The 72,089-nt window shown below is 42.4% G+C and overlaps 1 long non-coding RNA gene across 1 annotated transcript; it reads right to left on the bottom strand.

Moving 5' to 3' along the window:
* Nucleotides 1-32,381: 32,381 nt before the first annotated feature.
* Nucleotides 32,382-55,770, bottom strand: LOC117082362. The gene is made up of 3 exons (XR_004436565.1): nucleotides 55,602-55,770; nucleotides 54,963-55,311; nucleotides 32,382-32,780 (listed from the first exon to the last, which is right to left on the bottom strand). It is a non-coding gene; the product is annotated as an uncharacterized LOC117082362 (long non-coding RNA).
* Between the last annotated feature and the right edge of the window lie 16,319 nt (nucleotides 55,771-72,089).

Genomic DNA, 72,089 nt, shown 5'->3' with positions numbered 1-72,089 from the left:
GCGCATAAATTCTAATAATCTTTATCTCTGGAAAGACAGGTTTCCAGTATTGGCCATTTCAATTTATATTATTCATAGATGTTGGCCCTTAGCATTCTCACTTACAATAACCATGAATCCAGACACCATGCCTGCAAACTTATATTATGGCAGAAGAGATCTTTTTAAGATAAAGACCAGACAACCATAACAAAGCGAATTCCAAGCTAAGGAATTGATGATTCTGGTTAACTGTGGACAGAGCCCAGCAGGAAGCTGACTTGAGTTCATGTTCTCCATAGATCTGGGGTCAACACGAGAATCCCTTTCCCATGAAATGGTGCAATAATTCCCTTTGAAAAGTATTCTCTTAAATGCCACTGAGGGGAAATTTATTAAAATTTTGTAGTATACATTAAATCAGTAAGATGAAGATATTTTTTCTCAAGGCTATTCTTTAGGTAGACCTCAACGTGACGTCGAAATCCTGTGCTAGATGGATGCGAACGTAATGGTTTTGTAAGTCAGCTTCCTTCTTGAAGGGTCACAAGGCAGTGTCCATGCACACCCCAAGTCAGGAGACACACAGTCAGAGGTAGATTTAGTGACAGGACAGGAGAATGCGTGCTGACATGCAGATAACCTACTGCAGGGCCTTCCATTTCAAAGCATGATATAACCCCATATATTTAGGAAGACGACTAGCTCTGCGATTTTGTGATGCCTGCATTATTTTTGTATTTTATACAAATGTGTGTTTTTTTCAAAATTCCATGGAAAGTAGCCAAGGACGATATCTATTCCTGAAGAATACCTGGACATCGTTTAATTGTCAGCTTCAGAGAATGGCCTCTCTGACTCTCTCTTTCGGGGATGTGCAGTCAGAGAAGGTGGAGATGTAAACTGCTAAAATTACATGAACATATATGGGTCTTTTTCCCTCCCCACCTCATCAAAAAAAAAAAAAAAGAAAAAAAGCCATCTTTCTCTGAACACATAAAGTTATCACCACTTTTGATGTGAAGGGATCTAAACCCCTTCTGTATATATCCACACTCCTGGCATGACATAATTGGAATTTCTTCTTCATCTCCCATTTGACTAGCAGTTCTGTTTCTTGATCTACATTTGACCAATTAAAATAAACACAATGTTTGGTGTGAATTAAAAATTACAAGATCCTTCATCGTGCAGTTACTGAGACTTTAACAGAAAAACACTGACATTTCAATAAGAATCATACCATGTTGTAGGAATCACAACGTCATATATAGCTTTTCTTCTTGCAGTCAGGCATGGCGTTACTTCTCTTGGTATCAACACCATTTCTTTTGCTTGGGCCTTTGTTTAAAGAGGAGGAATGTGACACATTTTTATTTTAATTAGACTTGGTTTCTGGGAAATCCAGCTGTTCTTTTCTCCTCTTTATCAAAGTGATGATGTAAATATTATCAGACTCACTGATTAGATAGTTGGCCAAACCTGTAGATCAAGCTAAAGTCACAGCCCTGTGATCTTCAAAGAGAAACAGTCTAGATGAAGAGAAAGGTGTTCTGGTGATAAAACACTGCCATGTAATTGGAGGCAAAATTAGATCACAATGGAGGCTCCTAACAGACATGAAGATTAATCTTGTGTCTGTGACCCACTTGAATTCTTCTTAATACCAACCTGTATTAAGAAAGTATTAACATCAGTTGAAATCTCAAAACACAGAGCTTTGGTTCATCTTTCCAACATTGATTTCATTTTTCTAGGTTAGACATGAAGATTTTTAGGAATGAATGTGAGATGTGACAGGGTCTTTATGTTTCCTGGGTGATGTTTTCAAGGTGCTCTCAACCTCTTTATCTCACTAAGACTCCCAAGAGCAGCGCAGATGTCTAAGCAGACAATTTACCTGTGAGACAGCAGAGAATACAGTGAGCCCAAGAAATATAGTGACTTCCTTGGGGCCACTTGGCTGGTGAAGTGCAGAATTTGAAGTTGGATCAATTAGATCTGCTAATTCTCCTTCTCTAAGTGGCACATAGTCCAAATATTTTTAAAAATAGATTCTATTTGTAGGTGTGTATGAACAGAAGAAAAGATGATTCCATTGTTGCTTTTGTATATCGAAGGAGGAACTTTCTAAAAGGTATGCCTAATGATGGCTCACACAGCAGTCTTTATTGACTACAAATCTATCCTGTGGTTCTGGGATCCAGGTTATAATTTTGTATTATTTAAATATGTTATATAAGAACAATATTCAAAATGGCCACCTTTTTTTATATTTACGTATTTTTGTATTTAGATATTTGCAAATTTTTATATTTAGTTTTTTTTGTGTGTAAATTTTACAATTCTGGACACTTACAGAAACTGTCATTGTTCACCTAAGCCGAAAATGTTTTAAGGAGTTTGAAATGCAGTTCCACAGACCTCATTCTTCTCCCCCAATAATATTTTCACTAGACATTTCCAATCTTTCAGAAGACAGTTTGGTTAAAACGTCAATTATTTTTGTTTATGACTTTTGTTTAGGTACAAGCTGAGTATTTTATTCTTATCTGCATGACAAGAATCTAGTAGAAATGGAGGATGAGGCTTATTTAAGGTAAGAAACTTTAGTTAAAAAACATGTTGATGACTGGCATATGTGTGTAATATTGATATTGGCCAGCTATAAAATAATTAAAATAAGCTGTATTATTTTATGCCTTTATGGCTGGATTCTATTACCATGTTGGTGTTCGATCTCTACCCAACAGACAATCACTAGAGAAAGGGAATTTGATTCCGAGGCCCTTGAAACAGGGCCACTCCCTGCTTACACAGTTGCCCCATGTCTGCAAGGATTTGAGCAAAACCCAGGAGCGGATGCCCCAGCCGTGAGGTTATGAGGAAGCCTCTTGCCGGAGGGAGAGATAAAGTTGCAGGGCGTGTGGCAAAGGATTAGGAGAAACCTTGGAATTTGGACTGAGCAATTTGACTTCAGCAGACTTAACCTGAGGCGGCAGTGGGCGAATCAATTTGCCTTAAATGAAGTGTTTGAAGAATGCAGAGTGGATATGGTAGAAAAGGTACAAATCACAGCGCATTCTGGAATGGGATCAAGAAACTCCGTAAGGTGGGGAAATGGGGGCTATTATAAAACGTAAAGGTGTAAAATAGAATCATGCAATGATAGGAAAATTATACCAAGTCACCACCCGTGAACCCGATCAGCCTATGTAAATGGCTTTGTGCTGACAGGAGTTTCAGAGAAGGCTATACTCCCAAACGTTTGCTTAAGACCACCTTGGTGATGGATGAGTCTGGAGTCCACGCGTGGCTCATCACACACAGTCTGTAACGTACCCCCTAAGCACAGACACACACGTGTTCTGGGTAACTGGACGTTTTAATAAATGTGGGATGCTCAGGCCTGGAACTGACCCACAGGGACGCGTCCTCACTGCCTGGGGGAGCCACAGGGATTTGGCTCTGATTCACATCTTCCCCTTTTTCCTTCCTTCCCCTCCCACTCCTCCATGATGTGGTGGGCACGGCTCTTGCTGGGCAGTGAGGCCGACTGCAGCTGACCGTTGGCCGGCATGGCTGGCTCAAAGCTTTGGCTCTGGTTACAAATAAACTGGCCTTGACGTTCTTCCATTTTCCTGTGTGCTCCTCTGTCTCCATGTGTGCGTTTATAGCTGGTTCCCACAGGACTGCTTATCAACCCCAGCTGCTTCCCAGTCTCACAACTGAAGCGCAGGCTGTGAACCCCGGTGGGGACAATATGGAGCCTTATGCTGGCATCCTGGCAGTTTGGTGGTAGGAGGCACTTATGTTTCTCAGTTTTCTAGGATTTGGAAATTTCCAAACCTGAGACAGTGGGATTTCTTGTGAAACTAGAGTCTTTTGGAGGGCAGCGAGTGCTTTCTGGGATGGGGTCCCAGCCACGTGAGATAGGCTCATGATTTCAAGCCATCCTGCAGATCGGCTCCAGGGTCATGGCTTCACCCCAGACCTGTCTCCAGATAACATTTTCCCGGGCCTCTGGTGTCCAAGAACCTGTTAAAAACCAGACTAAAACCGTTAAGTCTCATGACAGCACCTCCAGTACCACCAGGACCCTGTGCGACTGATTCAAAAACACTTCAAACTGACTGTCGCCTTCTTAAAACATAGGAAGAGATAGTAACAGGGAGGGGAGAAAGGGGAGTTTGTCAGCAATCATATGTCATAAGAGGATATTTTATTTTAAAAATATCTTGAAGCTGGTCATGGTGTGAGTTGACTGCTGGGGGAGTGAGGCTTTCTGTTACAGAAAACTATCCGTTCCTTAGGAAACGTGAGGATGGGCTTGCTAATTTCCATGTGATGTGAGACTCCTCCCCACTTCACTCCTCCCAACACACACACACACGCGCACACACACACACACGAACTCACTTTGTGGCCTCCATGGACAAGGTTGCAGTAAAAAAGAGAGAAATTAGTCACAGAAGAGATGGAAGAAGACAGTAGGCCGGAAAGTGGGCCAGCTCTGAGAAGGAGAAGCACCCATGCAACTGGAAATATTCTCGGGGGGCAGAGGGAAGGGGACCGGAAACATTCTCGGGGGGCAGAGGGAAGGGGACCGGAAACATTCTCGGGGGGCAGAGGGAAGGGGTGAAGGGAAAGGAGCCGGCCTACTCAGGCAATGTAGGTATGTGACACTATCATCTCCCTTTTATGGATTAAGAAACAGACTCAGGTTCAGAAAGGCAAATGACCTCCCTGGGGACACAGGGCAGTGATTGGTGGGACAGGAATTCAATCCCGAGTCTGCGTGCCTGTTCACACAGAGGCAGGCGTCAGGGCCACAGGTGCTGCCGTATGGACACAGGTTAACTTATGCTAACTTGCCTTCAGGACTGATCTTTGCTGTTATTTGCTTACGACAGAGCTGCTTCTTTTTTTTTTTTTTTTTTTTTTTTGAGACGGAGTCTCGCTCTGTCACCCAGGCTGGAGTGCAGTGGCCAGATCTCAGCTCACTGCAAGCTCCGCCTCCCGGGTTCACGCCATTCTCCTGCCTCAGCCTCCCGAGTAGCTGGGACTACAGGCGCCGCCACCTCGCCGGCTAGTTTTTTGTATTTTTAGTAGAGACGGGGTTTCACCGTGTTAGCCAGGATGGTCTCGAACTCCTGACCTCGTGATCCGCCCGTCTCGGCCTCCCAAATGCTGGGATTACAGGCTTGAGCCACCGCGCCCGGCCAGAGCTGCTTCTATAATTAGACAGTATTCCCTGCCTTAGGAAAGGTGAGTCTGAGAGAGGGGAGAATCTGTCATTACGCTGGCTCAACGAACACTCTTTATCTGATTCCTGAATTCCTTGCTCTTCATTCCCGACTAGACTTATCTTCTGTTGGGAAATTCCAGCAACAGGGGCCTTGTTTCAGAGCAACTGGACTGTAACATCTGGTGGCGATCGTGCCGGAGGAATCGGGAGAAGCACTGGTTGGAGAGCTGAGTAGGGGGAACTCAACACCCCACCTCCAACCCCCAAAGGAAACCTCTGTGTGTGTTCCTGTATGTCGTGTGCATGTGTGTCTGTGTGCTTCTCTGTCTCCATGTATGTGTTTAGGTGTGCGTGACCCTGTGTGTGTCTGTGTGCACATGTACATGTGCCTGTGTTCACGCATGTTTCTGGGGATATGTATGTGCTCATGTGCATGTGTGTATGCATGTCTGTGTGTACAGTACATGTGTGTTTGTACGTGTATATATGTACTGCTGTATGTCTCTGTATGTGTGTTCATGTATATATGTGTGCATGTGTCTGTGTGTGTATGGCTGTGCATGTGTGTATGTGTGTGTGTCTTTGTGAGCATGTAGGTGTATAGATGTATGTCCATGGGTATGTATAAGGGTGTGCATATGTGTATCTATGTGACTATGTATCTGCGTGTGCACGTGTCTGTGTGAATGTGTGTATGTATACATGTGCATGGCCATCTGTGTATCTGTGTATATTTGTGCCTGTCTATGTATGTGTGTGTCTGTGTGAGACTCTGTGTGTGTACCTGTGTCTCTGTGTGTGTGTGTGACCGTGTGGGTCACTGTGTGTGTCCATGGGGTGAGGGAGGAGGTAGAAGGCAGCGGCATTTTCTCTGGAAACATGCAGACATCTCACCGCAGGGCACGAGTTTTTTGAGTTCTTGGCATGATTCTGACGTCCACTGTAGCAGATAAGTGATGCTGTCCTCTTCCGGAAACACAGGATTGCTTTGCCATAAAGCTACACCACTTGGTGTAGAACGTAATGAATGAATTCGTAAACATTAACAAAAACCTGTTTTAAAGCAACTTATAAAACAATGACTAGGCAAAGATCTGTAGAATGCTGTTCGTGCTGGAACTCGATGTTCAAATAACAGACATCCCTTAAGAAACTTGGTATGTAAGGAAACTTCTCAGCACCCACCCCGTCTTTTTAAAAAAAAATTACTAGTGAGTCTTTTGACCTTTCATTGAGTCACATGAACTTTTTATGGGCAGTTCTTTGTTTCCCTTTAAACTACAATCAGAATTGAAACTGAAATGAAGAAAAACTCAAGGATGTCAGTATTTGTCTTGTAAGCCATTAAAAAAAAAAATAAAACTCTGAAGACTGTTGTCAAAAAACACAATGGTGTTATGATGAAGAAAATATTATATATGCAAAACCTGACATCAAATCTTAGTTTAGTTTCTATTAATATGAAATACAAAAAATAAATGTATAGAGATTTTTAAAGGGGGGTTGGCATTTTCACATTCGCACTGTAGGCCTAAGGAATATGGATGTATTTTGAAAGAATGTCAAAATGACTTAGATATGAAGCAGACACCCACCTCTGTATATTCCTAGCCGCTAAGTACCATATTTAGAAAGCAGTTATATTCTACTGCGTTTGGCTGGGAACTTCAATAGAAAAGACCCATACAAACAAAACCGTATTCTCTTCTCAAAAAACAAAACAAGAACGTACAAGAGTTTCCCATGAGGGTGTCCTTCAGTGCCTGAGCTTGGTGTTTGATAGGACCAGGCACATGTGGAAGCTTCTGGAGGGCCTGTCCTGTTGCACTCCCTCCCTCTGCACTTCCTGAGCACTGTCTGGGGTCTCTGTGTCCCTGTGGACGGAGAGCTGGGCTGAGGAGGCTGTTTCCTGACAATGCTTAGGATGCCTCAGTTTCCAAGGAGAGGCTCTCCCTGAGCTTGTAGCTCAAAGATTCTCTTGCTGCGTGGCACTTGAGGATGGGGGGACCGACTTTGCCTCCATCCTCCCAGGCAGGTGCCCGGCCTTCCTTTGTGCCACCACAGAACTCCACGTTCATCCCTAATTTGGACTTGAAAACTGCCCAGCAGGGGAATGAGCCGCCCCAGGCTGAGGGCCTTGTGATTTATCTTTGGTTCCCAGTGCCTAAAGCAGGACCAGGCACAAAAGGGGCTGGTTGGTGTTTTAAAGTGATATGAAAGAGCCGGTGAATCCATGCTTGTCCTATGAACCAGACCCAGGGGTTTGGTGCTGGAGTTAGGTGGCCCCCTGGGCGGTGGTTTCCTGCGCCTCGGGGCTGAGGATCAAAGCCTTGCTCTTCTAGGGAGAATATCCTTCTGAGGCCATTCTCAAAGTGAGTGCCCTCTGCAGGGGGTGAGGTGGGGGAGGCAGGGGTGGAGAAAATGGACCAGGGACTACTCCCTAGCTCATCCCTCTCTTAGAAACTCAAAATGCCCCTGGCATATTTTAGGGCTCTAAGAATTCACAAAAGTCTGCTAAACATTGTTTCAGTTAGTGTTTCCCATATTAATTGACCATGCAGAACTGTTTAAAAAAATAACACCTCTTGGCTGGGCACGGTGACTCACACCTGGTGGCTCCCAGCACTTTGGGAGGCCAAGGCTGGCAGATCACCCGAGGTCAGGAGTTCCTGACCAGACTGGCCAACGTGGCAAGACCTCACCTCTACTAAAAACACAAAAATTAGCCAGGCATGGTGGGACACACCTGTAGTCCCAGCTACTCGGGAGGCTGAGGCAGGAGAATTGCTTGAACCTGGGAGGTGGAGGTTGCAGTGAGCCGAGATCATGCCACTGCGCTCCAGCCTGGGTGACAGAGCAAGACTCTGTCTCCAAAAAAATAAAAATAAAAATAAAGCACCTCTTATCCCCTGGAAGCAGCTCCCATGGAAGAGTAGGAAGGGATGTCATGATCTCACCTAAGAGGACGTTGAATTTGGACCTGGTTTGCGTCCCGCCTCTGAGGCTCCCCACACCTCCTGACCATTGGCATGTACTGTACCTTCTCAGCAACATGTGGATAAGATTAGCAGGTAGAAACAACACGTGGGAATTCTAGCACAATGCCTAGAACACAGTAATCATGTTGTATACTACATACCGGCAGGGAACAGAGCTGCAGAAAATGCTAAAATGGATTTGATAAAAGAGGCTTTTTTTTTTTTTTAAACCAGATGTATGAAGGCATTCAGACTGGCTGCCTGCACCTCTAAACACCTGTCATCTAGGTTGGGAATCTAATATCACCTATTTAAAAAATTAATATGCCCTTTGTTTGGTTTTCTATTATTGACTCAAGCATCAGAGCCAATTAGCAAAGAGTTCCAGACAACAGGTCCCAGCACACTCAAAAAGTAAACAACACAGTCATCTGAAATGCCGTCCTTTGCACTGAGCTCAGAAGAGTCCTGCAGTGAAATTTTAAAGAGTCTGATAACAGTGTGTGAGCCAAACACACACAGGGCGGGGCATGCAAGTCAGGACATCAATTTTTTTCCATTAGGGAGATTCGATTTGAATCTGTTTTCAAAATGATGGAGAAATGTTTGAACTTCTACACAGAAGTTACTTCTACAGAAGTAACCCCTTTCCCAGAAAAGGAGATGTTTTTCTGCAAAATGCCACCAAAAATTATAAGCAATTCCTATTTCAAATAGTATCCGTAAAGAGATTTTATTTGCATCCTAAATAGGGGTTTGCAGATTAGCTATTTATAGCATTCCATACACAGAATGCCAACTGATTTTAATACCACTCCCGGGCTTTTGTAACAGGAGATGAAAGGGGAAAAAAACAACATTCTGAAATGTACAGCTTTATTTTTTCCCATTTGTTTAATATTTGGAAAGATCAGTTGTATATTGTAAAAGTGGTTATTTTGTTTGAGATTAGCTTTCTTTCAGAAGATAAACCAATTTTACTTCTGTTGTATTCAGCTGCCATGATTTAGCTGGAACATGGAAACACAGAAAACGAAGGCGGGGAACATGCCTTCGTTTGGCATCAGGCTTGGACAGAAGAGAGAGAATTTCCCGTTTTCTATTGAAAGAACATCTACATCAACATTTTCTAAACAGCATTGAGCATTACATTAACACGATGTCTTCGACTTATTGTTTCTACGTGGAGAAATGACATGGTACAAAAGAGCCCCTTCTCCGGATGAATGACATAATAGGGACACAGGCAATCATATCATTGTGATGACTTTTAGAATCTGTTATTTGCACCCCTCTTTTGGTGGCCTAATGATCCTGCCACGAACTTAGGTAAGAGCATGAAGAATTCTGGATGTTAAAAATTAAGTCTCATATTTGTTCTCATATCCAACTGAACCTGAATTAAATGTATGCTTTGGGAGAAATTGTAGTCGGAGCAGTTTAGGTTGCCTGGGTGCATTTGAAAAGTCACGACATACCATAGAAATAAAACAGCTTTGTTTTGTTTAGTAAACGCTTACTAAATGTCTGCTCAGCAAAGGTATAAGGCAATGGAAGTATGAGAATCAATTTGTAATTACAGTAAAGTGACCAGACTGCCAATTTCCACAAAAATTAAGGAACGGCTGGGGGTGGTGGCTCATGCCTCTAATCCTAACACTGAGGCAGACAGATCGCTTGAATCCAGGAGTTCAAGACCAGTCCGAGCAATATGTGAAACCCTGTCTCTACACAAAATACAAAAAATTAGCTGGAATGATGGTGCGTACCTGCAGTCTCAGCTACTCAGGAGACTGAGGCAGGAGCGCTGGAGCCCAGGAGACAGAGTTTGCAGTGAGCTGAGATCACACCACTGCACTCCAGCCTGGGCAACAGAGTGAGACCCTATCTCAAAAACAACAAAAATAAAACAGAAACAGAAAAGAGAAAGAAAGAAGTTTCATATATAACAGTTTGGTGTCAGTGTCTCCATTTTCATAACTTTTATGTGAATTAATCATTTTCCATACAATTACTCTGTAAAGAAGTTCGTGTACTATAACTCCCATTTTACGAAAGAAGAGACAGAGATTTAAATTTAAAAGTGTCCTATGGTTAATCACTTTCTTCAGGATGAAGACCACAGCCAAGTATTCTGTCTTTTTGTTCAATGCTTTAACTTTATTCAATGGTAATAGTTTATGAAATGAAAGAGATGAAAATATCTTATCACTCATCAAGTGGATGAGGATGATGTTTAAGAAAATGTAACAGACCATCACTGAAATACAAAACTCTTTCTGTCAGTATCTTTATTCTTTAAACACTGGCTAATATTGCAGAGCCTGGAGGCAAGTTTATGTCTTTCTTTTAAAGATGCTTATCAAAGTATAAAGCATTATTTGAAATCAATTGAAAGGAGTTTTTTCTGAAGACAGCGTCTGGCTAGTCTTGAAAAACAGACAAGACATTTTCTGAGAATCCCACTGGGAAAGACAGAATCTTTATAGAGGCAGAAAAATAAAGGTCTGTAGACAACCAGAGCTGACATGAATGGAACAGTTCAGAAAAGATACGCAGCGCCCAGACGGGAGGCCGCGTTCCTAGAAAGCTAGACTATCAAACAGCTGGCAGGTGGAAAATAAACCCTTAGACATCTCATGCCTGTATCAGGGAGTCTGTCAGGGAGGGTAGTGCCCTAAGATGTCGTGGGCACAGGTGCTATCAAAGTAGCCGGATGTGGTGGCTCACACCTTTAATCCCAACACTTTGGGAGGCTGAGGTGGAAGGATTGCTTGAGCCTAGGAGTTTGAGACCAGCCTGGGCAGCACAGTATGACCTTGTCTCTACAAAACAATTTAAAAGCTAGCCAGGCACGGTGGCATCCACCCGTAGTCCCAGCCACTTGGGAGGCTGAGGCTGGAGGATTGCTTGAGCCCTGGAGGTTGAGGTTGCAGTGAGCTGTGATTGCACCACCAAACTCCAGCCATGGCAACACAGTAAGACCATGTCGCAGAAAGAAAAAAAAGAAAAGAGAAAGAAAAAAGAAAAAAAAATAAAAACCAAACAAACAAAAACACGATATTCCAGAGTTTACCTAAAATGCTCCCAAGGCTCCCTGACTCAGACCAATACCAGTTCAGAAGGCCTCCAGCTTGTCCTGAACTGCTCCAGTAATCCTTCATTCAGAGCATGGGATTACAAGGATTCTTCTGAGCAGCTGTTATGCCCCAAGGATGCTGCCAGGGCTGTCCTGTAACCTCTGAATGGGAGTAATAGTGACACCCCAAGACCCGGAGAGAGGCCGCTCGGGTGGGGTTCCACTTGGGCACCACGCGTGGTGTAGTCTGGGGTACATTATTTCTTTAAGCCATGTGAACTCCAGCTGCCAACCTACAAGGAGGATGATGCAACTATCTACTCCATGGATTATTCTGAGGACAAAAGGAGCCAACCCGCGTACAATGCACGACTCTTCACCCAGGACTAAGAAGGGTTCACTGTAGTGGCTTCTGTTTTTGATGCTGTATCAGTAAGTCATCAGTTTAATGCAACGAGGTAAGTATTACATCACCCTCAGTCCAGGGAAAACTAAGTGTCTGATCCACGGATGTACATCTGCAGGAGGGTAGCAGGGAAGAACGGGGCCAGCTGGATCCCTAGTAGTTTCTGAGATCTAAAGACGGTTTCTAGAGTAGCTCTTGAGGATGTCCAGCCATCATACCGTAGGAACTCATAGGAAAGGCTTTGAGAAGGATTAAATGCATCTGTGTTTGAATTCTGTGTATCCCTCCTCCCCAGCAACACCTGATCCCTCTGTCTGAGATTCCTGAGAAGGAACCCGGGCAGTTGTTTCTTGGTTTGGGGCAGAGGAAGAAGTGTTACATATGGTGTCGAGATGCTGGCACTGGATCTCACCCTTCCTCTGTCCAGCTGTCCTTCATGTGATAGGACCACACTTGTCACCATCATAGCTTCATCCCAGGGCCAGTCTCCACCTCATCCAGAGGCAGTTAATAAATGCTCCTTTAATAGATGTCAAACAAGTTTTCATTATCTGTAAGAACCATTTCTAAAACTAGGTCTTATTGTCCCCTGACTATGGTCAAAAAAATGGTTAGAATTATAGGTAGATATTCACAAAACATTGACATCTCTATGGTGAAATTATCATCAGCTCTATTTTATATTAGGTTGCCAATTTCTGCAGACTAGCCATCAGGTTTATTCATCTTTTGTTTTGTTTTGTTTTGTTTTGTTTTTGAGACGGAGTCTGGCTCTGTCGCCCAGGCTGGAGTGCAGTGGCCGGTTCTCAGCTCACTGCAAGCTCCGTCTCCCGGGTTTATGCCATTCTCCTGCCTCAGCCTCCGAGTAGCTGGGACTACAGGTGCCGCCACCTTGCCCGGCTCGTTTTTTGTATTTTTTTAGTAGAGACGGGGTTTCACCGTGTTAGCCAGGATGGTCTCGATCTCCTGACATCGTGATCTGCCCGACTCGGCCTCCCAAAGTGCTGGGATTACAGGCTTGAGCCACCGCGCCCGGCCTATTCATCTTTGTTTCAGTAAATGTGCGTATTACACAGCTCTTTTTCATTTGCACCCTTAGGAAACATTCTTGTTATTGGATTAAACTTAAAATTAAAAAGATTAGGTAAAAATTTAAAAATTACTAAAAAATATCATGATTTATAGTCTTTGAAGAAAATGAAGATCAAAAGCTTAAGAGACCTCAATGAAGCTGTACAGAATCACAAAGCAATTAGCATATTTAGTCAACAGTTTTCAGCGATAGGTACTAAATTGGTTGAATTAATGACGTCATTTAGTATTAAACACATTTTAACTTTTTTATTCTAACTAATAAAACTTTGAGCTAAATCTGTCTTAAATATCTGTTATATTGAACTGAAAATTGCCCATGATATGGACATAAAATGTCTTACATATATTCGTCTTATAAATGTTTTGTATACTTAAGAAAATTGTATTCTATACATATATAATTGAATCTTTGTGAGTTATTCAAACATCAGTTATACATCGGTAAAACTGATTTTTAAACTTGTTCAAATTAATAATTTCCAATTGTTTTTTAAATCTCTAAAAGATGTATTAAGTCTGCTGATAAGTGTTAATAGCTACGTAAATAGACTGACCTGTTGAGTAATATTAAACCATTTGTTTAAGTTTTTCCTCTCTGAGGGATTTGAAAACTACACCAACTTAACTGTGACTTCCTTCTCAGAAGAACAAAATTTAAATAAACAATTCCCTCCTCCTTCCTCCAGTACATAAAATACATACAGGTTTTTTAAAAAACCGAACTACTTTCTGAATGTTCAAGTCGTTTTTTGAGATTGTTTAGTTGTTGAATTGTGATTTTTAGTTAAAAATAAACTAGTCACTTCATTAGTTAGCTGCTTGTCAAAGGCAGGCAGAAGTTTCCAGCAGGAGCCTATTTTACAGAGGATGACAATCAGCAAAAGCAAGTTTACAAATTACAGGCTGAGGACAATGGGGCAGAGATAAGCTACTCTGTTAAAAGCAGGAAAACACAGAGGCCCCACTCAGCTTGCTTCTCAGGACTTCCCCATGGAAGTTCCTGCTTGCCAGCTGACTATTGCCCTCGAAGCATGGATGCTGTTGCCAACAACACAGCAGTGGCTGGACTTGCTACTGATGCTCTCTTAGAGCATCCTGGTTGGTTCAGTGTATATGGTGGACCCCATATCTTTTAAAGTTATGGGACTCAAGGGTGTTTAAATCCGTGCCACAGAATTCCACCATGCCAGCTACTCTCATCAATACGTGTCAACAACAGCATGGTGCTGCCTTTTCTCTCCCCAGTTTGTATAGATTACAGTGTGGCCTCAGTTTTTTTCTTGTATTCCTGCTATGCCTAAATACTTTCTGGAAAACTCATACTTATTTTTTAAAGGTATTTATGTTCATATGCGTTTGTATCTCTAGCTCTCTTATATTGTAAAGCACTCATATCTAGAGCTAGAGTAAACGTGAAACTGTCTGATATTTTTCACTTTGTTTTAAAACTACATGGGTAGGAATGTCTTCAAACTTAGCTTCATGGAAAATAGCATTTCTGCATTTCCTGGATTTGATCCAACTGTGTTAAATTGAAAATCGGAGCCACACAACTTGTCAAGTCCTTCAGTGCTCACCATTGGGACTAGTGGTTTGCAATTACCCAGGGAAAAATCCCCCTCTAAAAGAACTCAGTCTCACCCTGACCAAATAAGGCATTCCTAATGCAACATTTCTATAATACTTATGTTCACACTGAAATAAATCTTTCCTTTGAGAGCCGTCTTACATACACACTCATTTGTTATTTGCTAATATTATTTGTATTTTTTTAACTGTCAAGCTAAGTAATGTAGTGCTCTTTTCTTCCCCCAACAAAATAATACACTCACAAGACACACATATATGCACAAGTCTCACATGTCATTGAACATTTCTCTACCTTCTTTGACAATTTGCCAACCCTGTTTCAGCCACAGGGAGTCAATGGAAGCACTAAGTTACCAACCCAACTATTTCTAGTATTTGTTGAGGGCGACACTTCCTCGGAGAAAGGAAATACTCTCAAGTCAAGGGCTCGGTTCAGGTCCCTGATTCACCTGTTCACACTTCAGTTCTCTGTGCCTCAGTTTACTTACACAAGATATGGCACCTACCTCCTAGATTTCTTGTAAGGATAGAATCAGTTAATACATTCAAAACAATTAAACAACACCTGGCATATAGTAATTGCTGTATTTGTGTTGGTTTTTCATCCCCCCCAATTAAAAAAAAAAAAAACTCACCATCTCACAATTATTCAGAATGGTTTAAAAATTAGATTAAAATCACATCACTTGAACATTTTTATGTCACATATTTGTTTCATGTGTTTGTGACTGATGGTGTCTTTCTGACATCTGTGCATGGTTTCAATCATTTTTATTAGTTTAATAGTGCTCTGTAGTAATTTCTCAACACTTCTCAAACCTAAGTGATTCTCTGGGAATTTTCGTCTAGCTTCTAACACCCAGACAGAAGAGTCACACAGATCATTTTGGGAGCCCTCAAAGCCATTCATTCTCTTGGTTTAAGCTGGGCAAAAGAAACTCAGGATCCAGTTCTGAGATGACACGATTTTCTAGAATGATGTATTTGTCCACTTGGGTCAGAGCCATTTCTGCATCATTTCACCCCACTTTAAACATTATTTCTTCTAAATGCGATGCATCGCAAATCCTCCAAGCTGCATGTTAGTGACTCAGAGAAGTGAGAGGGCAGATAATGTCCATTAGATGAAGTATAATGGTGACATTAGTCTAATAAGAATACATTGTGCTTCTAGTATCTTCAAAATGCTTAAATGACATTATTATAATTTTGTCAGCATGTATGCTAATGGACTGAGATAATTAAAGTGCTGCAAATATGTACATTTTGTGTAAGTATCTTGTGCCTTTCAGTGTATTTCTTCATTCAGCATGGATATGCAGGCTGAGCCTGGCCCGGCCACTTGACATCCAAACAAAGCAAGATTAGTCCAAGAGAGAGAAAATACGAAGAGCCGGTGCAACATGACACGAGGGGCGGGCGCAGGAACAGAAACGCTGCCCTGGGGCTGTGGGCTGCGGGAGCTGACAGCACATTACTGGGGTTGGATTTGCCGGGGTGGGGGGTGGGTGAGGGTAGGCGAGGCTTCTAAAGGCAGAGTGCGCAGCTGCCCTGAGGGAGGCTGAAGAGGCCTGGCACCCTCAGGGCTCTGTGCAATTCATTGATAGGCTCAAACCCAAGGCCAGCCTAAGGAAGACAACCCACACCAAGACTAGAGGGGCGGGATGTGGCTGACTGAGGGCCATCAAGGACTGGGTTTGATCTTGAGGACGGGCAGCATTTGCAGGATTGTATGCAAAGATGCAGTGTAAACCTGACTGATGTTTTAGAAAAGTGCAACAAAGATTAAAATAACTGAAATGCTGCAGCAATAGCAACTTAATGGGTGTTGAGGAACTGGGGCACTGACTGCTTCATGCACACAAGAAGCAATGGGACCATTAGGAGACCAGGAGAGGCTGGTCAGGCGCTGTCCTGAGTGCTTTGCCTGACACACCTTCCTTAAATATTCATAGGTGTATGAGAAAGAGGCTCTAAAACCCTCCTGTTTTACAGATGAGGAAACTGATGCACAGCAGCAAGGCTGGGTGATTCACGCAAGGTCACAGCAAGGGTGAGCCGCAGACTCTGTCTGTAGCCTCTTCCCCCATGTGTCTAAGGACAAACCCAGAGCTTTCAAAGAACCTAACACAACCTGCTTTGGAAGAAGAGGAAGGAAAGTGGGAAGAGGCTCTTTCTCTGGGAAAGAGGAGAGGACGAAGGTCATACAAATTCAATGGCCCAGCACAGTGGCTCACACCCATAATCCTAGGGCTTTGGGAGGCCAAGATGGGACCAGGAGTTTGCGACTAGCTTTAGGGAGACCCCGTCTCTCCAAAAAGTTTTAACATTAAAAAACAATAGCCTGACTATTCCACAGGGCCAAACGCCCTGGGCTTGTCATGACAGGCAAGGCAAAGGGTTGTTCTTGTTTACTCAGCCAGACTCAGGTCAGTGTGGCAAGTGCACACAATACAATCCTGTTCCGTTCATTATGAGGAACCATAGATTTGATTCCGAACTTCCTTTTTTGACTAGAACAAAGAAGAAATAAGTGTCATTGTAAGAGTTAAAGAGTTCAAAACAAACCTGTTGCTCAGTAGAGTCACTAACGTTTCTTGGCTCTAAGACCTGTGAGTAGCATCTCAACAGGCCTCCGACAGCGGATGTGGGAAAACAGCACAGCGCCCCCAAACACCCCCATGGGTGACATCAGAGCAGATTGCATGAGACACCTCGGTCTTCCTGTTTATTACATTATACTACACACACACATATATATACATACAAATTTTATAGTATACATATATACATATATATGAAAGCCACAAAGACACTGATAAAGTATATCATTATGCATCATAAAAATTAGAACTTTGGCAATATTTTGAGGTCTTTAATTTTCCCTTCCCTGATAGCACGCCCCTTTATACTTGCTAAAATTTTGTGCTTATTACTTGCTTGACTTATAAAATATTTTTTATCTATTTCACAGGCATTTTTTAACAATGTATTATCTACTTTTATAAGTTTTGAACTTCATATAAATGAAATTGGTCTATTTGTACTCCTTTGTTAATTCTTTTTTCAACATTAAGATCTTCATATTTACCTATGTTGCTGACTGTGGTAGTTCATGCATTGTCACTGCTGTGTGGTATTTTGGTGTTTTAATAGAGCACATTTTATTTTCCATTCTCCTGTCAATGAACAATAGCCTGTTTGTTGTGCATCAATGTAGGCAAAGAAATAAAATCATGCATAATTTGGTTAAAAAATGCAAAATAATATGGCTCAAATGTAGAGCTTTCTGATCGTCTGTATTCAGAGTATGGTTTAGAATATCTGGAGGGATAGAATTACCCCCTATCTTCCCAGAATTCCCAATGCATCTGCCTTTTAATAACAACCAGCAGAGAATTAGTGATTATATTATCTGGCAATATTAGCATGCACAAATTCTCTTCTGCTAATAAGAACTCTATTTACTTTTATGTTAATCAAAACAGAAGGCAAGATTTATGCTTCCCTATGAAAATGAAGAAACTGACTAGAACATTGCCTAACTGGAAGACTATTTAATGTTCCAGTGGAGAACCACTGCAAACAAACAAGCAAACAAAAATGGGTGGTCATGGCCCCAACAGTCAAGCTAGGAGGTGTATCTATAATAATCTTCAGATGGAGATTTTTCAAAATAGGTGTTGCCAATTCGCTCCAGCTTTCCTAAAAATGAGAACAAGATCCCTGAATCATGCACTCAGAAAATGTTTAATTGTTGGCAATATACTTGCCTCGTAGGGCCCTCCAAGATGAACCAGACACAAAACTTATTATTTTGTTAACTAAATGTGAGACTTGTTAAAGGCATCGTTGAAAAAAAGTGTTGGAGGTGATTTGCCAGAACTAATTTTGATGATGCAGAGTAAATGGTACTGAGTCACTCTTTCATACTCACTAGATAGCAAGATGTAACTTTCCATTGAGATCGTTCCTAGTTGAAACTGTGTTACTGGAAATACAGGAGGGGGAATGACTGAGAAAAATAAATGCTAAAAACACCAACATTGGAGAGGTTGTGTTGTGGAAGACGTGGCTCAGGAAATGCCTGTGCAGAGAAGAAAAGGGTGGAGGTGGAGCCCACCCAGAGGAACATGGCAGAGAAAACACTATTCTGGGAGTGATAATCATGTGTAGAAAGAAGAGTTGACATGAAAGAGGTTCATTAGGAGCAACAGCCGAATAATGGAAAAGATTGTAAGTTACGTTACAATAGGAAGCGATGAAGAAGTTAACTGAGTGTAGCAACCAACATAAAAGCCCATGGGAATTCTGGAATGGCAGAGTTGCATAATGAAATGGAGTTTTAGGTCAGGCAGGGTGCCTCACGCCTGTAATCCCAGCATTTTGGGAGGCCGAGGCATGTGGATCTCTTGAGGTCAGGAGTTTGAGACCAGCCTGTCCAACATGGTGAAACTCTGTCTCTACTAAAAATACAAAAATTAGCTGGACATGGTGGGGCACGCCTATAGTTCTAGCTACTCGGGAGGCTGAGGAAGGAGAGTGATTTGAGGTGGAGGGAGGTGGAGGTGGCAGTGAACTGAGATCACATCACTGCACTCCAGCCTGGGTGACAGAGTGAGACTCCATGTCAAAAAAATTTTTTTAAGTATTATTAATTATATTAATAATTATTCATCATTAATAAATAATAATTTCATAATAATGAGATGGAGTTTTAGAAAAATCTAATTTAACAATAATTCATAGGATGGAGCTAAATATACAGGAATATAAGACAAAAAACAACTACAAATCAATGCTGTAATTCACGCACAGGGATCAAAGGGAGAAGTGGGGGGTTCGAGTTCATTACAAAGTTTCAAGAATTTTTCTTAGACTCAAGCAAAAGTGTTTTTATCAGACTGAAAAACTAAAGAATTTTCTGTTTTTAATGTTAATGAAGGACTTACTAATTTTTCTATTGATTTCTTAGAGTTATGTGATAGTTTCAGAGAAAAATAATGTTTTTTATTGTACCTTCTATAGAAATGTTAAGATGCTTTTTGATTACCCATAAAAGTTACCAAAATTAGACATTAAAACTCTCCAGCAGGTCTTCTGGTTCTTTTCCTAAGTGCACAGCCCTTCTTTGCTTCCAGTGAAAAATATTCCATGGTATAGTTATTTTTACATTTGGAACGTCTTTGCTATCTTCTCTTTTTTTCCTTGTCTCCTTTTATGCCCAAGCTTTTATCATGAATTATTTTATATAGCCAACCGTACTCACCATCATCATCATCACCATCACTGTGACTATATATCAAGGACCTGCAATGGGCGAAGCACTGTAATAAAGATTTTATGAAAGTTATTTTTAGTTGTTTTTACTTTATTTTCTTTTTTTACATTTTTGTTATTTTTAATTGAATAATTGTACATATTTGTGGAGTACAGTGTGATAGCTCGATACACGTATACAATATGTAATGATCAATTCAGGCTAATTAGCATATCCATCACCTCAAACACTGATCATTTCTTTGTGTTGGGAACATTCAAAACCTACTTTTTTAGCTGTTTGAAAAGATACAGGCCAGGTGTGGTGCCTCACGCCTGTAATCCCAGCACTTTGGGAGGCTGAAGGGGGTGGATCACCTGAGGTCAGAAGTTCAAGACCAGCCAGGACAACATGGTGAAACCCTGTCTCTACTAAAAATGCAAAGATTAGTGGGGCATGGTGGTGCATGCCTGTAATGCCAGCTACTCGGGGGGCTGAGGCATGAAAATCACTTGAACCCAGGAAGTGGAGGTTGCAGTGAGCCGAGATCATGCCACTGCACTCCAGCCTGGACGACAGAGTGAGACTCCATCTCAAAACCAAAACCAAACAAACAAAACGATAAATTGTCGTTCATTATAGTCACCTTACAGTACTATCGAACACTGGAACTTACTCCTCTAATCTAGGTATAATTTTGTGTCCATTAACCAACCTCTCATTATCCCCCTCCCAGCATTCTTTCCAGACTCCTGAAACCACTATTCTACTCTCTACTTCTGTTAGATGACTTTTCTAGCTCCCACATCTGGGTGAGAACATGCAGTATTTCTCTTTCTGTGTCTACTTTATTTTACTTCATGGCCTCCAGGCTCATCCATGTTGCTGCAAATGACAGGATTTAATTCCCATTTATGGCTGAATAGGATTCCATTGTGTAAACGCGTCACATTTTCTTTCTCCATTCACTTAAGCTGGTTCCATATCTTGGCTATTGTAAATAGTGCTGCAATCAGCATGAAAGTGCAGATATCTTTTCCACATACTAATTGTCTTTCCTTTGAATATATACTCAATAATGGAATTGCAGGGTCCTCTGGCAGTTCTATTTTTAGTTTTTTTGAGGAGACTCCAGACTGTTTCCCACAATGGCTGTGCTAATTTACATTCTTACGCATGTATAAGAGTTCCCCTTACTCCACATTCTTGTCAACTTGCTATTAATATTATTTGTCTTTTCGATAGCAGCCATTCTAAATTGGGTAAGGCAAACATCTGATTGTGGTTTTGAATTGCATCTCTCTAATGATTCGTGATGTTGAGCATTTTTTCATATATCTGTTGGCCATTTGTATGTTTTCTTTTGAGGGATTTAGCTTATTTGCCCATTTTTTAATGGGATCATTTGTTTCTTGGCTATTTCACCTCTTGTCAGATGGATCGTTTTCAAACACTTTCTCCCATTCTGCTCTATTCTGTTGATTGTTTACTTTGCTGTGCAGACCTTTTACTTTGATATAATCCCATTTGTCTATTTTTGCTTTTGTTGTTTGCTTTTGAGGTCTTAGACATAAATGTTTTGTCCAGAGCAATGTTCTTAAGAATTTCCTCTGTGTTTTCTTCTAGTCATTTCAAAGTTTTGGAACTTGAGTCTTTAATCCATTTTGAGCCGATTTTTGTACATGGTCCTTACAATAAGCTTGACGGTTGAAAAATGTTATTCCTGGTTTACTGACGTAAACATGAAAGGCGAATGGCTACGTAACATATCCGAAGTCACACAGATGCTAAATAACAGCATGAGATCTCAGCCTTGGCTGGCCTAACCCTAACCTCTGAACCCTTCTACCTAGATCAGCAAAGTTTGTTTCATCTTATAATAAGTAATTTCTTTTTATATTTATATATATATATATTTTTTAAGAAGGAGTTTTGCTCTTGTTGCCCAGGCTGGTATGCAGTGGCATGATCTTGGCTCACTGCATCCTGTGCCTCCCAGGTTCAAATGATTCTCCTGCCTCAGCCTACCGAGTAGCTGGGATAACACACATTCACCACCACACCTGGCTAATTTTTTATATTTTTAGTAGAGATGGGGTTTCACTATGTTGACCAGGATGGTCTTGAACTCCTGACCTCAGGTGATCTGCCCGCCTGGGCCTCCCAAAGTGCTGGGATTGCAGGTGTGAGCCACCACGCCTGGCCCTATAATCAGTAATTTATTCTTCTTAATGAACTCTATATGTTTTTACCATTTAATATCTATGCTGTTACAGTCAATTGTATGCAACAGGATGTAGCCATGATGATATTTAGTTTAGTTTTAATATATCTATTTACTGATTCCAGTTGCGTATTTGCTGGTCAATCATCAAACCACTGGGTAATATAAACGAAGAACACTATTGGGTCACCTCAAAGATGACCTAATAGAGATAGATCTATAGTCAATCATGTGATTTGAGTGATGATGGCTTCTCGCTATTTAGGAAAAGTGAAAACAATCTGTTTGAATTAGTAAAAGTCAGGTATCTTCGGAAAATATACAGGCATGCCATATCTTCTAGTTTTGTGAGGCTGAAGTAAAATTTTGTAGAATTCTTACTAGGTGGTCTCTGCTGCTGTAACAAACAGTGAAGAGTTATCAACTGTACTCATCACTTACATAACTATCTCTTCAACCTTTCCACGGCTCACCACGCTACTTCTGTCAAGTGTAGATAGTAAATATTTTTGGCTTCATGGACCATAAAGTCTCTGTTGAAAGTACTCAACCTTGCCATTATAGCAGAAAGTTCCATGGGCGATATGTAAACCAAATGTGGCTGTTTTTCAACACAACTTTATTTCTGCACACAGAAATTTGAATTTTATATAATGCTTATGCCATAAAATAGTATCCCTGTTTGATTTTTTTTAACCATTTATAAACATAGAACTCATTCTTTGATCACAATCACACAAAAACAGGCAGCAGGCTAGAATTGTCCTAAGGCCGTTGTTTGTAGGCCCTGCACTCACAGAAAGTCCCAGAAGTAGGAACTGTGTCTTGGCAGTGATTATATTCACGATGCTTAGTGTGCCTGCAAAAGACTGATAAATACACAATTCTTAATCAAAAGCACAAATAGTTGCTATGGAAAATATTGTTGATCTTTGAAAAAAATTGAAGTATTCTATTTGTCCATAAAATATGGACAAAGTTCTTTAATCATAGTCCTTAGAAATTTAGTCTCAAGTTCAGTTCACAGTGTGTCCCTTGCTGGCTGATTCTCCAATTTAAAATACCCTCTTTTCCCAATCACTATTGGCACAGCCTCCAACTGCTCCCTGTGGAAGCTCCCTTGGCTGAGGAAGGAGATATGTTCTCAATCATCTTCCTGGCCAGTCAGGCACTAATCCACAGAGACTGACCCCATGGCAATGCAATTTGGTACAAAGACGTGAAGACACACAATCAATTGTACTGTCCAAAGACAACCTCAATTAAACACTCCCCAACCACAGAACCCATGCAGAGTTTATAGCGCTTTTACCCATGAGGATCTAGAGGGTATGGAGGATCTTCCAAGGTTGCATTAGACATTGGTTCCTAGGCCCTGCAGTGCTGAGATTCCAGCACAACTTTAATTCCACTTTTAGGACTGTTCAAATAGATGCAAGTCCTAAATATATATTATTCACCCCAAATACTTTCAAGGACTGACCACGTGCCAGGCATTTTGCTAGGTGTTGGGAATAGAGTGTTGAGTAAGCCAGAAAGAATGTTTGTCTGCAGAAAGTCTATACTCTGAAAATTATATTTGTCTCTATCTTTATATACATATCTATACTTGTATGTGTGTACAGTAATCATGATGTAAAAAATACTGTATTAATTACATTATTAAATTAAATAAGAATATATAATAATAATACTATGTTATTTAAAAGTTGGATAGGATTAAAATTACCTGCCAGGCATAGTGGCTCATACCTGTAATCCCAGCATTTTGGGAGGCTGAGGCAAATGGATCACTTGAGCCCAGGAGTTTGAGACCAGCCTGGGTAACATGGCAAAACCTGTCTCTACCAAACAAACAAAACAAAACAAAACAAACAAAAAATAATTAGTAGATTGGTGCAAAAGTAATTGTGGTTTTCACCATTACTTTCAATGGAAAAAACCGCAATTACTTTTCAGTTGGATGTGGTGGTTTGGGCTTGTGGTCTTAGCTACTCAGGAGGCTAAAGTGAAAGCATCACATACGTCTGCGAAGTTGAGGCTGTATTGAGCTCAGATCATACCACTGCACTCCAGCCTGGGGTGACAGATGATACAGAAGCCACGTTTTAGTTTTTGTTTGCAAATATTATCTCGTTTGAGCGGCTTTCATACAGAATGATTTGTCAATATGTTCAACCAAAATGGTCACTGGATTGAAGCTGCGTGATCTTCCTGGATGTTGGAAAATATTTTTGATGCCATTTTAAAGTTAATTCATTTTCTTATTGCTTCTTTGGTGACTTTTTAAGGTAGAATTATTCAGTACATAAGGCAGATTTATTAAGTTTGTAATCGTGTAATAACTGCTTTACTCAGAAATTTTAAAGCACTTCATTGTCTAATCAGTCCCTTGAGAGTTACTTAGTTGTAGACTTTTCTTTCTTCTTTTATGTCCTTAGACATATTTGGGTTAATGAAACGCTCAGTGGAATAGTCAACTGTCTAGGCTATTCATTTGTTCTGCTGTTGAGCTAGCCATGAATGCTGAGTTGCTGGGGTGGTTGAGGTTATTTTAGATGTGCCACATTACCAATGACTGTAATTGCTAGTGGACAAAGGGTTGGATTATCAAGGCCACTGTTCATTGGAAATTAGAAACTCTTAAACCCTGAAAGAAGTACATTTGAGATGATGCCTTGGACACTGTGTATGATCATTATGCAAGTTTTTCTCCCTGTCCATCTGCCTTTGGTATTACTTCAGTGGAGATTCCCGTTGTTCTTATAAACATTAGTCACCCAGAAATTTTTAAATCATGTTTTCATCATTATCAAAATGTCTTCTTTTCTCTAGGTTACATGATTTCATTGGTGCTATGAGCCTGTGCTAATTGATGTGGCTTTTGGATGCAGTAAATGTTATGGTTAGCATTTATCCTTTTCAGTCTATTTCCTCATCAAATAATGCTGAAGGGATATGCTTTACCTACTCATCTAACTTTTTCTATCAAAAGAAGATTTTAACTTAATTTGGACCAAACAAATATGACCATAACTTGAAAAAACTGGGGTTTTTCCTTTTTATAAATCCACACAGAGGAGAATTATTATCTCCTGTATCAGAAACACCGATTCTCCAAAGAACTTGAATGCACGGACAGAATACATCGAAGCAGATTCTTCCCTTTGTCATTTTATTCCAGCTGTTTATTATTAAGTATATTTAAATATTGTGTTATAAATTACTTAAGAATATTTATCATTCACCACAAAATTTGCATCTTAGTTTGAGTGGGCTGCACAAATAGACTATAACTTTATTTTCTTCTTCTTCTTCTTTTTGTTTTTTTCTTTTTTTTGAGACGGAGTCTCACTCTATTGGAGGCTGTAGTACGGTGGTGTGATTTTGGCTCACCATAACCTCCGCCTCCTGGGTTCAAGCGATTCTCGTGACTCAACCTCCTGAGTAGCTGGGATTACAGGCACATACCACCATACCGTTATTTTTTTGTGCGCTTTTACTACAGACGGGGTTTCACCATGTTGGCCAGGATGGTCTCGGTCTTCTGACCTTGTGATCTGCCCGCTTTGGCCTCCCAAGGTGCTGGGATTATAGGCATGAGCCACCACACCTGGCCTATTTTCTTCTTTTTAAGAGTTAATTCCTCAGACAACAAAGAATCTGAAGTTTAGAGCTACACCTCAAGTATGGAATATTTAATTGTTTTAAGACACCAGCAAGTACCAAAATTCTTCAGCAATGTGGTGGTAACCTAACCAGATGTAATCATTAGGAAGGATCAAATATCAAATACATTTTCCTTTACAAAAAATACGTTAGAAATGGGACACAGTGAGCGTGTTATCTTCAACGTCAGCTAATAATGTTTAAAGGCAGTCTCATGCCTCTACTAAGTGTGTCTGTTTGATAGATGTCATTGTTGCTTTGGTAAGTTTAACTCACATACTCTGTGGGTGAACATCAATATTTTTAATCCTTCTAAGAAACTATGATTTCGTAAGCAAGCAAGGCAGAGCAAAGCATGCCTTTTGTGATTTGACTTTTTGTAACTCCTGAGTGATTCACAAATTCTGATCGTGTCCTCGGAATATGAAATTGCACACATATGCTACTGTGTAGGTACCTGAAGACACTAATTGTTCCCTAATTTGCTTATTATTTCAGCCTGGTCTCTAACTGATAGAAAACTTACGGGCTTGGTTATATGGGATCCACGTGCTTCAAAAGACAAGAAACCTACAGTTTTGTCCAGAATCCACTGCTGTGATTTAAGAATGGGATGACCAGATAGAAGTCAACCTTCTACAAGGCTCTGAAGTTGGATCACCGCCTCTCAGCAGCTTTGTTAGATGTTGATGTTGAGATATTTGGAAGGAGATCAATAATCATCAGATGTCTCAAATTCACTGAAAAAATAATTGCACAATATTTAACTGGTGTCACGGCATGACAGAATGGTCTTTCTTCAAACATAGAATAGTGTTATACTTCTATTTTTAGCTCAAGATAGTTTATAAAAAGCCTACTTCTTTCTCTCTCTATATATATACACACATACACTATATATATGTGTATATAACTTTACATGTAGCTATATATAGTTTATAAATCTATACACACATGTATAGATATATATATATATGACTGTTCTCTGTTTCATACTAAATGAGACAATGATAAAAGCATAAAGCAGCCTGATTCAGAGTTGCCATGGACATTTGAGGTGATTTCACTCTAATTCAACCCATTTTCTAATAAGTGAAAATGAACCAAATCGTATCAGTAGCTTCTTTGGCAGTGACTTTTATGGTAATTCAGTTTTTTGAAAATGTGTCAACTAGCATTACCAGCAGGGGTTAATATCTCTTTTTACTTCTTTGGAAGATTGCTGCCTTCCCCCTCTCCCTCCCTTCTTCCCCTTCCACTCCCACTACTCCCCTTCCCCTTCCCTTCCCTTCCCTTCCCTTCCCTTCCCTTCCCTTCCTTCCCTTCCTTCCCTTCCCTTCCTCCTTTCCTTCCTTTTTTTTAAAAAAAAAATTTGCATTCACTCTTATAGTAGGTGTGCCAAATGCATTGAGAATGTGACATAAAATATCAACAAAAAATGAGGTATTGAATATTTAAAAATATATAAATATAATTATATTAAATTACAAAAAATATGCCATTCATTACAGAAAAGTTTTTTTCTGGGCATGGTTATGGAGGAGATTGAAGTTTGCTTTGAAACAGGGGAGCATATGTCAGTGAGGGTGGTTTGCAGCATAGCTTCACTGAGGGGCAATAAAGCCAGGAAAATGCTATTGCTGATTTTATAGCCACATCCCCTTTTCGTGGCCATCCCTTCTACTGATTGGGATGACTACTAGGACTTTTGTATTTTCTACGAGAATACTGACTTTTAGTGAGTTTACACCACTTGATGAAAGAAAATTGAATGTATAGTACCTGCAATTTAAATGTTACACATTTGTAAGGCATTTCATATATAGGTAAAATTACTAATCTGAAAAAATAATTGGTCTGGTTTTTATTCAGAAAAATATGTATGTGGCATTCAAGTGGCAGAAGCAGCTGGAAAATCCTGTGTTTGAACTTCTGGGGCTGCAGGAAGACCCTCTCTCTTCCATTTATAATGATCATTTATTACTGGAGTCAAACAAGTATTGCTTCTCTTGCTTAAGATGTTGGTGCACATGGGAGAGGTGAATGGTCACAGATAATTTCATTGGAATGAATTTGTCACCTGTTTGACTGGAAACAGATCTGAATATGGGAAGATGCTTTGTGTACACAGTGGACCTTGGAGGAGTAAGAAAGGGACCCACCATTGATGGGGTGAAGCTGGGGGCAGCAGAGAGAGGGGCTGGGGTGACCAAGACTGACTGGGCAGCTAGAGAGGAGGAATGCCTCTAATCCTGCGAAGGTCTTTTGTAGCCTGTATGAAAGTCTACATAAAAATAATTTTGCAGACCATCCTGGCTAACATGGTAAAACCCCGACTCTACTAAAAATACAAAAAATTACCCAGGCTTGGTGGCGGACACCTGTAGTCCCAGCTACTCGGGAGGCTGAGGTAGGAGAATGGTGTGAACCGGGGAGGCGGAGCTTGCAGTGAGCCGAGATCAGGCCACTGCACTCTAGCCTGGGCGACAGACTGAGACTCCGTCTCAAAAAATTTTTTTTTTTTTGCAAAATACATACATTTTGAATGAGTTGCAAGAAAAAATGAAGCTACTCTAGTTGGTGTTTTCATCTCTTTTAAACTGTCCTAAGTCCAAGATCAGTTTATATAAATGTGCTGTGATACAGTTTTCCTCGCTTTTCAGAGTGATCCCAAGCCTACGTCTGTATTGGAAACATATTTGTCTGGTCATGACTAACTGTTGGAATCTGTCTGGAAGCATACACAGGGAACACCTGGTATACCTGGTATTACCCTCGGGGCTACGTGGATTGTGCTGAGAGCTGTCTTTTAACATGATGCCCATCTTAGGTTGTGAGGACTTATTTTGCAGTAATTAGTCAGGGTTACAGTGAGCCACACTTCTCTGTGGACACACAGCATATAGGATGTCACACCAAGGAACACAATTGCAAGTTGGGAACTGGCATTGAGTCGGGGCACGGAGCAGAGGCTATATCCCAAGGAAAAACAGCCGATGTGAAGTTGCGTGAATGGGGCATAAAAGTGACTCAGAACTCTGTCTGATCATGGAGGACAGAGAGGGCAAAAGTTCTTGCTTGGCGGGGCGTGGTGGCTCATGCCTATAATACCAGCACTTTAGGAGGTCAGGGCGGGTGGATCACTTGAGCTCAGAAGTTCCAGACTAGCTCCGGAAACATGGTGAAACCCCATCTCTACAAAAATTAGCTGGGCATGGTGGCATGTGCCACTTCCTAGGGAGGCTGAGGTGGGAGTATTGCTGGAGCCTAGAAGGTCAAGGCTGCAGTAAGCCAAGATGGTGCCACTGTACTCCAGTCTGGGCTACAGAGTGAGATCCTGTCCAAAAAAAAAAAAAGTTAAAAAGTTATTGCTCAAGTGATATTTCTATGAAAGTACAACTCAGTGACAAATACCCATTATTTGAACCCTGCAACTTTCACAGAACAAGTTGGACAGTGTGTATAGAAGCAAGTTTCTTAAAAAATAAGCTATATTAGTTGGGAGTAAGGAAGGGGAATGTGGCATCTCATTACAGACTCTTAACTTCCTCTTTCGAGTCTGACACACCTTCTGTATTTTCTTACGGCCTCCCAGAAGCAAACAGGCAAGGCTGGAAAAAGGAAGTTAAATAACGATTTGCTCAATTTGAAAGAAACATCACTTTTTCACATGATACCAAGCGTTTCCCAAATGAAACACTCCCTGCCCTGCCTCAGTATGCAATTTCCAAATAAATCTGTCCTAAGTAAGTCATTTCATCAGCTGGATTAGATATACTTTCTTCATCTTTGGCTGGGTCTTACCAAAATGAGTGATTCAACGTCTTAGGAGAGATTGCTGCAAGGGTTACACCAACAGATAAATATGGGAATTTCTTTCACACTGGCTCGTTTCAGACCAATAGCAGAGCTAGGTAAACAGTGATCTCATCTTCAGTCACACAGTTTTGCTGACATTACAAAGAAAGGTGTCAACACAGATTTAAGGTGGCTGTCAACTTACTCTGTCCTTCATTTTGACTTTTGAGTTTTTCACTATAGAGAGCTAACTCTGAGAGAAGCAAAAAAGTTCTTTTTTCCACTTTTTTTTAAACTAGAAAAGCAATGCCTGCTCTTTAAATATATGTAAAAGAATAGAAGAAAGATAGAAAGGTACTAACGTATCCCACCACCTATACAGAAACAGTGTTTATATTTCTCCTCGATTCTGAGACACATTTAGGATCTTTGCAGGGAACTTTTTGGCAAGTTTCAGGTAACTGTGTATGAGAGCTCTTTCTTTTCAATCAGTTCTGAGAACTTGATATTCTTAAATGGTTCTTTAAGCCCAAAATATTTCAGTTGAGTTAAACTTTAACCAGCCTAGGTGATTAGTGTCTCCGCTCTACAACCTTGCGGAACACTTTGTATCAACAAATAACACAAACCCTGAATTCCTGGAGCATGTATTGTGTTTGTATTCAAACATAACCCTGAAATGTGTTCTCACCCTAAGTATCTCAGACACATTCTTCTTATTTGAAAGCTTCGTGTATTACTCAACAACCTCTAACATATCTCAGCGATGTTAAAGATACATACAGAAGAAGTGACATCATGAAGCTGATTCTGTTCTTTTGGCTTTGTGTTTAGCTAATGCTGAACAGAGCGGTGAGTCATGCAGTCCTGTGACCAGCCAGGCGCTTTTCCAATCAGAGCCTGTTAAGATCTTTGATAACAGAACCTGTAGCTGTTTGAAGAGGAGGTTTCACTAGTGACCTGTACCCTTGGTAATAACAGGCTTTATAGGTAACAAAATGTGTTCTCTCCCTACTTAATAACAAAACACCAATCATGAGATAATGCTTAGTAAAGCTGACTCATTTCCTCCTTTACAGATGAAAGGAGTTGTCCAAGAAATGACTATCTCCCAGGGGAATTTTCCTTCAGGTCATTACGTGAGTCTCTTTAAAGCATGGCGGACTGTAACATTAGGTTGTCAGCTATTAGGTATATTAAAAAGTGAATTTTATTATGAAATAATATCATACATTTAAAGCCCGGTCCAATTTTATCTTGAAATATGTGAGAATTGCTGATTTCAGATGCAATTCAGAAGAAATAGCTCGACTTGTATAATCAGGTGTCCAGAAGATTGAAACTTCTATTTTATTAAAATATGGACTTAACGTTTGCTTTCCTTTTTGTTTTCAGCCAAGCAAGGTTTGGAGATTCTGCAGCTGTCACCCCCAGCGTCTCTGTAGGATAGCCTCGTGCCCCTCTTCACCCAGGTCTGCAGGAGGGTGGCAGTGTGGCTTGAGAAGGCTGGGTGGCGGGAGCTCGGAGCGGGTGCGGTGTTCCCACCACACTGCGGCGGCTCAACTGCCCGAGCTGTGGGGTTTCCAGCTGGGTCATGTTGACTTGAACCGACTCAGCAGGCGGTGACCTCCTGGAGCACCTGAAGCCTCCAGAGAAATATGATGGGAAACCAAGAGGCCTCCACCTCCCTGACTTGCTGCAACCTCCTGGGCTTTGCAGTCAGGCTGCTTTTGCAGATGCACTCCCCAAAGCTAGTTCGGGAGACATTTATTTTTAAATATACAGGAAGCCAAATACGTTGAGAGAAAAGCCGCCTAATGCATTCCTCCGCTCATCTGCAAAGTCATAGCTAGTGTTCTAGACCCGATTTTCGTCAGACTTTCCAAAGACAGAAAGAGCCTCCTCTACATAGGGCTTCCTTCTTTGCCTTCATCTGTAATGCGAGCCTTGCCCTAGGTTGCCTCTTTCTCTACTTGCTCTGTCTGCTTCACAATCCTCCTGTCATTTCAGCAGTTAGTCGTACCATGCTTTTTGTTGTTAGGAAATCACAAATTGTGAAACACATTCAAGTGAACACATTTAAAAATAACCTAGGCTTCTCTACTATTTAGGTAAGGCCACTTGCTTGTTTGGGGTTGCTAATGGGAATAAGAGGCTATGTGTGATTACCTCTAGAGCCTGCTTGTTTGCTCTGAGGAAAGTTTTATTGAACAGCCACAGGCTGCGTTCCAGAACATTGGCCAAACACTTTGCAAGTGTGTGCTGTTGAGTCCTAGCACCGTCCACTCCACTGCTGGGAAAGGAATATGCCCTGGGGACGGAGATCTCTTTGCAGAATGCCGTCGTGGGCTGCAAACTCATAAGATTTTTAAGGAGTGGTTGTGGACCCCTGATAAAAGCCCATTGTCATTTTGAGCTTCTGGAAATCCACAGGTCTCTAATTTTGTAAAAGGTGCTTTCCATGCCTTGCGGTCTATTCTCCCAGGGAAATTTAATCTGAATACTGTGTTGCAGGGTGCTGGTTGGAGGGCAATTGCTGATACACTGTGGGCCCAGAATAGATTGGTCACGTTGTATTTCTCCCTTTTCACCCTAACAAATCAGAGACCCGATGGTACTGTTCCGAATTTGGAGTCTGAGAGTCTCAGCCTCGCCTTATCTTTCACCAGCTAGGACAGCAGCTAAGACTGAAGGTGCACGTATCCGTGTTTTCCTCCGGGCCACCCTGTTCCCCACTCTGTCCCTCACTGATCTGTGCATAAATTGGGCAGATCTACTTAAATCTGCTTTACACAGCAGGCTTTTATATAAGCGTTCATTTGAAAACCAGGAGATGTATAAAGGCCTTTTAGCTTTATTTTGAGGTAGGTAGGGTCTCACTCTGTCACCTAGGCTGGAGTGCAGTGGTGGAATGATGGCTCACTGCAGCATTGACCTCCCAGGCTCAAGTGATTCTCTTGTTTCAGCCTCCTGAGTAGCTGGGACTAAATGAGCACACCACCACTCCCAGCTAAATTTTTTTCGTTTTTATTTTTAGTAGAGACAAGGTCTCACTATGTTGCCCAGGCTGGTCTCGAACTCCTAGCTTCAAGTGATCCTCCTGCCTCAGCCACCCAAAGCATTGGGATTTCAGATGCCTGGTGCATAAATGCCTATAGATGTTGAAAAAGGAAGGGAACGTGAAGGAAGTACCCCAGAGGCTTGTGCAGCCTCACCTGGGCACTCAGAGGAGGCCTCTCAGGCAAGGAATGGACAAGGTATATGAGCCAGCTCACATCTGTGGCTCCTCCTTAGGTTCATGGGAGCTCGTCCATAAGGCATAGATTGGTTCATGATGGAGATCAGGAGTATTGTCTTGGTGTCAAGTACCTTGGTGCCTGGCTGCTGTTCTGTATCATGTGGCCTCCATGGGTGGCTGGGCTCTAGGATTCAGATGATCTGACTCCTAGATCATCTGAAAAAGAAAAAGATGTTGAGGCTTCTTTTTCTCCAGAGTCATCTAAATTTAAAGTCTGAGAGGCTGATAACTACGGCTGCCATTTATGACATGTTGAGCAGTGTGCTACCCAAGTTCCATCACCTGCCTTGAGTTCTCGTAGCAACCTGCTGATACAGAGAGTCTATTCTTTAACAGAGGAGAAAAGAAATATGAGCTGGTGAACTAGGGTGATTTGACCAGATTCACACAGCCAGAGACTATCAACTCAGAACCCCGTCTCCTGGGTCTTGATGTCTTAATCGGTTTGGGATCTTATAACAAAATACCTGAGACAGGTGGCTTACACAACAGACAGTTATTCCTACCACTTCTGGAACTGGAAATCTGAGAACAGGGTACCAGTGTGGTGGGTTTTGGGTGAGGATTCTGTTCCTGGCTTGGGGATGACTGCTTTCCCACTGTCTTCTCACGTGGCACAGAGAGAAGCAAGTCTCCTGTGGTTCCTTTAGAATCCCATCTCAAGGCCGTCATTCTCCTGACCTCATCTAAACCCTCCCCCTCCCAAAGGCTGAACCTCCTAATACGTCACCTCAGGCAGTAGGGCTTCGGCATAGGCCTTTGGCCCAGAGGAGTTGGGGACAGATATTCAGTCCATAGCACTTGGGTTTGCAATCCATGCCTTAACCGTAGACCTTCAGAGCCTTGCTCAGCATAGAAAAATCTCAGTGTGATCTGACAAACACCATCATGAGGCCAGCAGAGCTTCCCCATGTGAGAGGATGGAGGTAGGCAGGTGAGCCCTAACTGCCCAAAGGAGGCCTCACCCTTTGGTTAACGAGTTGATGGTATTTGCTTTCCCTCGAGCCTCACACTTGAGGTTCAAGAGCTTGTTCCAGCCTGGTGAGGTAGCTCATGCCTATAATCCTAGCACTTGGGGAGGTCTAGGTGGGAGGATCACTTGAGGCCAGGAGTTTGCAACCAGCCTATGGGCCACATAACAAGACCCCATCTCCACAAAATTAAATTTTTTAAAAAGTTAGCTAGGTACGGTGGTGCTCACCTGTGGCCCCAGCTACCAGGGAGGTTGAGGTGGGAGGATCTCTTGCCCCGAAGAGATCGAGGCTGCAGTGAGCTTTGATTGCACCACTGTACTCCAGCCTGGGTGACAGAGCGAGACCTCATCTAAAAAAAAAAAGTTTGCTCTCTTCCTCTCGACCTAAATGCTTTCTTCTTCTCAAAAACCAAGATGACTTTCCCCTTCGCCCTCTCAGTGATACCCCGATATGTCCCTTCTGTTGGGTGTTCCCAGGCACTGCCCTGCTTCTGCCCTCCCTGCCTCAGGCAGGTCTGGGCTCTGCCTCCAACCTTTCCTCCCTCCAGTCATGCTCTCCCCTCTCCGTCTCTCAAGACTTCTGCACACAATGACCCGGTCAGTCTTAAAACGCTGCTTCCAAAATGTCACTTAGTGAAAGTCTTCCTACTCATCTTAGTCTATTCCAATCTCATTGACTCTTTCACCCATCATTTTATTCAACAAATGTCTAAGAACACATTTAGGCACGGGTGTTTCATTGCCAAGCAACATGAACGTGCGTCTGCCTGAACACATCATTTTAATTAAACATGCAAAGTCATTTTCAATACAAGAGCAAAATACTCTCTCTCTAAGAGACACAGAATCAGAAAGTACTTAGGCACATGCACGTTTCTGCACTGCACTCGTCCATTCTCCATCCAAACAGCAGTTAGTGAGTGCCTACTGTGTGCAGAGCAATATGTTCTCTGCACTGGGATTACAACATGAGTAAACAAACAAAATCTTCGCTCTTGTGAGCTTGGATTTTAGTGCAGAGCTGAGAGGAAGAACCATTTCAGTTTAATGTGTATGCGAGCTAGGTAGGAGATGCCTGATGTACAGTCATTTTAAAATAAATAACAATAACAGAAAAGTCATTTCTAGTAGCTCTTGACTAACAAACAGCCTTTTGAAATTGTATGTGTGTGTGAAGTCTTAAAGATTTTAGCCCCTATTTGTTTTTTTATGTTGTTGTTTTTTCCTTTTGCTGTTTTTAGTTGTTTGAATGCAAAACAAAGGCGCAGAGTGCATGGGAACACATTTTAGGGGTGCCGCAGCTGGAAGTCAGCCTCTGAGGGTCTCCTGCAAGACTCAGGCTTAGACGTGAGTAGTGGCCTCCGAGGGCCTGGACCTCACACAGCTCAAGTGATACCAACCCAGGTCTTTGCCAAGCTTCCTCTAGACAATACAGCCTGTATTCCTCTAGACAATACATTCCTAGACAATACGGACTGAATCATGTCCCCTCAAATCCATATATTGAAGTCCTAACCCTAAATGTGACTGTATTTGAAGACAGGGCATTTAAGGAGGTCATTCAGGTTAAATGATGTCATAAGGTCGGGTCCCTAATCCAACAAGACTGGTGTCCTTACAAGAAGAGGAAGAAGACCAGAGATCTCTTTCTCTCCCATGCACACAAAGGGAAGGCCATGTGAGGACACTGAGAAGGTGGCCCTTTGAACCCAAGGGGAGAGGCCTTGTCAGACATCAACCTTGCTGGCACCTCAATCTTGAACTTTCCATCTCCAGAACTGAGAGGAAATGCATTTTTCTTTTTGTTGAAGCGCCCAGGCTGTGGTGTTCTGTTACAGCAGCCTGAGCTTCCAAACAAGGGGCTGTTTCAGGCACCTGATCCACCTGCCTTGGCCTCTCAAAGTGCTGAGGTTTCAGGGATGTGCCACCATGCCCAGCCTAATTTTTACTTTTTTGTAGAAACAGGGACTCACTATGTTGCCCCTGCTGATCTTGAACTTCAGGGTTCAAGCAATCTTTCTACCTTGACCTCCCAAATTGCCAGGATTACAGATGTGAGCCACCGTGCCCAGCCAGGCAAGGTTCTTAATGTCTATGAGCCACAGTTTCCTTATTTGTAAACATAAGGTTGCACTTTGTTAGATGACTCTGTGTTATGATCTGGAGATATGTTTCTCTCCAAAATTCATATTTTGAAAGCTAACTCCCATGAAGATTAAGAGTGGGATTTTTAGGCCAGGCGCGGTGGCTCAAGCCTGTAATCCCAGCACTTTGGGAGGCCGAGACGGGTGGATCACGAGGTCAGGAGATCGAGACTATCCTGGCTAACACGGTGAAACCCCGTCTCTACTAAAAAATACAAAAAACTAGCCGGGCGTGGTGGCGGGCGCCTGTAGTCCCAGCTACTCGGGAGGCTGAGGCAGGAGAATGGCGTGAACCCGGGAGGCGGAGCTTGCAGTGAGCTGAAGTGAGCTGAGATCCGGCCACTGCACTCCAGCCCGGGCGGCAGAGCGAGACTCCCCCAAGAGTGGGATTTTTGGGAAGTGATGAAGTCATGAAGGTGAAGTACCCATGAATGGGGTTAGTGCCCTGATAAAAGGCCTTGAGGGAGGGTGTTTGCCTCTCCTACCATGAGAAGATACAGAGAAGGCACCATCTATGAGAAACAGGCCCTGACCTGCTCGAAAATCTGCTGCCTCTTTGATCTGTCCAGCCTCCAGGACTGTGAGCAATGCATTTCTGTTGTTCATAAATTGCCTAATAGTCCGAAGTATTTTGTTATAGAAGCCCCAGTAGATGAAGACACTCCAGGAAGAGCCCTGCTCAGCTCTCATTTGCTATGTGTTTCTCGTCCACATTGAATCTGGACTTGGCCAGTGGGACTTCGGAACACATGATGCAAACACGGCTCAGCCAGCAGGATGCAAACATTGTTCAAGGGAGGGAGCACAAGACCCCAGAGCCTGGCTGCTTGGGACACAGCTGCGAGCCTCCATTCTGCAAAGCAGTTTGGAGAGCAAGACCTTGCAAAGAAAGAGGAACAGCATCCGCTATGCGTGATGCACTCAGCATGCAGGTGAGCCCTTCATCCCGCCAGCCAGCACATTGACTGCAGCTGCACTGTGAGCTCAGGCTTCACACACAGGCCTAAGCAGAAAATTCACAGGTGTGTGGAAAATACCCAGGTATTGTTGGCTTAAGCTACTAACGTTGGGGCAGCAGGAGAAAACGGAAACACACATCCACTTTTCCATGTTGCTGCTAGGAGGAACTGCGAGACTGTGAGATCCCTGGGACAGAGCAAGCGCTCAAAAAGACTATCGTTGTCATTGCTACTTTCCATTGTACGAGATAGACCCAGGAAAAGGGCTTGTCAATTAGAGAAAAAGTCAGCACTTACCTTCTTAGCACCTACAATCTGTTTAGAGCCATGTGCTCTGGGGCTTTCCTTTAAGAAAATTACATTCTCATCCAGGCACAAGGACTCACACCTAGAATCCCAGCACTTTGGGAGGCCGAGGCAGGAGCATCTCTTGACGCCAGGAGTTGGAGATCAGCCTGACCAACATGGCAAAACCCCATCTCTCTCTACTAAATATACAAAAATTCGCCGGGTGTGGTGGCATGTCTATAATCCCAGCTACTAGGGAGGCTGAGGCAGGGGAATTGCCTGAACTCAGGAGGTGGAGGTTGCCGTATGTCGAGATCATGCCACTGCACTCCAGTCTGGACAACAGAGTGAGACTTGGTCTCAAAAAAAAAAGAAAAACAAAAAAGAAAAAAAAATATATTGCATTCTACAATGGAGTATCATTCAGTCACAAAAAAAGAACAATATCCTGCCATTTGCAGTCGTGTGGATGGGACTGGAGGTCATGATGTTAGGTGAGTTAAGCCAAACACAGAAAGATAGATACTGCATGTTCTCACTCATCTGTGGGAGCTCGGAAAGTGGACCTCGTGGAGGCAGAGAGTAGAATGGTGGTTCGCAGAGGCTGGGAAGGGAAGCAGGGAAAGGAGGATGGAGAGATATCGGTTAATGGACACCAAAGTACAGGCAGATAGAAGGAATAGGTTCCAGTATTTGATAGTACGGCAGGGAAATTATATTAGGTTGGTGCCATTAAAAGTGACACTGAACAGATTAAAAGTAACATTAAAAGTAATGGCAAAAACAGCAATTACTTTTGCACCAACCTTATCATTAAGAATTATTTGTTGTATATTTCAAAATAACTATTTTGAATATTTTGAACTATTTTGAATAATGTAAAAAAAGATAAGTGTTTGAGCTGATGGATATCCTAGTTATCCTGATTTGATTATTACACATGGTATACATGTATCAGAATATATGTACCTCATAAATATGTAAACAATAATATATCAATACATTTTTTTTTAAATCTTAAAAAGAATAAGTGATTAAAAAATTACATTCTGGTTAACATACTTAAGATGATCAATGCATTTATTGCCCTGGGCTATCAACAAATGATCAGGGACCTCTCTCTATGAAACATATCAAATAAGTGCACATTTTGAAAATCGGAAATCAATAGCAGTATCAATTTTCTGGAAAAACTTTAGAGAAAATGTATCCCTTGATCAAGGTCCTGAATGACAGGAAATATTTCAATAATGCCAATGCTAATGATACTATTAACATTTGACATTTATCGATAATGTATTCTGTGCTGGGAATGAAAAGAAGCACTTTACACGCAATGTCAGATGTAATCCTTTCCTCAGCCTGATGAGGCCGACTTTATTTTATGTGCATTGTATGAATGGGGACACAGAATGACAGGGAAGTTAAGAAACTCTGCGATCTGTTCAGTGTTACTCCGCTGGCCAGTGGTAGAACTGGCTTTGACCCGGGCTGCCTAATTCCAATATAGGCATTCTTCTTTTGGACAGAGAGGCTGGCAGATAAATTAAATGCATGTGTACTCTAAGAAAAATCATTCTAAAGTTGAAGGGAGAGTTAACTGGTACCATTGTTATGAGTCTAACTGGACCTGTATTCTAAAATGTTTTTATATATGTATAATATATATAAAAAGATACATAAATCAGTATATTATATATATAAAGTGATGGATTATACATAACATTATATATATTACTATATATATAATGATGGATTAATATACATATTTTGAGATGGAGTTTTGCTCTTGTTGCCTGGCCTGGTCAATATATTAACAGAAAGTTATTTTAATAATTAAAGACACAGTGGCAGGGCACAGTGACTCATGCCCATAATTGCAGCACTTTGGGAGGCCAAGGTGGGTGGATCCCTTGAGGTCAAGAGTTTAAGACCAGTCTGGCCAATATGGTGAAACCCTATCTCTACTAAAAGTATAAAAAATTAGCCCAGCATGGTGGTGGGCGCCTGTAATCCCAGCTACTTGGGAGGCTGAGGCACAAGAATTGCTTGAACCTGTGAGGCAGAGGTGCAGTGAGCCAAGATTGCACCACTACACTTCAGCTTGGGTGATAGAGCGAGACCCTGTCTCCGTTAATAATAATAATAATAGACATATATCCTACAGTTCTAAAGCAAAATAATAAAAACGATGGCAGTCCGGGTGCTGTGGCTCATGCCTGTGAGCTGGTCATGGTGGCGGGTGCCTGTAATCCCAGCTACTTGGGAGGCTGAGGCAGGAGAATTGCTTGAACCTGGGAGGCAGAGGTTGCAGTGAGCTGAGATTGCACCACTGCACTCCACCCTGGGTGAAAGAGCAAGACTCCATCTCGAAAATAAAAAAAATAAAATAAAATAGAAATAAAAATGATGGCACATACATAATGTGTACCGCATGGCAGGCTCTGATCATAGAGTGCTACGCAGTATGTACTTTTTTTTCTTCCCAACAGCCCTATGCTATAGCTTCCATTATTTTCTCCACTTCACAGATAATTTAACCTGCTACAGAGAAGTTACGCCAATGTCCAAGGTTACAGGCCCGAAGAAATCATGGGTCAGTATTCAAAGCCAGGTGGCCACCTCCCACCGGGCGTTCTTACCGGAGAGCTCAATAGTTCTGTGAGCTGTTTCAAAATAGGAATTCAAATATCGGCAGAACCAGGAGATGGCAAAGCGTGCTCGGATTGCTAGATAACCTCTCATGTATGCTATGTCTCGTGCTGAGCAATGTTTTCTCACTAAACCCTTACAGCAATTCCATGAAGCAGGCACTGCTGTGATCCCTTCAAAGATAAGGATATTGAAGTTCAGAGAATTAGTGATCGCGGATCTAGTTAAGAAAATGGGATTTGAAGCAAGACATTCTAACACAATGTAGACTCACTCGATTTTCTTTGGTCTTTTAAAAATTAATTGTATTAACAAAAGTCCTACATGCATGTAGTATGAAAGAAAATAGTTGTTTTACCTGGTCTATTATGAAAAAAGAGTCACTTCTAGCCTTGCTCTAATAGTTCCTCCTTCTAGGGGTAACTATTTTCAAATCTCTTAACAGGCTCTCTTGGTCTCTCTCTCTCTCTCTCTCTGTCTGTCTGTCTGTCTGTCTCAACAGAGTCTCGCTCTGTCACCCAGGCTGGAGTGCAGTGGCATGATCTCAGCTCACAGCAACTTCCGCCTCCCAGGTCCAAACAATTCTCCAACCTCAGCCTCCTGAGTAGCTGGGATTGCAGGCGTGCACCACCACGCTTGGCGAATTTTGTATTTTTTTTTTTTTTTTTTTTTTAGTAGAGATGGGGTTTCACCATGTTGGCCAGGCTGGTCTTGAACTTCTGGCCTCAGGTGATCTGCCCGCCTCAGCCTCCCAAAGTGCTGGGATTACAGGCGTGAGCCATGCGCCCGGCCATTCTCTTGGAATTTCTAACACAGCTCGAAAAGCCATCCTGACATTGCTATCTTTTGAGTTTCCAGTTCTAGACATCATCTATTGAAGTCCCACACTGGGAGAGGAGGGATTGTTCCCCTCTGTAACGACGCCTTCGGTGGGCTCTTCCTGTTCTGCTCACCCTTTTCTCTGCAGTTAATAATTACATGTTTGTTTCTACTTTGCTTAGTTTTTTTAAGTATTTAACCCTATTCTTCCCCAACTCTCCTCTGGTTGATGAGTCTCCTCCCAAAATGTTCACACTTGTTAATGACCCTTCCCTCGCCCTCTTCCCGGGGACCGGGACGCTGTCCCAGCAGACCCCCTCACCGGCGGGCACCATTGTGCATGGGTTACTTTCCAGGCTTCCTGAAGAACTTCTTTCTGGAATTCTATTTTACCATCATCATGAAGTGACCCTTTTCTCACTTTTGTGTTTTGCCTCTATTTTCTGGATTCTGGCTGTCCTTTTTCTCGGTTAACTCCCTCAGTTTGGTGGAGCATATCTGTGTTAGCCTGTGTTCCCAACAAAGCTGACTCCAGGACGTGCATTCAGGGGAAACACCCGAGAAGGACACAGGGAGGGAGTCTGAGAGGCTAGGCAGGGGAAGGTGGCAAAACAGGTGTAACTCAGAGTGAAGGAGAGAGGAAACGGGGCAAGGGGAACAAGGAAGGAAAGCAAGGAGGGAGAAAGGGAGGCAGAAATCATCTGAGACTTCAATGCGGTCCTCAGGAATATTTGATAAGGCGGTGGGATGTGTGTGAGCTGAAGCCATCCTTCAGCCATGTCACAGGTGTCCCGGGAGCAGGCCTGCCTTAGCACCCCTGCCCCCCGAACTCAGCCATGGGTTGGAAGCAGTCCTGGGAGGAGTGGTCTCAGACAAACTTGGCCATGAGCTCCCGGTGCAGACAGGGGCTGCTCCTCAGGCGCCCCTCAATACCTCCACTTGCCTCCTGAGAAGGGGTGCAGGAGAGGTAGACAGATTTAGGGGCTGAGGTCTTGAATCTGTCCCCACACCACAGTGATGACGTGGCTGGGCGTAGAATGTTAGGGTTTTGACAGCATTGTTTCTTTGTTTTCTGCATCCTGGTGTTAGCAAGTCTGAAGTCACACTGGTTTCAATTTTGCCTAGAAAATCTGTTTTATCTCCCTGGAGACTTTAGGACATTCTCTTTGCCCATGCTGTCCTTAGAGGTCACCCTGAGGAGTTGTTACTGCAGCTTGCCCGGGGCCATCCTAACTAGGCTGGCCAAAGAAGCACAGTCCCAGCTGCATCGCTGCCATTCAGTGAGAGTCCCCTTCAGTCGCTGCCATTTGGGGAAAGTCCCCTTCAGTGCCACCGGGTGATGTGTCTCTTTTCCAGCGACTATGACAACCAGGCAGGGAGCTGAGCACTTCACGGACATTATCTAATTTTATTTTCTAAAAAAAAAAAAAAATCAGATAACATCTATAAAGAATCTCAGGCTGTCACCCAGGCTAGAGTGCAGTGGTGCGATTCCAGCTCACTGCAGCCTCGACTTCCCTGGCTCAAGGGATTCTCCCACCTCAACCTCCCCAGTAGCTGAGACTACAAGCACTCGCCACCACCCTCAGCTAATTTATTATTATTATTAGTAGTAGTAGTAGTAGAGATGGAGTCTTGCTATGTTGCTCAGACTGGTCTCAAACTCCTGGACTCAAGAGATCCACCCACTTTGGCCTCCCAAAGTGCTAGGATTACAGATGTGAGCCACCACCGCACCTGGTCTGACATTATCTAATTTAATCCTTCCACTAAAGTAAGAGTTATCTTCATTTTCACTCAATCCCACTATCCCATTTAGTTGTTTTTCCTAAATTAACCTAATTTTCACAGTAAGGTCAGTATTATTGCTCTCATTTTACTGAAGCTCCGAGAGGCTTAGAAGCCCATTTAGTGTTCTATTAAACACAGCAGAGCCTGGATTTGAACTCAGTTTTTTCTAATGCCAAAAGTTTCTGGGCCGTAAAGTTGCAGAGATGAAGACAGCCTTTTAAGCAACTCCTAGTCTTATTCCTCCGGTTTTTTAAGAAGTTTCAAAACATCACAGAGTTCAGAGAGCAAGAACAAAATCTCCTCCGCAAAATTCTCACCAATTTTGCCAAGAATTTGTAGTAGAAATAATACTGAATTCATTAAAAATAATTGTATTTAAATGCATGTATTGGAGTGTTTTTAAGGCACTAAAATGCATCCATTTGTATTTGGTCTTTCCAGAAGCTACTTAAGATAAATACCTGCTTTTATGTTTTTCGAAAGTTCATATATATACATTTATACAAATGTATATATTTATACATATATTATCTATAACTTAAACATTATAATAAATATATGTAAGTATATTTATTATAATATAAATATATAATTATATAAATATTATATAAAATATATATTTATATATTTTATACAAATGTGTATAAACATATATTTGTATTATATAAAAAATGATATATTTATATTATATATAATATATTATATATAAATACCTATATATTTATATTATAAATATATATTATATTGTATAACTAGTATATATAAATATATAAATATATAAACACATTTACTTATATATATATTTATTATATATGATTTTTATATCTGTACAAATATATGTAAATGTATGTACATATATGTATTTTTGGCTCTCTTGCTCTTAGGTTAAGAAGCATTTCCAAATGATCCTTAGAAATGATTGCTTTCCTGTGTTGAGGTTTCACTGAGGTTTCACTATGTTTGTCACATTACACATAGATAAGAGCAAAGTTTTATACATTAATTCAAGTGGCTATTTGTTACAATTTTCCACTGCTATATGCCATGGTAAAACAAACCATTGAGGTTAAAGTCTTGTTTTGATCCTAGCTGTCTGAACTCTGTCCTACCGCTTTATTTCCACGGGCAAGTAAGAACCACAGAGTATTTTCTGCTTTCATTGGAGGACTCAAAACTGTCATCGAGAAAATTAGTAATGCAGTGAATAATATAATACCAGTTACAATGGATTGAAGTCATTGCATAGTTCATTCTGCCAAAGGCTACATTTATATTATAGGCCGCATGATAACTTTTGCCTAAATCTTCAAACACCTTGAGAAGATTCCAGAATATTTGACTCCTGGGTCAAGGGTGGGTCCCTTGTTCAAAACAGTTTGGAGACTCCTTTTGGGTGCCCCTCAGAGTCCTCCCAGCCTCTGGGTCTGTGATATGATCACCTCCGTCTGAGGCACTGTCTTTGGCTCATTCGTACTGAGAGCTGGTGATTAATCTGGGGAATGTTGATTCTGACAAAAACAACAACATTGAAGTGTGATTCTAAAGTCATGCCCCTGACCATCTTGTGTAATGAATTAAATCTGAAAACATTTCCAAAAGAAGAATTTCCTGATTCCCTTTCAGTACATTTTTAAATTTTTAAACCGTGTGACTGTATTAATCAGCCATTTAAAAAATTAATGGAAAACCAAAACAAGTACATTTTTTGGATTATATATAAATAGATCTGTCTCTCTCTCTGTCTCTCTCACACACACATACACACACACACGGGACTTTACATGATTGCAGGGGAAACACACTTCAGAATACAAAAAGTCTAGTATGCTTATTATTATTTTTCTTATTTGAGACAGAGTTTCATTCTGTTACCCAGGCTGGAGTGCAGTGGCACAATCTCGGCTCACTGCCACCTCCACCTCCCAGGTTCAAATGATTCTCCTGCCTCAGCTTCCTGAGTAGCTGGGATTACAGGCGCGTATCACCACGCCTGGCTAATTTCTGTATTTTTGGTAGAGACTGTGTTTCACTATGTTGGCCAGGTTGGTCTTGAACTCCTAACCTCAGGTGATCCACCCGCCTCGACCTCCCAAAGTGCTGGGATTACAGGTGTGAGCCACCGCGCCCAGCCCTTGTTACTATTTTTGACAACACTCTGTGACTTCATTGTCCCTGGCCTGGCATCCCATTCAGCATATGCCCATCCCTGCTGGTGAACATTAACTCTCACTGCATGGAAATTGGACCGAGTCCCCACGCTGTCCTGAGCACTTTGCACCACAGTGCAAGTCAGCGATCACGCTCTGTTCCTGACAGTTGTGTCTCCACCGTCACAGGCGTCCCGGCCCTTATAGCGAGTCCAGCGGTTTCTTCCCGCTGCCTCAGCTGATCTCCCCCACTGACCACATTCTGTCTGGGCACGGTGACAGCACGTCCCCCAGGGCCAATGCGGCCACAGCCTCACGAGCTGCCTTCAGCACTCCTGGGGGTTCCTGCTGCGGCATTCTTCGGTTGCCATTATCCGCATCGTTTCCAGTAGAGCATTTCCAGTGTTTTTCTTGCTCTTTCCACAGTATCTCACTCAGCACTGCTGGCCATTGGAGGTTGCTGTCTGCCTTGCTCAAAGGAGAACCCCAGGGGTGATTCCACGCCCTGTCGTTACTTCTTAGGGGCATCAACAAATGGCCATCAGGTGACCCTAACTTCAAGGGCCCAGAGTCCCTCCTGTCGAGCAGGTTGTACACAGGCAGCTCTGGTACTGGCATCCCTGGATGTCACTCATTGCCACCTCAAGGGACTGGGTCTTTATTTTTTTACTTTTTTGAAAATACAATGTTAATACAATTTGTCACTATTCTCTAGGGAGCACTTATTTATTACGCTGGGATTTTATGTTTTACAAATTTATTTGTTGTAATGGCGTGCAATACCTTAGTTTTAAAACCTTATTTCCTAGGTCTTTTGAGAGCCGGCTATAACCCGAGATTATTTTCATAATGGGCTCCTTATATAATGTACTCCTTAAAAGCTAAATGGTACTTATCACTTCATTTTGCATATCGAAGGACATTTTAGCTCAGTATTAATAACCCAACATTATAATAAAAATAATAATAGTAAGGATTTAAAAATCCATTACAAATCTCCCTAAACCCAGGTGCACTCATTAACTCTTAGATAAAAGAAATTGAAATAAAAAAATCCAGAAGTACTTAATTTTATTCTACCTAATATAACGACTTTGAAAGAGAGAGAAGCAGAAGACAATTCTCTTGACTTCACATCTCATGTTGGGGCCAGGCACGGTGGCTGATGCCTGTAATCCCAGCACTTTGGGAGGCCAAGGTGGGTGAATCTCTTGAGGCCAGGAGTTCGAGACCAGCCTGGCCAACATGGTGAAACCTTGTCTCTACAAAAATAAAAAAAATGGTTGGATGTGGTGGTGTACACCTGTACTCCCTGCTACTTGGGAGGCTGAGGCATAAGAATCGCTTGAACTCGGGAGGTTCAAGGCTGCAGTGAGCCAAGATCATGCCACTGCACTCCAGCCTGGGTGACAGAGCAAGACCCTGTTTCAAAAAAAGAAAAAAAATGTAGTGCTCAGTTTGCTAGGCTTGCCAGTTAAAATTGGCTGTTAGATTGAAAAACAAAAGCAAACAAGCACTCCTATCTTGCTGAGTTATTTTATTTTATTTTATTTTATTTTTGAGATGGAGTTTCGCTCTTTCGCCCAGGCTGGAGTGCAGTGACATGATCTCGGCTCACTGCAAACTCCACGTTCTGGTTTCAAGCGATTCTCCTGCCTCAGCCTTTCAAGTAGCTGGGATTACAGGCTCCCACCACCATGCCCGGCTAAATTTTGTATTTTTAGTAGAGACGGAATTTCACCATGTTGGCCAGGCTGGTCTTGAACTCCTGACCTCAAGTGATCTGCCCGCCTTGGCTTCCCAAAGTGCTAGGATTATATGTGTGAGCCACTGCACCCGCCTGCTGAGTCATTTTATTAATGAGAAGGTAAAGGCCATGATTTCTGCCTTTGTCATCTTGAAGGAGGTGGAACGAAGAGAAACAAGAAAATGGGATTATTAAGCCAAAATCATGCAAACAAAATCACATGCACACAAGTTGGGCTTCTCAAACATTAGAGCCTGTTAAAATCCATCCAAATGCGGGCAGGCTGGGCATGGTGGCTCACACCTGTAACTCCAGCATTTTGGAAGGCCAAAGTGGGGGAATCATTTGAGCCCAGGGACTCTGAGAACAGAGCCAGAACCTGTCTCTGCAAGTAAATTTGAAAATTAGCCAGATATGGTGGCATGCACCAGTGGTTCCCGCTCCTCAGGAGGCTGAGGCAGGAGGTTCCTTTAATCGAAGGAGGTTGAGGCTGCAGTGAACCATGATTACCACTGCACTCCAGCCTGGGTGACAGAGTGAGATCCTGTCTCAAAAAATAAAAAATAATATAAAAATAAAAGTAAAGAAAATGTTGGCATATTGGTCAGCAAGGCCTTTGTAAGGGCAAGTGGAGCCATTTGCAGGATTTGGAGGCATCCTCTAGGCACACAGCCGTCATTAGGTGTTATGGGTTGAATTGGGTCAAATTCATATGTTGATGCCCTAAACCTCAGTACCTAAGGATGAGACCTCATTTGGAGACTGGGTCTGTACAGATGTGATTGATGTAGGGCGAGGTCCTCAGGTGCCCTAATGCAGCATGACTGATGGCCCTATGGAAACGGTGATTAGGACACAGGCACACGCCCAGGTGAACATGAAGACAGAGATCGGGATGATGTTTCTACACATCAAGGAAGGAGCACTGAGGACTGGCAAACGCCAGAAGCAAGGAGAGGCCTGGAACAGGTTCTTCCTCACGGCCTCAGGAGGAACCAACCCTGTGACACCTTTGTCTGGGACTTCCAGCCTCCAGAACTTGAGACAGTCCATTTCTGTTGTTGTGGCACCCTGTCTGTGGCACTTTGTTATAGCAGCATAGGAAACGAATCCACTAGCCATACAGTGACTCCAAACCACTAAGACATAACCCAGTCCCTGCAAGAACTTCCGGGGACATGTCTAGCGTGTGATGCCCACGACACCTGCAGGGATAACAGAAGGCAAATCGTCAGCTGAAGGCCACAGGAATAACTCAAAACAGTAAGTCACCTCAGGATGCAGGTCACAGGGGACAAATAGAGAATCAGCCATCCCAGAAGAGTCCCACAGGCTGAATGGATGTGTGTGGGGCAGGGGAGGACAGCCCATGGTATTGGAGATGGAAGTTGGAGCAACACCCCACCTCCGAGTTGGCAAAGCCCATGGTTCTCACTGGCAAGAGAAAGAGGCTTGGCTTTCAGGGAAATGTAAGCCCAGGGGTAGCAGCAGACACACCTGGGGAGGTAAAATGCATATAGATAGATGATAGATAGATAGATAGTGGAAGAGAGAAGGCCATTTGTTATGCTTAACATTTCCAGGATGGCCGGGCACGGTGGCTCATGCTTGTAATCCCAGCACTTTGGGAGGCTGAGGCAGGTGGATTACTTGAGGTCAGGAGTTCAAGACCAGCCTGGCCAACATGTTGAAACCCTGTCTCTACTAAAAGTACAAAAAAATTAGCTGGGCATGGTGGTGCATGCCTGTAATCCCAGCTACTCGGGAGGCTGAGACAGAGACAGGAGAATTGCTTGAACCTGGGAGATGCAGATTGCAGTGAGCCAAGATCGTGGCACTGCACTCCAGCCTGGGTGACAGAGTGAGACTTCATCTAAAAAGAAAAAAAAATCCAGGAGGATGTACATTTACTCTACTACATATCCTATGTGAAATAACAGAAAAGCAAAATGCATAATTTTATTTTGCGACCTCCATAGAACTCTAAAAGGAGTATAAAAATGTATAAGCGGCTTATATAAAATACTCATGATCATGGGAACGTGCTTCTTGCATAGTAGCGAATTTAGCATTTCAAATCATTAAAGAATATTCAATTTTATTCATAAAGATGAAAACCGTTATTACCATTATAGAATTTAAACACACATATTTTCAATATTCAATCACAAGTAGTGTAAGGCAATTGTCTTTAATAGCTAATTGACTTAGATTTCCTTTAAATATAGCTTTTACCATCTTTTGAGAGCTTTTCTTGTTAACTAATTTTCTGTCGGCAGGCAAAACCACTTGCTCATATATACTATAGCATATTAGAGTCCATATCATTCTTTCAGCAATTCATTCAAGTCTAATTTTACTATGCAGAGCACAGCATTACTGTAAGTTTATTTTCCACAGAGGAAATTCTCAATGTGTAACTTAAAATACCAAAGTTAGTGTGATGAGGCCATAGTGTACAACCACAATGGAAATTTGACTCATTCTGAGACTTTTTGAAGTTGCAATGGGCCACTAAAAATAGTTAAAGATCTCTAATACTTCTCATGGTTTCTTTTTGGATGTTCTATAATTGTGAAGGATACTATGAATAATTCACCTTTCCTTTAACCTCTTGGTCTGCTATAACCAAATGATTTCTGGGATGGCAGTTTTGCTGGTCTACAGAATAATTGTGAAATAATAATATTTCACCCATCTCTCTCTCTCTCTCTGCACCAAAAAAAGAATACAAGAGCTTTATCTAGGTTATGTGTGCTTATAAGGCTACCAGTTTTTTACTTTCACATATTGAATTAAGAATTACCAGTGAGTCGTTCTAATATGTTATTACAGTAGTGAAAATATAGATAGAGAACTCTATGTTAAATTTGAGAATGATCGTTTCAGTGATCATAGAGAGGAGCTCTGATAAAGTAGTTCTTTAAGTTAATAAACCTGACATACTACAATCTATATGAGAGATCCTGTTTAGCAGACTCCTGGCAAACTGTTACTGGTTTAACATTGTTTTCTCCCAGGACATTCACCATTTTAGTAAGGTACACTCAAGCTATTCCCACTTGTCTGCAGTGCAGGAGAAACATGCATCTTGGCACAAATGAAAGAGTGACGCCATCTCTCACGAGGACCGTACTGTTGCTCATCATGTTTCCCAGAAATATGTGACATATGTTAGAGACCACATAGAAGCAGTTCCTTGACACTTGTCCCAGGTTGTCAGAGAACTCAACCAGCAGCAAAGACAGAAAATAGACCAGACCATCATGCAAATAGCGTTCTGAAAATAAGTCGTATTAGTCTCTGGTTCAAGAACAGTTTTAGCTGGTTGTTGCTAACTGCCACCTCACACGTGGTGATCACTACGTAGACATATCTGAAATGTAGAAGCATTGCCGTAGCAGCCCTTAAATCTGGTTATTTTATGGGGTTTGTTGTTTTTGTTTTTGAGACAGGGTCTCACTTTGTCTCCCAAGCTGGATTGTAGCTGTGATCTCGGCTCACGGCAGCTTCCACCTCCCGGGCTCAAGTGATCCTCCTGCCTTAGTCCCAAGTAGCTGGGATTACAGGCTCGTGCCACCACACCTGGCTAATTTTTGTGCTTTTTATAGATATGGTTTAGCCATGTTGCCCAGGCTGGTTTTGAACTCCTGAGTTCAAGCGATCCACCTGCCTCAGCCTTCTAAAGTCCTAGGATTGCAGGCATGAGCCATCACGCCGGGCCATTTTATGTTTTATTTTTGTAAAATATTCTTGTTTTAGATTGGTGACATAATTGGTCCTAGTTCATCTAAATGCCAAGTGTAAGTTCCAACTCTAATTTTAATGATGATCTGGAGTAGAGGTTTCCAAATATTTTGAGGATACACACCTCATCAGTAAAAAGTTTTTGATCATGAACATACAAAGACATTAATATTTACTGATGTGTAAAACCAGTAGGGGCAGACCCTTCCTGCTGAGTGGCTTCCATGGGCAATTAGACAGTGATAGGAACAAACACTGTAGAGGCAGGTACGTCTTCTGTCATATTTTGAGCATTATAAAGGATACATAGAAGCATAAACATAATAAATGAATCAGCTAAAAATAAATGTGCATAGAACTCCAATGTTCTTTTACCTGTATTGCAAGATATCATTCTGTACAGACCCTTGGGTGTGTGCACCTCACCTTTGGGGCCCCTGAGCCCGTCGGTGAGGCCTGAGGTGCTGTCACAAAAACAACTTCACTTGTTGTTTGTCCACTGTGATAACTCTGGCTATATGAGCACATTTTCTTTATCACTGAAGTAGAGTCACGCTGGATAGCAGGAACTTTGATATCTTCATCAGAATGATTCATTTTAATGTGTATTGCTTTGTAATCATAAAAGTTGAAGTATTACTTTTTTTTTTTTTAACTAGAGCACAGTTACAAGTAGATGTTTGCATAATCACAACAAGAGGAAGTAATGGATTTTATTTTAAGGCACATAAACTGAGATCATAGGCACATGATCAAGTATCAATCTTCTATGTTGGGAGAAGACAGGGACCAAGGTTTACGAATTACGTAACATGTGACAGGCACAATTCTAGATGGTTTGAATATGTTAAAAGATATCATGGCTCTAAATTCCTTTATATAATGTTTAGTAGATAACACATGCTATTATTATGTTTCTCATTTAATCAACAAAATTATCCAGACAACTAGGTATCACTACACTAGTCATTTAAAGTCACCTAAAACTCAGCGCGCTTCAATGACTTTGGATGTGGTCACATCTTAGTAAGAGGCAGAATAGACATTTCTGATTCCATAGCTCGTGTTCAGGGTTTTAATTTTTTTTTCTTTTTTTGCTCCTTTCACTGTATAATTGCTCATGTAAGAAGCTCCAGAGTGAAGAGGCTACCCTTTGGATATTGTCACGTATAAAGACAATAAGAGTAAATAGTTGCTTATTTGAAGACATCCATAGAATGGCTCATGTGTCTTGTTTTCTGCTTTTGTTTGCTTGTTTTTAGACAGAGTCTCACCATCACCCAGGCTGGAGTGCAGTGGTGCAATCATGACTCACTGCAGTCTTGAACACCTGGGCCCAAGCTATCATCTTGCCTCAGCCACTTGAGTAGCTGGGACTACAGGTGCACACACGCCACTGAGCCCAGCTAATTTTCAATTTTTTTTTTTTTTTTTTAGACAGAGTCTTACTCTGTCATCTAGGCTAGAGTGCAAAGGCACACTCAGCTCACTGTAACCTCTGCCTCCCGGGTTTGAGTGATTATCTTGCCTCAGCCTCCTGAGTAGCTGGGATTACAGGCGCCCACCACCACGCCTGACCAATTTTTGTATTTTTAGTAGAGACAGGGTTTCACCATGTTGGCCAGGCTGGTCTCGAACTCCTGACCTCAAATGATTCGGCTCACCTTGGGTGCCCAAAGTTCTGGGATTATAGGCGTGAGATAACATGCCTGGCCAATTTTAAGCTTTTTTGTAGAGACAGGGTCTTGCTCTGTTGCCCAGGCTGGTCTCAAACTTCTGGCTTCAAGGGATCCTTCCACCTTGGCCTCCCATTCTGCCACATTCTATTTCTTTAGAAGCAAGATACAAAGTCCAGCTGACACTCGGGGGAGCAGAATTGAACCCCACCTTTTTAAAGCAGGATTGTCAAAGGAGTTGTAGATGTGTGTTCAAGACACCACACAATGTATTTGATGAGATTCTGATTATAGACCATTTGGAAGATTTTATGTGGACTGTAAGAAACTGGGAAGGATTTGTAAGCTTCCAAGTTAGCCTGTCCCAGTTTGTGAATGCTGACAGAAGACATGAGTGCTCTGGGTCAAAGACCAAAAGGACTTTATGACTCAAGCAATAGCAGTAGGCAGAGTATCAGCAATTTTAGTTCTCCTACTCCCGACCCCCACAGGGTGACTACAGGAGGGTCAGGCGACATTTGCACATGCAGTGGATTGCATTTTAGGAGGTGAACCTAAACTTGGAGGATGGGAGGCCGCCTTTCACAAGAAGCAGTAGACATAGCGGCCCTTTGCTTTGAAGGACACAGTCTCTGTCTTCCAAAGCTGTCCACTGTTTAACCATCTTTGACAAGATACTCCGGGACAAAGACTCTCACTGCCTCCACTCAGAAGATGTGCAGAAATGTGAGGCTCACGGAGAATTCTCTTCCGAGTTTATGATAAAGGTGGTTGCATTAGTCAGGGTTCCCAGAGAAACAAACCAACAAGAGTTAGATAGGTGGATATTTTAAGGAATTTGCTCACGGGGCAGTGGAGGTTTGGTGAGTCCAAAATCTGATGAGGGTGCTAAGCAGGCTGGAGACTCAGGAAAGAGCTGCAGTTTGAGTCTAAAGGCAGTTTGGTGCAGAGCCAGAAAGGGCTGAGGTTGCAGATGAAGTTTGAAGGCTGTTTGCTGCTGAATTCTCTCTCACTTGGAGGAGGTCAGCTTTTTGTGCTCTTCAAGCCTTCAACAGATCGGATGGGGCTCACTCACATTTTGGATATCTCATCCAAAATAATATCATCCAAGATATTTTGAATATCTCATTCAAAAATACACTCACAGAAATATCCAGAAAAAGATTGACCACATATCTGGGCACCATGGCCCAGCCAAGTTGACACATAAAATTAACCATCAAACTAGCCGTATGACTGCTAGTTTGATGAAAAGAAAAAAATGCAAGAGATGAAAAAAAAAATTTACAAAGGCATTTGGCTGAGGAACACAGAAGTGCAGCCTATATTCATTGTGAAGTAATGTGTTCAACCGCGAGGGTTCATGTTTGAAGAGACTTCTAAATACAAAAAGATGATTTTTCTTCATTCCCATTGCTATTTCAGATTCCCATTTGATAATTTAAAAAACGCATACTAGCGGCCAGACGTGGTGGCTCGCGCCTGTAATCCCCGCACTTTGGGAGGCTGAGGCAGGGGGACCACCTGAGATCAGGAGTTGGAGACCAGCCTGGCCAACATGGTGAAACCCCATCACTGCTAAAAATATAAAAATCAGTCAGCCATAATGTTAAGCAACTGTGATCCCAGCTACTTGGTAGGCTAAGACAGGAGAATCGCTTGAACCTGGGAGACAGAGTTTGTGGTGAGCGCCGCTGCACTCCAGCCTGGGTGACAGAGTGAGACTCCATCTCAAAAAAAAAGAAAACAAAAATGCATACTGGCATGGTCCACCCTAGTCAAACAGTTTCCAAGAATTACAGACTTGGAGGAGACCCCAGAGTTAATGTAATTCATCAACATCATGCTACAACTTTCTGAATATCATGCAAATAGCTACCTGTAGAGCTGGGACTTAAAACTCGAGGTTCACAATGTACTCTGTCCAAGAGCATTGGAACTGTGGCTCATGGAAGCCGAGGTTCCACAAAGGTTCCCTACGAGCCTCCAGGAGGATGGGCATGGACAGGGCCCCAAACCGAAGTTCACTAGAGGGGCTTCATTTCAGTCTGAATTTTATACCAGAATTCTGTGTAAGGTTCCATTTTAAAAGGGATGATTTTGCTAAAGCAAGCTTGCAAATGACTCTCGTTTGTGATGGATATTTTTGTTGCTAGTGATGGATGTTAATATGTTCAAATTACATTTGAGAACCGAAGTTCAAAAAATAACCTTCATTTAGAATTTTCAAGTTTGAATTTTAATAATTTGATCCAATTTGAGTTTATAAACTCAAGGAAAATGTTAACTTATCAATGTAGTAGTGTTTAAATTGTTCTATTACATATTTATTTTATCCTTAAAAATCATGACCATAAATTTAACAGGATAATTCAAACCGCTTTTTTTTTTTTTTTTAGTAAAAAGCAGTACATATTCATGAAGGAATATTGGAAAATACAGAATAACAGAAAAAAATATATAAAATACATGTACTACCTAAACATATCTGTATCAGTATTTTTATGTATCACCTTTCAGCATTTTTTTCTAGGCAGATGTCTCTTTCTCTACGTAGTTTACGATAAACTGTGTACATACGTACAATTTCATGTGACCATTTGCACTTATCCTATACTCAAGGCCTTCTCTATGTCATGGAACAACCTTGGAAAGTATAATATTGAATGACTATGTAAGCTTCCACAAAGTGGTTATACCAGTTTTTAACTAACAACCTCTTTTCTGTTTTCGATTTTATTTTACTGCTAAAAAACCAAGCTGGAGTAGTATTGCTAGGAACCAAGTTTTTTCCCCAACCCCTGCCAAAATCCCTAGCCCCTCGTGTTGTTGTATTTGGGGTAAGAAAGGAATTCAGAATGAGGTCATAATGGCAGGGTCCTGATGCAATAGGATTAGTGTCCTTATAAGAAGAGACTCCAGAGAGGGAGCTTCCCTCCGTTCCTCTCTCTCTGTGTCTCCCCCCAAACCCACCTGTCATACAAGGACACAGCAAGAAGGCGGCGTCTACCAGCCAGAAGACAGCCCTCACCAGAAAGCGAACGGTTGGCACCTTGAGCTTGGACCGGTCACCTCCAGACTGTACCATGGACATTGCCATTGTTGGAGCAGAGGTACCAGCTCTGGAGGTGACTATCTGAATGATGTTCAGTCTGCAGTATTTGCCATGGCTGCCCGAGCTGCCTAAGACAATCTCACTGTGCGTAAAGATCTTCTCCTTCGTCCCCCATCTTTGTCTCTCCTCTGATCATACATATGCTTCCTTGTTGCCACAGACTTCACTTAAAAACCCAAGTTCCATGAGAAAATAACTTGGGAATTCAATACGGAGATGGCAGAGTCCCCAGCATGGGGACCCCTGAGCGTGAGGTCTCGCGACCTTAGAGGCCACTCACCTGGGAAACCACCCAGGCTCTGGACGGCTTCTTGGTTCCTTTCTGAGCTGAGCACCAGAGCCTTGGTCAGCCTTGACGCCAGCCAACAACTGTTCTGGGCAACTGATAGATGTTCAATAAATGTCCCCCGCTGTTAAATGTGCCTTGATATGTAATTGAGAGACCCTTAGCTCCACGTTGAAGTGGGTCCACAAGTCCTCTGGTTGGGAATGCTTTCTTAATGGTTCTTTTATCATTCACTATGCATTGAAAAGTAACCAGAGAATCGCAGAAATAGAAAGCTGAAAGGGATTTCCTCCCCAGAAGTTTTCAAGGTTGTTCTCCATTGTTGTGAGCAATGAAGCCAAAACTTTAAAGAAAGCATTTGAAGAAGTTTAGGCGAGGGGAGCAGAGCTGTTCTCATGAGGGAAGGAGGCAGCCTCCCTAGACCCACCCCCTAGGGGTCCCCCATGCCTGAAACAGAATTTGAAGACTAAGGATCTAGTCTAAACTCCTCATTCAGAATGTTTATTTGTTACCCTCTGAGGGGGATCTTAAAAAATGACAGAATTCCAAATTTAAACAAGAAAAAAGCACTATTCTAGAGTTTTTAAAAGGCCAGAATACATAGTCCTATATTAACATGAAATATTTACTTACCAAAATCTTGTAAGAATCCGGGAACCAACAGTTTAGGAGAAACATGGCTCTTGGCTCCAAAAAGACTGCCCGTTCCATCTCTGTGTGACTTGATTGATAGCCGGAGACATGAGAGAGGCGGAAGGGGTGGCTCTGGAGAGTGCGGGCGAGGTTGGCCCTGCGCCTCTCTCCTGTGCTGCAGGCCCCAATCTGCATCCCTCCCTTTCTCTGCATCGCTTTACTTGGTGTACAACCGTCACCTTTTCTTGCCTTTTCAAATGAGATGAGATCAGTTTTCACATAACTGAGCCAGCTCATGTAATGATTGCCAGGGACTTGACATTACATTGCATTCTGTTGTCTTTTTGTGTATTTGTTTGTTTTATCACATTCGATTCCTTTAACAACTTCATCCCTTCATTCCACCATGTGTGGCTCTCTCCTGTGTGCACAACAGTCTCGTCAATATCAGGAGATGCAAAGGGAAGACATAGTTGCTTCCTTCCAGCAGGACACAATGAAGCCAGAAGACTGAAATTACAACTCAATAAATGTTTGTGTGTCTTTTAATAATGATTTCAAAGGGTTGCAACGTTAAAAACAACAACAACAAAAACAAACAAAAAAACCAACGAACTTTCTTTTGATAGCCCAGTTTAAAATTGTGTTTGGTAAATATTATGGATGGATCTTTTAAAAAAATTACAACTTCAAAACATAACTGAGTTAAACATATGCTTTCTGCATTTTTTTTTCATGTTAACATTTTTAGAAAAAGTAAGTTGGCCTTTAAAATGCTGTCATAGTGAAGTTGAGTCATACAAAACAATGTTCAATAAATGTTCTTGTTAATTATAAATAGGTTATGATTTGGACAGTTAAGAAGAAGATAGAAACTAACAAAAGATAGTAGAAGACACAATGAAGGTTTTGAAAACTTAGCTTAAAAGTTCTATCATGAGATTAATAACATACGTCACAATGCTTTTTTTCTTACAAGAAAATATAAAAATTTTCTCCCCACAGGTCCTCATTCTTTATTCTTTTTCTTAGAATTCATATGCTAAGTTTACTAGGTTCCTCTTTTCAGTATCTTTATTTACAACACTGTCACTGTTTCCATAGATACAGTGAAGGTCGGTTTCCATAGCAACACTCTTGGTCTCCTAAACAAATAGTATCATAGTGTTAATCTTGTTTCAGTGTTATTGTACTATGTTATTAGATACAGAATTCAAAAAAATAACTTAAGCAGGGTTTGAAACTAGGCGGATTGGTTTTATTGCTTGGTGCTTTAGATATTACATTTCAATTTCGTATTAAATACATATCCATTTGAAAAATAGCGGGGATTTTGCATAGTAAACATGATACCAATTTTATTCACAAGTTATAAAACACTGTAATTTAATAAGAGGATATTCCAATACATGAGACAGACTCAGGCAGAGGCTCACCGTCTTCAGATTCAAATGACTACTTTTCCGTTGGCTGGATGATTTAGCGTCCCCAAGTCTCCACAGTCATTTATAACCTACCCAGACTGATCATTACCTTTGCCATTTTTGCATTTTAAGTCCTTTCTACCAGTCTTGCCTTTTATTTCATGGCCCCAAAGGAACAGCTCTGAAATAGATTTCAAGGAATCTTTACTACTTCCTTTTTCTCTCCAACTGAAACAAGAGAAACGTAACTTTATTAGATTTTTGTTTTTTGCCTTTAAATTTGTGTATTGTTATCTTTATTTTTATTTTATTTTATTTTTTTGACACAGAGTTTCCTTCTTGTTGCCCAGGCTGGAGTGCAGTGGCACGATCTCGGCTCCTTGTAACCTCCGCTTCCTGGGTTCAAGCGATGCTCCTGCCTCAGCCTCAGAGGAGCTGGGATTACAGGTGCACATCACCACAACACCCGGCCAATTTTTTTTTTTTTTTTTTTTTTTGGTTTTGAGACTGAGTTTTGCTCTTGTTGCCCAGGCTGGAGCACAATGTCACGATGTTGGCTCACCGCAACCTCCGCCTTCCAGGTTCAAGTGATTCTCCTGCTTCACCCTCCAGAGTATCTGGGATTACAGGCATGCACTGCCATGCATGGCTAATTTTTGTATTTTTAGTAGAGACGGGGTTTCTCCATTTTGGTGAGGCTGGTCTCGAACTCCTGACCGCAGGTGATCCCCCTGCCTCAGCCTCCCAAAGTGCTGGGATTACAGGCGTGAGACATTGTGCCTGGCCTATCATTAACTTTAATTTCTTCTCTGAGAAGCAAATCTTGTGGACTCCTTTAGAAATGGAACTGAGCCTTACCTCCAACTCACAACCCCCGTCCGGTAAAATAGTTTTGTGTAATTGATTATATTTGACTCCTAGAGGTGAGTTTTCAGCTCACACAGGGAAAGGAGGGAAGCAGTGCCCGTCACAGAGGAAATGTGCACACTGCTTTTATTTGAGGGAAGGAAGGGGAGAGCTGTCTGCACAATCCCATGACATTGCGGTTTTCTGCAAGATGCTTGGAGAGGACATACTCCGCTGTGCACATCTGCTTCTTTGCACTCTGACCCGTTTAACAAGCCAGGTCAGAAGCCTGCTTTTTCACTTTCCTTTTGAATATGTCCTCCTTTAAGGACATATTTATTAATAAATGGGGTTTCCCTCCTAAGTTTGGCACTAAAAGGGACTGGTATACAAATACAACATAATACTTTGCAAATGTTAAAAAAAAAAAAAAGCACTTCGTTGGGGGAAGAGTCAACAATGAACTGAAGTTGGTGTCAAATGTAAACCCAGGACTTCTTAGAATGTGCATTTTAGGCAGTCAGACAGGTAAGTGTGAACCTCAGCTCAGACATTTAGTAGCTGTGTGAATTGGGGCCCTGACTCGACTCCTCTGAACCTCGGTTTCCTCATCTATAACATAAGGAAAATACCACCTACTGCGCCGAGTTGTTGAAAAATCAGAGATGTTAGAAGTCACCTGCATTATAAAACTTGAAGTGATGCATTTTTTCATCATTTCTGACTTGTCCCATGCCTACAAGAAAAGAGTGTGCCACATTTGATCGTAGAGCGCTTTCATTTTGCTGTATCTGTAGTTACATTTTATTGATGTACATGGCCATTGTTACATTTTACTGCTTTTCCTTCCTTATCAATTGGATCTCGAGGGTCAGAAAGCTCTAGATTTCTCTATATCTGCACAAAGATACATCCATGGCAGTGCATTCCCCCCCATCAGGGAGTTCCACCAGCTTCTGCCGGTCACCTTTCCGTCTCCTGACCTGACTCCTGACTGAGGTAGTGTTTTCTGTTCAGAGACAAAAGCTCCTGAGAGCTTCCATCAGTGTGGTTCTCTGAATAGTCAGCTGACTTGCAAAAAAAAAAGCCCTAGAGAAAAACAGCTCCTTCTCAGATCTCAATCTTAGCAGTGTCACCTAAGCCAGTGTTCGCAACTTTTCATGCACACAGTGTTCACCCACGGGCCTTGTTGAAAAGTAGATTTTGGCTCAGCCTGGGTGGGGGTTGAGTCTCTGCTTGGCTGTTGAGCTCTCAGGGGATGACCAAGTACCTGGTCTAGGAGCCTCACCTCCAAAGAGAAACTCCCCCAACACAGATTTTCTCAAATTTGTTCAAGCCCTAATTAGAGGCCACCACCCAAAACAGTGTGTCCCCAGATGACTTTAGCCTGGGCATATTTGGGGTTTTTCTTCTAGTATAAGATTCAGATTATTCAGTCTTTGTTTGTTTGTTTTGTTTTTTGTTTTTTGAGATGGAGTCTCACTCTCTCTTCCAGGCTGGAGTGCAGTGATGTAATCTCGGCTCACTGCAACCTCCGCCTCCTGGATTCAAGTGATCCTTATGCCTCAGCCTCCAAGTAGCTGGAATTACAGGTACGCACCACTGCGGCCGGCTAATTATTGTACTTTTAGTAGAGACAGGGTTTCACTATGTTGGCCAGGCTGGTCTCAAACTCCTGACTTTAGGTGACTCTCTCACCTCAGCCTCCCAAAGTTTGGGATTACAGATGTGAGCCACCCTGCCAGGCCAGTCCAATCTTAACTGAATTTGGCTCCCTTGTAAGATGAAGAGACTGGGTTGACTGGAATCTCTTGGGTCCTTTTCAACGATCAAATGCAGCATACTCTTCTTACAGAGGTGGGACACATCAGGGAAGATGCAAACATTCAACTGTTCACATTGTCACTACCAAATTCCTTTCAGCTCATTGAAATCTTCTCTGAACCTTAGGATTAATATGATTCATATTGTTGGGAAAAATACATAATGGAATTATAGCTGATTGCCAGAAACAGGTTAATGCTCTAATCAGACAGTCAGTGACTGACCTGTGAATGAGTTTAGAAGCTGCCTGTACCATATGAATTCCCAGAATTTACAATGCAATTGAGGTTTCTGAATTCTCTAAGAGAGGGTGGTCTCGTTTCCTTTTGTTATGTTATTGTGTAATAAATGCAGTTGTTTTCTTAAACAAAATTCTGCTTTTCTGTTCTCCCTTACTCTAGAAGCCTGATGGCACTTTACTGCTTGTTAAGTTACAACAGCAGTGTTCCCTGTATGGAAGTCTCCCAGTGGTGATCCACTCTTCTGAGATCATATTTGTGAGGAAGAACATATTTGAAAGTTCTAAAAAAACATTTAGGGTTTTCTAGGGGATTTTGTTCCATGGATTTTCCTTGTACATCATCTCATTGTTAAGAGGATTGTATCGTATTCTAAGAATCAAGAGGTTGTAGTTTCTCATAAATAGATGCAATCAAATAATTACTTTCACTTTTATTTTTATGCTGAATAATTTCACTCAATGGCATCAACTTCAGAATGAATCATAATGAGTCTACCTGACCTTCTCAAAACGGACAATAAAATGGTAACCAAGTCATTTTCCTTTGAAAAAGGAAGTGGCCAGCTTTCTAATGCTGGCTTGGTGGCCATAGAAGATGCCTTCAACGGTCAAAAACATTTTGGTACATGAGTGTACCAAAAATGTGAATGAAAGCAATGCCATCCTCATGTGCTAAGGAGCTTGTGAGTGGATGAAAACAAGGCCCTTAGAACAATACCTAACACACACCAAGTGTTCAGTAAACCCTGGGTACTATCATTCCTGACACTCTCGTCTGCATGCTTACAACAAGCCAATCTGCAGCTGCTTAATCTCTGCAGGCTCTATGCATGTGTTAAGATATATACCTATATTTACACATGCACATATATATATATAATACCTATGTATACTTTTTAGGGGAACCCTTTTATAGATGATAGTTTCAGGTAGTTGTGAAAAAATCTGGCACAGCACCATAAAAATAAACAATGCAAGCATTCTTTGAATTACTTAAAACTGAATGTCCAACTAGCAGATTATAATTTTCAATGTTTTCTGTTGATAGAGTATCATATAGAGAGCTGGGATTTAGAAATAAACTGTCTTCCGCCCGGCGCGGTGGCTCACGCCTATAATCCCAGCACTTGGGGGGCCGAGGTGAGTGGATCACTTGAGGTCAGGAGTTTGAGACCAGCCTGGCCAACATGGTGAAACCCCATCTGTACTAAAAATATAAAAATTAGCCAGGCGTGGTGGCATGCACCTGTAATCCCAGCTACTTGGGAGGCTGAGGCAGGAGAATCGTGTGAACCCGGGAGGTGGGCGTGACAGGGAGCTGGGATCATCTACAGCCTGGGCAATAGAGCGAAACTCCATCTCAAACACACACACACACAGAAATAAACTGTCTTCCAAATAAAAGTGCAGGAAATCTTAATGGAGAAAGTAATATATTAGTGCCTATGACGCACACAAGTGAATGTACAGGTGACCCTTGAACAAGGCCAGTGTGAACTGCATGGGTCTCCCTTTTACAGGGATTTTTTTCCAGCAAATCGCAGATCCAAAATATAGCATTGGAAGGAGACAAAATTCACATCTATCAACAGCTGACGTTTTGTACATGCCTGCAGATTTAAGTATACCTGGGATTCCTGACCGATCCACCTCCTTTACCCAGGACGACTGTATATATTTCTATGAGAAATGTGTGTATATTTTTTCTGCCAGTCACATTGATTAAAAATTAACATTAGTCAGTAGTATAATTCTTAAAGTACTAAAACTAATACAGTGTTTTCATAAAACAAAGAGAAAGGGAACCCTAGTAACAGTGGGTTCTGTAAGGCCAGTCTATGTTTCAAATCACCCAAGCCTCACACTCATCTGGATGGATAGTTTTTACTTGTTGAGATTATTTAAGCCATTATTTTGTGTTTGTTCTGTATAACTACGAAGGGAAAGGGAAAAGGAGACTCTCCGCTCTTTTATGGGTGCTTGGTTAGGGTTTAGTTATGCAAGGTGAAGTTTGGAGTTATTTCCCTGTATGAAAACTCTTCGTGATAGATACCAGGTGTGCTGGAGACTCGCAGCAGCAGAAGAAAGGCCGGGGTGACTCCGGAGAAAACAGCTGACCAGGAGCAACCCAGGATGATGACAGAGTCGGCTGACTCCACGGTCAGACTCGCTGCTTTCTAATCCAGAATCAACTCTTTATGAGCTGTTTGACCTTGAGAAATTCCCCTAACTTCTTCGTACCACAGGCTATTTACTCATCTCTGTAATAGAGGTAGCATATTTCCTATTCAAAAAGCCTATTGTTAAACATAGTAATACACTTGGAGTGACATCCTTAGGACTCAGTAGATGTTAGTGACTATTAGGAAGTGAATAATATTTCCCAGAACTGCCATAAGATCATTTTTATGTCTTATAGTTTGATGAGTTGCTTTGCATTTTGTCAAGGTGGACTATTGTTTGATTCTGTAATCCTGGCAAGCATTCAGACAGCAGAAAGCTGCTAAGTCATGTTAAGATCTCAACTTCCAGAGAGAGCTTAGGACTCAGAGTCAGGAACCCTTAGTTCAGAAAGGGCTGCAAAGCTCAGGAATTTGAAAGTCATGTCCAGATGGTGTGAATATTTAGTTATTAATCTTGGAGTTTCACTATGCAAACAGAATTAATGTAGTAACCATGTAACCAATTGTGTTTCTGCTGTAATAAAACATCACAGTCTGGGCAGCTGAAACAGCAGACGTTGATTTCTCCTAATTCTGGAGGCAGGAGGTACCTGCTAATTTGGTTTCCAGAGAGGGCTCTTCTTCTGGCTTGCAGACAGCCGCCTTCTCATGGTGTCCCCACATGGTGGACAGAAAGCAAGTTCTCTCTTGTCTCTTCTTACAAGGACATTTATACTGTTGGATCAGGGTCCCACCCTTACAACCAAATTTAGCCTTAATTACTTCTGTAAAGACTCTATCTCCAAATATAGCCACATTGGGGTCAGGACTTCCACAGATTAATTTGGGGATGGGAACATGAACCTTCCATCCATAGCACCAATCGTCGGATGCATTTATTTCATCAGCGTCCTGTAACTCTGGAATGAGTCTGATAACATCTCTCTCTCTCAACAGTTTCTTTCCTTGAGCCTCATCCTCCATCAGCCCTTGTCCCTGTGGAGAGCTCTTTCCAGTCTGGGGTCCCCTGCTTTATGGCAGGGACAAGGCATATGGATATACTCCAAATGACTTCTGTCTGTTCTTTTGTCTGATAACTTCTAAGGTCAAACATCTATACAGTCTTTCTACCATTTGTCATTAACCACACTTTGCATTTGTAATTCTTTGCAACAATTGATTTTGGTGAGATTCTACGATCTCTGTTTTCCTTTCTATTTGTCCTTGGTTTTAAATATTCTGCTTGTTCTTTTTCTCCAGGAGATGAAACCACTCAAGAAGTTTCTTCCTGGCTGGTGCATGAAGAAAGACCATGGCATTGTAGTAAAGAAAAAAAGTTTAATAGACATGAGGACAGCCATGCCACATGGGAGATGCAGTTTGTACTAAAATCATATCCTCCAAAGCTTAAAGGATAGGGTTTTTTCTTTTTCTTTTTCTGTGTTTTTTTTGTTGTTGTTCTTTTGTTTTTTGAGACAGAGTCTCACTCTGTCACCCTGGCTGGAGTGCAGTGGCACGATCTTGGCTCACTGCAACCTCCACCTCCTGGGTTCAAGCTATTCTCATGCGTCAGCCTCCTGAGTAACAGGGATTACAGGCGTGTGCTACCACACCGGGCTTTTTTTAGTAGAGATAGGGTTTCGCCATGTTGTCCAGGCTGGTTTCAAACTCCCGACCTCAGGTGATCAACCTACCTCGGCCTCCCAAAGTGTTGGGATTACAGGCATGAGCCACCGCGCCCGGCTGGTTCGGGGTTTTTCAAAGACAGTTTGAGAAAGGGGTGGGAGTGTTCAGGTAATAGGTGCTGGCTGCTGATTGATTGGAGCAGAGATGAAATCATAGGGTGTTGAAGCTGTCCTTCCACAGGCTGAATTGCTTCTGGGCGGGGCCACAGGAGCAGGGCTGCAGGTCCAGGTGGAACCATGAGTGTCAGACTTGGAAAAAACCTGAAAAACCTCAAAAGGCCCTTCTACAAGAGTGGTGTTATTTGCAGGAGATATTGGGGAATTTGCATGTCTTATAACTTCTGGAATAATCGCTGACAATCCTTCGTGGCTGCACCTTAGCAGGACTTGGCTCCTCTCCTCCCCCTAGACTGACAGCCTCCCATTAGCTTTATAAAAGCTGTTGAGTTTTGGATAAGGCCTATTATTATTTACAATAAGGCCTATTATTATTTACACCGTAGCCTGAAGGTCTTCCAAAGTCAGCTTGGCTCAATATCCCAGGAATAATTAAGGGAAAGGCAAGAGAGATAGGGGTGGTTAGCTCAGCCTACTGTTACAATTTTTCTCACTGATATCATTTTTGCAAAGGTGATTTCAGAGGTGAAACTACTGACTGAGTAGCAACTCACAAGTTTAGTGTTAGCATTTGTCGAGTAGGTACGATAGCATTCCACGTACAGTCTCCTTCAGGTTGTTTGACACAGAGAAGTAACAGCTCTTGGGAGCACCATTCAGGCATACTTTAGATGCCATAGGAGGTGTGCTCAGGAAGCCAGATGTGAGACAGACATGGGTAAACAGCAGGAGCAACACCTATTGGGGGTGAGTGAAGCAAGGCTTGGAGGAGGGAAGAACTAGGCCATGGAACACCTGCCGAAGAGGACCCACTTGATCTCACAGAGAGCTCAGAAATGGGGATGGTGCTTCAGAGCTGCTCCCAGACAAGCCCAGACAAGAACTCTGCACCCCTGAAGGGACCTGTCATTGGATGCTGGCTGCTCCCAAGGAGCAGGGTGTAGCCTTGAGCCCACCAGCTCTCATCAATTGAAGGCAAATGCTGTAAGGACCCAAATGTAAGTGAACACCAGACAACACTTCCCACACAGGGGAAAGAGGCTGTATCACTCCATTTTCATACTGCTCTGAAGAAATACTTGAGACTGAGTCATTTATAAAGAAAAAGAGGTTTAATGGACTCCCATTCCACATGGCCGGGGAAGCCTCGCAATCATGGCGGAAGGTGAAGGAGGAGCAAAGACACCTTTTACATGGCAGCAGGCAAGAGAGCATGTGCAGGGGAACAGCCCTTTATAAAACTATCAGATCTTGTGAGATTATTCACTATCATGAGAACAGCATGGAAAAGCCCCACTCCCAGGATTCAATTACCTCCCTCTGGGTCCCTCCCACGACAAGTGGAGATTATGGGAGCTGTAAGTCAAGATGAGATTTGGGTGGGGACAAGGCCAAACCATATCAAAAGCCTTGGTTCCAAAGTGGAGACCCATGTAGGGCTCCCCAGAGTCCACACCCGTGGTAAAAATTGGAAAACTGCACTTGAATTTGGTTGAGCACTTATGAAAATGCTGCTACGGATTTTAGTGGTCAGTTATGCCCCATTAGTCAATGCGCTTCGTTAAACTCTTGGTCAAGAAAAATTATGAGGAAAGGTCTTATGCATGAAGCTTGATATTCACTTCTCAAGCAATGGCTTATCTGGTCCATAATCACTGATTTTAAGACAAGTTTGAAGGATCCTATGGGGAGACAGAAACCACTTCAGTTATTGGAGCAGAGAGCATTCAGTATGAAGAAGTGTGAACTATCAATACAATTGTTAAAAGGTAGCCCTGAGGTGCTGTGTAGGTAGCAATTGCAAGAAGCAGCTCTCACCCTCAGGGCAGCAGGACAAAGGGAAGTGTTGGAAATATTGATGCTTAGTCACATAGAGAAGGGACCGCGCAGGTCTGAAGTGGAGGTGCTCCCTGGTCTAGTCAGTATTTCTGAGCTCAGAGCAAGGGCTCTGGGAGGGGGTCCCTGTGACTACAGCTGGGATCGTGGGAACTAGCGTGTAATAAAGGTGGTTTTGGAAGGATAAGCTCCACACTGGAGCCAGTTCCTGCTCAGAGGAAGCAGTGTGACCAGCGTGATGGTCACAGAAGCAGAGGCCACCAACAAGCCCCAGGAAGCAAACACGAAGGACCTAGAGCCTTCTTCCTCCTCCAGCTTGTGGGCCCATCTGGTGCCCTGTACTGCATGCGGCTTGCAGGTCTCAGCTTTGACATCCTAGATCCCAAGACGGAAGGGAGGTTGTGGAGCTGACAGCAAGTTAACAGAATCCCCAAACACACGGATGTGTGTTCCTTTGATTAAATCATAAGGGTCAGTCACTTTCACACTTTGAAACCTATGACTACATATTGACAAAATGACTGATGATATATGTGCTATATTAGCATTCCTTGATGTGTGTGTGTTTTTGTTTGTTTGTTTTGTTTTGTTTTTGTTTTGAGACAGAGTTTTGCTCGTTGCCCAGGCTGGAGTGCAATGGCGCAATCTCTGCTTACTGCAACCTCCACCTCCTGAGTTCAAGTGATTCTCCTGTCTCAGCCTCCCAAGTAGCTGGGATTACATGCATCACCACGCCTGGCTAATTTTTTATATTTAGTAGAGATGGGGTTTCACCGTGTTTGTCAGGCTGGTCTCGAAACTCTGACCTCAGGTGATCCAGCCACTTTAGCCTCCCAAAGTGCTGGGATTACAGGTATGAGCCACCACGCCTGGCCATGTTAAATTAAACAAATGTAATACTCTTTTCATGTTAATTGCAGTTTAACTGTGTTTTAATTCATGGGTGCAGCTTTGGTCTATGGACTAGAAAGGTTTATAAGGAGGTTAGCATTGATGATGTAAAAATGGTTGCAGAGGAATTTTCCATCATTCATGGTAAGCATTTGATTTTATAAGATGCTTGTCATGAAAAGACATTCCCAATATTCCTTAATACAAATTGCTGAAATTGTGAAATGCGGTAGTCATTTGCATGCAAATCAGATACAGAAAACCAGAGACTATTGTGATGTGGGAAAATTTCAGATAAGTGGGATTCAGGAAGGAGTAGAGGAGAAACCGAGGGCAAAAGGATGCTGGCGGGGTCATCATGTTCCAGGGCTGAGTGGCCTGGGGTGCAGAACAAATTGAGGGAGTGCTGGAGACGCTGATTGATGAGCGGGGGTAATGCTGTTCAGGCAGCTGCTTGGAGCAGAAAACGTGGGGTTCACAGTGCTCACCTGCAGGGAATGAGTAACAGAGAAATGGCAAAGGCAAATCATCCTTTACCAAAAACAACAACACAACAAAGCAGAAAGAGAGTTCAAGGTGGTAACCAGAGGATACAGCAGAGCCAACGATTTCTTCCACCTCCAAAAATAAAACATCAGACCCAACCACATCTTCTACCTCTAAAATAAAACAGGATCCAGACTGCAGGAAAGAAGGAGGAAGACAAAGTGAAACAGAAGAGGTTGAAATTGTAGGAAAAGGGCAAAATGGAAACAACCAAACAAACACTGTGTCAGTGTAGAAAAGCAGGGAGTGATGTGTAGGCAACACGTGGAGAAATTATGTTTAAAGAAATGTAAAAAAAATGGAACCTTACAGTAGTAAGTGGATGTATAAAAGAAATCACAGGGAAACCAAAATCCCTTTAATACCATCATTATTTAAAATCCATCACATGGGCCAGTCACAGTGGCTCATGCCTGTAATCCCACCATTTGGGAGGCCAAGGCGGGTGGATCACTTGAGGTCAGGAGTTTGAGACCAGCCTGGCCAACATGGTGAAACCCCGTCTCTACCAAAAAATACAAAAATTAGCCAGGCATGGTGCTGCGCAACTGTAATCCCAGCTACTTGGGAGACTGAGGCGGGAGAATCACAAACCCAGGAGGTGGAGGCTGCAGTAAGCTGCGATCGCACCATTGTACTCCGGCTTGGGGGACAGACCAAGCCTCTGTCTCAGAAAAATAAAATAAATCCATCACATGGATACGAGGTTTCCATGTCAAGTCTCTGGAGACTCCTAGACTTAGAAAAATGATATTGATAATTTCATCACGAGAACCGAATGTAATTTGTGCAGCATTTTAAAAGAAAGATTTCTTAGCATCTAGCTGCTCTCAAAGTTAGTGTGGCCTAATTTTATTATCTTTATCAAACTAACATTTGTTTGCAATCTTTCTTAATTATTTCCCATTTAGCTTTTTAGGGGTAACCCTTTTTTCCCCCATGCAGACACAGAGCGGCATTTGAGTGACGTTAATGTTTGTAGTTCTATTAAAGGAGGCTCCCAGGCCTGCAGGCAGGCTCCAACGGCCTCATCAGCGCGCCTGCTCTATTCCCTGGAAGGTCCTTGAGCTGGATGATCTATAGTCACAAATAAGTCACTTTTATAGGATTCGAATGCAGCTTGAAGTAATCCTGACTCCAAAATGCTTCCCTCTTTGCTTGTCTGTGACCAGCATTACATGGATGAGAAACGGGACTTACCGGCAAGGAGACTGCATAGATGCTGGAGTTATACCTCCCTACTTCACCTCACTTAACTCATATCCACCCAGCAAAGCACTCTCCCTCAGACGCACAGTCAAAGTGGCAGCAAGCCCCATTTCCTAGACACTCAAGAGCTGTTTTCTGTGCTGTAGTCTGGGCTGGCTTCAGACCCCTTGGGCGGGCTCCCAGGTAACCTACAGTGCAATGAGAGCGTCCATCTCCCCCTCCCCATCTCCTGCAGAAGGCCACGTTACCATCTTCACCGTTTTTCGCATCATCAATGCTAACCTCCTTACCAAGTTTTCTAGCCCATAGACCAAAGCTGCACCCCTTAGTTAAAACACAGTTAAACTCTGACTAGCCTAAAAAGAGGATTCTATTTGTTTAACATCAGGGAGCACTAATATAGCAAATATATCAGGTAGCCATACACCCAAGGTCTGGGGGCTCCTGGGATTTTCACCCCCACTGAACAAAAACAGAGCCCGATCTTTTCCAGGGGCTGATATTAAGCATTACTCCTTCATTATTATTATTATTATTATTATTATTTTTGTAAAGGAGGCTGTGGGAGCTCCACTTCAGCTGCTCAGGAAGAAGCAAGCGATGCTGACTTGACCTTCTGCAGCCGTGGAGGGGGGATGGATGCTGTCCTCGTGCTGGATGGTGCCTGGAAGCCCCGCCCCATGGATCTGAAGAGCCCTTCTCCCCTCCCCTCCTCTCCCGTCCCCTCCCCTCCCCTCCCCTCCTGTCCCCTCCCCTCCCCTCCTCTCCCGTCCCCTCCCCTCCCCTCCCCTCCCCTCCTGTCCCCTCCCCTCCCCTCCCGTCCTCTCCCCTCCCCTCCGGTACTGTTTAGGCAGCTTCAGGGAGAGACATGGAGTAATCCTTTTCATTATCTTCTGCATATCAACACTTTTTTATTTTCTGAAATGCTTACGAATTTTTTCCTTTCGTATTTATCACCTTATACTTTGGTAGCAGTATTTTGGAAAACTGTTAACGCCTGTCATTGTTTGGAAATTTCAAATAACTCTGACATTGCCTTCTTGCATTGGTAATGGCAGTGCGGCCCCAAGCTGCCTGGCTTTGGGAGACAGAGGAGCCACGCTTGAAAATGCTTTGAAAGTGAGAAACTTACAGAAACCTAGAAAAAGGATTTCTGACCTCAGTATCTGAATGGTTCCTGGAGTTCTTTGTAGATGAGGTAATGTTTTGGTTAACTCAAGGTCAGACCTGCTGTCCTTAGGTAACTTGGCGGGGAGGTTTTTAACTGAAGGCCTGTGTTAGCACAAATAATATTTCCTGATGACAAGCAGAGACCTTGATCTGGTCTTAAAGAACGCATTTGCTAACTTTCCCTGGGACTTTTTTGGATTGGCCGGCCACATAATACCAGGGTTGTCAGAGGACTTTTTTCCCCCTTTCTCTCTGTCTCTTTCTGGGTTTTTCCTATTACTAATTATACAGGCAAGAAGTTAATGATTTCTGGTATTCTTTCCTTTAAACCTCTACTTGGAGATCAGCAGCCCAGAAGCATAGATAAATAGGTCAGTTATTACTGACGTCACAGGGAACTCCTGGCTCAGATGAACCACCCAGAGATGGAAGCCTGAGCATATGCAACGGGGTTATTAAACGTAAAGTGCGGTCAATTCATATAACAACAAATTCCAGCAACAGATGATAGATGAAAATAGATCCTGAAGGATCTATATAGATCTAAATAGATGATCCATGAACCACGTAGTTAGGGAATAAAAGGACTCCAGTGTTTACCAGCGAATGTATAATTGGGTAGGCAGATTCAGACCCTCCACTTATCAGTGGATCCCAGCCCTAATTCCAGCAGGCCTGCCTCACCGTGGGGGCTTCTGTTTCCCTAACCTAACTGGTTAAGCCAGGAAAGCTGTGAAATACCTTAGTTACTTGGTGAAGAGCCATGATTACCAGATTATTATCACATTCTCAAAAAGCCTGGCTGTGGGCTGGGCAGGTGCGGTGGCTCACGCTTGTAATCCCAGCACTTCAGGAAGCCAAAGTGGACTTGGGGCCAGGAGTTCAAGACCAGCCTGGCCAACATGTGGAAACCCCATCTCTACTAAAAATACAAAAAATTAGCGGAGCATGGCGGCGCATGCCTTGTAGTCCCAGCTACTTGGGAGGCTGAAGCACAAGAATGGCTTGAACCTGGGAGATGGAGGCTGCAGTGAGGTGAGATGGGGCCACCGCACCCCAGCCTGGGCGACAGAGCGAGACTCTGTCTCAAAACAAAGGAAAAAAAAGAAAAAACTTTGCTGTGTTTCATGTTTTAAAAATTTTATTTTCCATAGTCTCCAATCCCCAGACATTTCCTGAGACTCCTCTTCATTCAAGAAAGGTGGAGAAAGTCATAAATGAGAACAAACCCGTCCTTCTCACTCAGGGGAATTTCCTGGCAAAATGGAGCCTGGCACGTCAGTGTCTGGGGTTAGTTACTATCACTGCTGTTCTGGGACTGAGTCACAGCTTCCTCCAAGGCTTAGGGTGCCCCAGACACAAGCTAGTTTTCTAAAACTTTTCAAGGTATTCCAGCCCTGCTGCATTCCAGCCCCTGGTGTTACTCACTCACCTAATTCATCACATGCGCATTGTGTACAAAGGCACTCCCGAGACTCACTGAGGATACACATTGTTGTTAACCTCAAGGGACATTCCTCAAGGAATTAACCAAATTAGGAGATAGTTACCTGCAGGGGTCAGACAGGAAGCTGAGGACAGCGCCCGCCCGCCCAGAGGACAAGGTCCTGAAGGCCTGGTTTGTAGCTTCTGTGCTGTGCTTATCATTGTGCCTGGCACATTAATCTCTCCATAAACTGGTGTCACTTAAATGAATGATTGAGTCAGAGCACAGGGCAGAGAGCTGTTTTGGAGGCCACTTATCTTCATGGCATAGTTACCCAGACATGAGACCAAAGGTGTTACCCAGACGTGAGACCAAAGGTCTCATATATACATATATTTATTGTATTTTTCCCCAAAATTATTCCTTTATATTATTTTTTCAATTATAAACGTATATTTGCAATCTGAAATGCTGAGTTTCTTTTTCACACCAGGAGTAAGTATCCAAATTTTCTTTTCTTTATTTCTTTTCTTTTCTTTTTTTTTCCTGAGACAGGGTCCTCACTCTGTCACCCTATTGAGGTGCAGTGGTGAGCCACGGCTCACTGTAGCCTTGAACTCCCCAGGCTCAAGCGATCCTCCTACCTCAGCCTACCAAGTAGCTGGGACCACAGACACCCACCACCATGTGTGGCTAATATTTATGTCATTTATTTGTTTTTGAGATGGAGTCTTGCTCTGTCACCCAGGCTGGAGTGCAGTGGTAAGATCTCGGTTCACCACAACCTTTACCTCCTGGGTTCAAGCAATTCTCCTGCCTCAGCCTGCTGAGTAGCTGGGACTCTAGGTGCACACCACCACGCCTGGCTAAGGTTTTGTATTTTTAGTAGAGACGGGGCTTCACTATGTTGGCCAGGCTGGTCTCGAACTTCTGACTGCCTGATCCACCCACCACAGCCTACCAGAGTGCTGGGATTACAGGGTTGAGCCACCACACCCGGCCAACTAGCTTTATTTATTTATTTTTCTTGTAGAGATAGTGTTTCGCTATGTTGCCCAGGTTGGAACTCCTGGGCCCAAGTGGTTCTCCCACTTTGGCTTCCCAAAGCCTC

Source organism: Trachypithecus francoisi, unplaced genomic scaffold (assembly GCF_009764315.1).
Source record: "Trachypithecus francoisi isolate TF-2019V2 unplaced genomic scaffold, Tfra_2.0 Lachesis_group9, whole genome shotgun sequence".
In the NCBI taxonomy this organism is placed as follows: Eukaryota; Metazoa; Chordata; class Mammalia; order Primates; family Cercopithecidae; genus Trachypithecus; species Trachypithecus francoisi.
This window is presented reverse-complemented; position numbering and strand designations above follow the sequence as displayed.